General features: G+C 41.1%; 1 protein-coding gene across 1 annotated transcript; it reads right to left on the bottom strand.

The window, feature by feature from the left end:
• Positions 1 to 2811: 2811 nt before the first annotated feature.
• LOC126236868 (uncharacterized) lies at positions 2812 to 36123 on the bottom strand. Its single transcript, XM_049946488.1, has 2 exons — positions 36019 to 36123; positions 2812 to 3908 (listed from the first exon to the last, which is right to left on the bottom strand). The coding sequence occupies exon 2, from the start codon at positions 3906 to 3908 to the stop codon at positions 2907 to 2909; it is 1002 nt and encodes a 333-aa protein (XP_049802445.1). The 5' UTR covers positions 36019 to 36123; the 3' UTR covers positions 2812 to 2906.
• Positions 36124 to 72089: the final 35966 nt, after the last annotated feature.

The raw sequence follows: 72089 nt of genomic DNA on the forward strand, positions 1-72089 counted from the left end.
AGCCACAACTCATAATTAACATTCAAAATTACCAGAATATGAAATTAACATTGATATTCAAGAAACACATAATTTACAAAATTTCATAATACAAAAACTATTTCCCTTTTTGAAATTTATATCCCATTTGAAAGCTCAGGTGACAAGAGAATCCAGAAAACATCCACTTTCCCTCAAATTTGGTGGACTGAGGATTATTTGAAATAAGAAAAATTATATTGCATTGTAAATAACATCTATTCAAAGTACAGCTGATTAGTCTCAGTGTCAACACCAAAATTCCAGTTATAATTAATACTGTTAAATAAATCAAACCACTAAAAAAAGTCACAGATTTAAGGAAAATAAGTTTAAATTATGATATTGATGAGCTAGCACCAAATTTCACCCTCTGTTCAAATTACATGCATTCATCATTCCCATGTACAGTCAGCATTTCCAAAAAATATCAGCTGCTATAGCTTTGTCATTTCCATCATAAACATCTTGTATTGTGATCGGGTTGTCCAGGAGGGGCATACAAGTAGGTGGCTTGGATCATCTTTAGGCTCCCAGTCACAGACTGTTTGCGCATTTTGTCTGTGCTTGCTGGAAGGATTCCCCATTTCTTCAGGTTGGTCTTGCATCGGGGATGCCCACTCTTAGGTGGTTGAGGGACCTCCATACAGGATATTGTAGGTTTTGCACCAGGAGCTAGTTCTTCCTTTGGTGATACATCTACGGGCAGTGAGCTCTTCCATGTTGCAAGATGAGTTGCGTCTGGTGCTCCCTCCAGTGGCACAGTCCTAGCAAGGAAACTCTTGCAGGATTTAAGATCAGATCTTGCTGCCCGATGACCATACATAGGATGTTGGTGGTCATTCTCCTGCTTTGTTCTCTCATTGTCTGCAGCAGTTGTCCTCCAGATGTTGGGTGGGGCTGTTTCAACAATCGGATACAATTTCTGCACTGGTGTAGGCTTCAAGTATCCTGAGATGATCCTTGCAGTATCGTTGACTGAAATATTGACTTGCTTAGCATGAGCTGAAGCATTGCATACAGGAGCAGCGTACTTAGCGGCTGATACAAAAATTGCAAGTGCAGAAGTCATTAGGAGGTGTGGGTTGGCTCCTCAGCTGTTGCCAATCAGTTTCTTGAGTATCCCATTGTGAACAATGACTTTCTGTTTCTTGTTTAGTCATTGCTGTCTGTCCTACTAACATGTACTATTAACAAACAAAACTGTAAAATCATTACCATATTTAAGTGCTATAATTACAACATTTAATTGATGTAAAATAACCTTTAATACCTGTTCTATTATAACACCAGTATTGGTTTTTGATAAACATTTATGTATTGAAGTAATACTGTAAGAAATTATATGACTATGGAAATTTTCCAAAGACCTCAAACTTTTCTGAGGTAAATGTAACCTGGAATGTGTACATGCTAGAGGTTAGATGTATGTCAAAGTTGCTCTGTAAATTTAACTATTGCATGACACCAGTGGAAGTGATGAACTGTACATAATGGTTAGCTAACAACCTACTAGTGAATAAATCAAAATGTCTAATAGTATAATGGTAATTTCTTGATATAAGAGACACCAAAAGCCATTAATACATAAAAGCCACATGGAACTCTGAGTCTGGGAAACACAATGCAACTTGAAGAATATAGGGTAACAAAAGATTGAAATTTTATATGTAGCCACCCAGCCATCTTGAAGCATTAGATTTTGTTGTGTGAACCTGATGATCTAAGAGAGCATTTACAAATCCCAGACAACAAAGCCGAATGTAGCTTACACACTATTATCTTCATCACTTTCAGTTATTTGCCATCCTTCACATTTTGTATAGAGCTCAGGATTTATGTTTTCAAGTCTGTCCATACTATAAGGCATAGTGAATAACAAAACATAAACTGCAATATATCATTTTCACTGTATGTGGAGCACATCCAAACTTTGGTACTTAGTTACAAGCAAACAGGCCACCTCAAGCTGCTGGCAGGTTTTTAGCAAGTACACAAACTTCATTTCTAGTCTCTACTGACTACTTTTACTCCTTGATTAATCTGAAGTTTTTGATATGTTTTGTATAAAGGGATCTCAAAAAATAAGTTACACATTATTGTGCAGGGCAACTAATTTTTATTGAGTACTGCAGTATACTTCATTGCATGACACTATTTTTCAACAAAATTGCCAAGTCTCTGTAAACATCAGTTGGGAAGTTCTACTTATTGTTGAATCCCGTAATGTTAGAAAAGTGCTCCTTGGTCATGAAGCCATTCAAGAACCATTGTGTGAACACCCTCATTATTGGAAAATCTCTTTCACACAGATGTCCTTTCAGCTTGCCAAAAAGATTGCTTTTGGTGTATGTCAATGGTCTTCTTTCCTGATTATTTGAAACATGTCTGTGCAGCCTTGGTCTCAATTGCTGGCACCATTTCACTATGACTGAATGTGACACTGCATTTGATCCATTTATCTGCAAAATTTCATGGTGAATCTGTGTGCAATTTAGATGTTCTGCCCACAAGAATCACACTGTCCCATATACTTACATGCTGGAGTCTATTTCCAGTTGCTGCACAATGTTAGTCACACACTGATGTGTCTGCTACCCATATTGCAGCAAAACTGTGTCTGCAGGGAACCAGAAATATGTACTCTCTTATGACAATGCCCAGCCATTGTTTTGCAATGGTCTGCGCATGGGACAGTATGTGTAACATATTTTTTTACTTATTTTCTGAAGTCCCTACATATGATATAAGATGGTTGCATGCACAGTGAAAGAGAAAAAAATAACAAAATGATTAACAGGAAATGTACTCCATGCTTTAAAATTTTATTGTCAAAGAAATTCTGTGATAACATGTATGGAAAACAAAAACCTTGAAATTTCACAACTTTAACATTTTATATTATCCAGAACACCTTCCAAAGCTCTTGCCAGTATTCTTTCAGCTTTTTCTTTAATTTCTTCATGAAATAGTTCAATAATCCATGTTGTTACTTTAGATACGAAAAAACTTAATCTGCCAAGACCAGTTACATGCATTTTGAGGCCACTGAATGTTGTAATTTTGATATCAGAGAGTTTTATTTTGCAACTTGAACCACTAATATCAACAGTTAAAATCATTTCAATGGAGTTATTTACAACTTGAGCTTCAATTTTCCCTGTAGGACCGACTTCCATAAACTTAAACTTGTAGTCGTCATAATCAATGATCATTTCCTTTAAACCAACACTAATAAGCACAGTAAGAACATTTCCTCCTCGTGATACATAGATTTGATCTGTGCGGTATAAGGAAGACAATGAGTGGAACCAACCCTTTCTGGCACTGAATTCTCCTTTAACTTTCAAAGGACCAACCTGTTCATGAAATGTTTCATTGATGTCAGGTATTTTTATTTTACTATTTCCCTCTCTTTTTATCTCCTGATTAAGCATATCTATTGCAAAATCTACAAGTGTTTCTAGTGATGATTCCTTGAATAATTTCAATTTGTTTGTATCACCATACAGTACTGAATTTGAGATTTTAGAAGAAAAATCATCCATTTTCTTCCTTGGATACATTTTTTTCTTATCTATGTATAATAAGTCTCTATTATGTTTTGTGCCATAACTGTTTTGGGCTTCATTGGTCTGAATTGTTGGAATGCTAGACCAAGACTCATGGTTTCCCAAAACTGTTAATTCTGCTTGTGTTTGTTTATTACTTGTCTCTGTTTGCAGATGTACACAATTGCTTGCATGTTTAGAATTTACTGTATCCTTTATTTCTGAGTATGTATGGCTTTGGAAATGCCATTTACGAAAAAAATCATTAGCACCACAATGGAAGCATAATAGAAACAGTAACAAAGCCTGGTACAGCAGTTTGTGCATCCTTCCATGCATCTGAAACAAACACAAAGGTTGTGTATAAGATATTAATTACAAGGTAGACCATGTGTGTATGGATATCAAATGAAGCTTGAGAAATGTGAACCTTATAAATCACTAGACTTTAGACAAAAGTCACAATTTTAGCTATTTTTAACCATTATAACTGTACACAAGAAGAACTGGCTGCTACAAATTCAGTTTCTTTTTCTTTTGGATGAGAATGAGGCTACTGCATTAAAGCAAGAGAGGCAGGAAATGTTTTCAGCAATTGGATCATTAAACATAATACTGAGTCCAAAATGCCAAAAATTGCAAAGGAACCTGTCATATTATGGTAAAATGAATCATGCTGAGTTTTTCATTGTATGATCAGGAAAATAATGAGGAAAATGTAGGAAACACATTTTTACCACCTTTTCAACAGACCAGAAGAATCACAAAGCCAACACTGAACCACCTAACTCAGCTGCTATTGCAAGTAAACGATGAGACTTATCCATTTCCACCTATCTTCTGATGACTTTCCGGGAATTTTTAAATCTTTAGTCTTGCACCACACGTTTCTTTCCTATATCTTCCCACTCCTTGTAACCTTCCATAATTATTGGCAGTTGTCACATTTATAATGACATGCAATTCCTCTCCCAGTATGGTGATACTGTCAAAGTCTCTGTAAACCTCATCTAGAAGCAGATCTCTCATACTTATCCTCAGATCTCCTTGGGTTCCCTTACACCTTCTATTTAGTAACAAAGGAGCATCACTTTCATCTCTCATACATTATTATCCATGAATAGAACTAAATTATATTCTGAACCAGGTCTTTACATACCTCCAAAAATCTGGAAACTAGAAAAATCTTATCCAAATATTTATCATTGTTTTAAAGTGGCATTCATCTGATCAACTTATCTCCACAATATTCATAATCATCCCTTTGTCATTGGTACTATTACCTGGCTGCCCCATGGATCATAACTGTGTGGAAGAATCAGGTGCAAGAGCTGTCCTGTACAGCTGCCTACCGCCACCTAATCCACCCTGTCACTGGTGTTTCCTACAAATTGATGGTAGGGACATCTTTGGAAGTAACTATGCCGTATATATTTTTCTTGACACCAATGCACAGGGGCACCACAAAAAAGATTAGGAGAACCTGTAGATCTTTGAATCAAAAATCATAAGAAATACCTTCAGACAAATCTGTGAAGAGAACACCTAGAGACATAGAAATAAGCAGGAACTGTGTGATCTGGTGACGTAACGGAACATTCTGCAGAAAATGAAAGTATGGAGCATAAGCCTGGCAGATCACATTGCCAGGAGGCCAGACATGCTCCAGTCCAAAGTTGAGTTTATGGGGAAACCTGATGGAAATTGTCCAGCCGGACAACCAAGGAAGTGATAGGAGGATGACCTGCAGAAGGACCTAGAGCAGCTGAGTGTCTGTGAGAACTGGATCCTAAGTACACAAGATTATCCTCTTTGGAGGAACACTGTAAAGTTGGCGCATGATCACTGTTATGTATGTGTGATGGTACCGACAAAAAATATAGTTGATTATATGTGCACTGGAAGATTGGACAGAAATTTTGCAGTGCATGTATTCTTTGCAGTTATAACAGCAATTTGTAGTCTCTCAAGCCACATATTTATGTAATTTAGAGGGGAAAAGAGTACATGAATTATGCTAATTTATTTGGGCATTCATTAGCATTTTCATTTCAAGTTTGACATCTGTTGTAAACTTGTTAGAAGCTCCATTGCCAGAAAAGAGAAGCTTAATCAAGAGATATGAAAGAGCGAACAATCTTGGTAGCAAAACTGAATTCTTTTTATTTATCTTCTGCTGAATGACAAATAAAATAATATACACAGGACACATGACACTATCATAACACTTAGCTAAGACGAAATATATCATGGACAAAAATGAGTATATAACTAAAAAAATCACTTCTGATTAAAAATTTTAGTACGAAATCAAGAAAGGAGACAGAACAATCTGGCCAGAGGACAGTTTTTTTAAACAAATACATTGCTAGAACAAGGAAGACCAAAAAGTACTTTTGTGTCATAAATAGGGAACTCCAATCTCTGACAGTGATACAGTGTCAGGCAAGGCAATAACAAAAGACAAAAATGTTTCTAGTCAGGAAAACCATGACACTCTAAATGTCAGAGGTCTGTAGCAGATAGTTTTAATATCTACCTTTTAGAAGTGTATGAGGTAATTTTTTATGTGGTCCAGCAAACACAATGATAAAGTAGTACAGTTACGTAATATCTTGAAGACATAATGAGGTTTAACTGTCTCCCCATTCCCCTATGAAGTGAGAAAATTGTCAGCTCACTAAAAAATAAAAATTCGCATGGACGTAATAATATTTCCAGCAGAATACCAGAAGGAGCCAATTCAACAAGTGCGAAACTTACACCACTTGGGAATACACTGGAAATGGTGACTTACTGGCCAATCATTCCGTTATATAAGCACAAGGTAGCAAACAAGTGGGAAAGAAAGGTGGGGGTAGAGAGGGGGAGGGTGGGGGGGGGGGGGGTGAGAAGAAGATGAAGGACTTGTAATATATAATGTTCTCTGTTTTATATATGAAACATCAGTAATTCAAAAGAGTGACTCATTTGTAATGGCCAGAGCGGTCAGGCCTCACCAGAATTTTGTGATATAGTTTTATTCTGCATATTTTTTCAGTATTATATTGAACAGTTTGAGTATGACATGATTGTAGTGTAGTACAGATGACAAGAGACCAGAGGTAATGAGGAACAGTTTCCCCTGCTCTGTTGCAGAAATATACGATGTTACTCATATTACTCTGAGCTGCCCATAGTGGGGTCATGTCTTCCGCTACTTCTCTCTCATCCTTTCCCTCAGCCCATCATCCCATAGTGATGGATATGTTTCTCTTTTCCCACTCCATTCAGCTGAGGGCGAGCACCTCGACATCCTTACTCCCTCCACACCCCTGAGTCAGTAAAGTGCAGTTGTAGTAACATAACCAAACCATTTCCCTTGCTCCACCTTGCCCATTGGCATGGCGTAGCTTGGGACCACATCGGGTCAGCCCAGTGGATGGACAGGCTCATGCATACTCCTCTTTCCCACACCCCATCAAACCCTGCTGCACCTATACAAAGTGTCTGGGCCAACCAGCTTGGACATGTAACCCAAATTTTCACCTACATCACTGTACACATGTTTCTAGGCCAATGGGAAATGTTGTTAACAGCAGAAGTAGACATCTCTGGGTAGTGTTCCTTATTCTGGAGGCTGAAACTAAAGTATTCTTACAGTGATTTCAAAATTAATAAAGTAAATTGTTTGGTAAAAAAATTAATTTATTAAATATGAAAGAAGCTATAAATCAAGCTGTCACATGCACACCAACCAAAAAGTTTGTTAATGTCTCAACCTGATGGAAGGAAGAACACAGCTTTCTGCAATACATGGTTCTGCAAAAAGTAGCTGTTAACAGTAAGCGAAGGAAAAGAAAAATTATTTTGGCAGTGAAGGATTGTGAGCAATGTTTTTCTGTTAGGATTTAAAGCATTTAAGTGGATAGGTAAAGACATGTGAGTAAAGAGAAGTGCATTTAGAAAATGCTTGTAAATGCAAAAAGTTTGACACCATTAACATTGCTCCTCAGACTGATTAAGCATGTGAAATGTCAATTCAGAAACGTCATGAGTTAAGTATGGAGGACAGACACGTATTACATGAAGCAGCAGGGTGCTTAACATTAGTTAGCACTAAAGATTCAGCTAACTGTGGCAATTTCTTAGATTTCTTGTCTCTTCAAGTAAATCTTGCCAATGTTTTAGATGACGACTTTGATAGCTCTAGTACTTCCATTTCTAAATATATTCACACTTTATACAAAATGAACTTTTAGACTGTATGCATCAATTTTACATTGTGCTGCCACTTTTATTTCTGTTCACGCAGATGAAACAACACATTGTGTGCAAAAGTCTTTTGGTCATTATACTGCATTACATTAAGGGGGGGGGCGTTGATGAAATTGACCAAAAATGTCAATTTTCGATTTATTTTTTATTTGTTAGTACAACTCATGGACAATAAGTTCCCAAAGTTTAATTGTTGAAATTGCATGCAAAGTGCCTGAAAATGAATTAAAAGTATGACGTGGCCTGCTTGCCACACCCATGTTTTGAAGCAGCACTTCAGTACCAGCTCAGTGAACAGCGATTCTGTGTATTACTTTCAACCAAACGTGTGAGGGATACATCTAGAAAGCCGTGATACATACTCTTTGGTTTTATAGATCATCTTTGACTCTGTTCTGTATCTCATAAACAATAAACTAGCTGTATTGTTTATGACAAGGAAATTCTTTTTTGGCCTTGTGATAAAGACGGAGATTTATATAAGTGTTCAATGCTTCCTACATTCAGTTATGCCACTATCACAAAGAGTGTGTAAAAAACTGGATAAACTGCATTTGAATAAGTTAGTGATGGAAGACATGAGAAACAATGACAAACCAGCAATGAGGCTACGTCTGAAGTAAGACCATCTGCTGAAAATGTGAACTTGTCTCCTAGCAACTCCAAGCAAAAAATTGGTGAGATGAATTGTGCATACTACAGTGATGAATCTTGGTACACTGGATTTAGATTAATTGACCTTGAATTATTGACTGCAGCAGTGAAATTTTCTTGTCTTTGTAAGATGTGTGGTAGTGATAACATTCAGATTATAGATGATGGTAATGGAGTAGGCTTAGCAGCCAATCTGCATACTGTGTGCAAAAAATGTGATGCTGATAGCTCATTCAAAACTTCTAAATGTAAAAACTGGTACTATGAAGCTAATATTAGGTTTACCTATGGATTGAGGTGCATTGGAGTTGGGAGAGAAGGGGGAAATTTATTGTGTGGAATAATGAATATGCCAGCATCATGTCTGGGATTTACACAAATAAACTGTGTACCGGTACTGGAAAACATAATTTCTGATGTTTGTTCAAGAAATTAAAAATACTAACAATAACTTCATTGTACATTTTCAAAATTTTGATTTTTGTATATAATAATCAGAATAATCTTGAAAAGTTCCATTTTAAGTGTAGCTATGTTACTCATCACAAGGAAAACTTCAAATTTCCTTTCATATCACTAAAAGCTTTGTGCTCAGACACCACTGTACAAGGGGCTAAAATATATAACAAATTAAAAGGAAGCAACATATTAACAATGCACCTTGGTTTGCTGGAATATTCCAAAATATTTTAATAGAGAAATGTTACTACACCATTGAAGAATTCATGGAAGACTATGAACAATAGAAATCTATAGCTAATATTGCAGTGTTGTCTGTGTACAATAAAAGAAACTGGTAAACATTTAACTTATAGTAAATATTGTAGTGTTGTATTTATTGGCATTACTCTTAAAATAGTGTAAAAAGAATTCCTGTAAATCATTATACATTATATTTCTGCTAAACTTGATGTGTCCCCTGTACAACAGATCATATGATTTGTACAATGTATGTAATGAGACTAATAAATCACATTTTACACATTTCACATTCCATATTTTATGCACTGAAGGACAGCCCACTAAAGTAATTACTTTTTTCTAAGGTTCTTGGCTACATAAAGTCCACTGCCATAGGCAGTGCTCAGTATCTCTGGTTACAATGTGAAGGGCCCAGATTCAGTTCCTGATATTATTACATGTGTGTTTCATGACAGGGATCATGTAATGGAGTACATTCAGCCTTGTGATGCCAACTGAGGGGTTACTTGAATGAGAAGTAGCAGCTCTAAGGTCTAGAAAGCTGGCAACAGCCGGGAGAGTTGTGTGCTCATCTCAGGCCCCTCCAGACCACGTCCAAATGACATCATTGGCAGATGATGACCTGACTGTCAGTCAGCCCTGATTGGTTCATATGTTCCAGAGTGTGGAGCTTTGTTTTTTGTTTGTCTTGACATCTAAAAGTCCTGTTAGAGATTAATAATAAAGAACAGGTAATCTTCACCTCTTGCTCAAGAGAAGAAACAGAATATCATCATACACACTTTTCAAGCAACCTATAGCTGCCATCTCATTAGTGTGGGAAGAATTTAGGAACGGTATTGTAAACATCAGTTTTATTAATCCTTTGCTACTCTTGATACACTCCAATGAGTTTTCAGTAGTTATTTTTCTCTGGGAGACAAATTTGATTGCATCTTCTATTAGTGCAAACACTACTGTTGAATGAAATGAAAAGTTGTGAACAGCAGAAATAATGTATTCATGTTTTGGGAAGCTTGCTGTACTCTGTATCAAGGGGAAGTAAGTGAAAAAGGATAGATGTGTGTTAATCATTGGCCTCTCAAACATACAGGGAATAATAATATGTCTTAGAGAAATGTCAGCAAGGGATGTGAAGGATCACATTATATATTCTGTGTGTGCACCAGAAAATCTCATTCAACATGTTAACCCTTAACTTGTGAAGTACTTATGTTGAGACATGAGATGAGGTCTACCCAGACCACTTTGCTTTATCTTTCCCTCTGACTTAAGAAATCTGATATCCTGTCTATACAGAATAGTATTCAGTAACTATCAGCAACTAATAAAATACTGCATGTTGACAAAGTCAGTGTATGTATGCTTTATACAACTTGTTTTAATTTAACTTAAGAAATTAAGAGCATTACTCAGATAGATTCTAACCTTTGCACTAAGTGGATTAGTAAAAAACATTAAGTAACTGATGACATATTTAGAGATAAACAGGTGCAACAAAGCTGGATATACGATGTAGTAAGGTTTTCAGATGTTGACAGTATTGCAAGTATTTGTTACCAAAGATGGACAACAGCAATATTTTGTAAAGCTGTATTTCCTAGTGCACGTGCTTGACCCTTTATAGCCTCCTCCTTGTGATAAAAAGGTTACAACAACACCTGAACCTATTTCTTTCCCTAATGAACCTTATTATGAACATTGCTTACTGCAACATCTTCCCTTTCATCACCAGGCATTCCAGAATCTGAATTATCTTTACATGCCTCCATGCATAAGTCTTCATCACACTTGTCAACATCATCAATTGCATCATTTAACCATTATCATATTACAGAACTGAAGCCTTGTTGTGAGGCATGTCACTCAGAGGGCATGTCCTAATAATAAAGCTGCAATTCTCACTCAGTAACAGCTGGGGATAAACTAACCTTAACAATGTTCAAGGACATTAGAGCATATGGCAGTTGTAACTACCCACAACTGCAAAACAAGGTGCAAACATACAACTTTAGAATTATGAATCAGTGAGGGAGACCTAACCTCACAAGTTAAGGGCTAAATAGGCTGTTTGAGGGAACAGGGTACTACGAGCTGCAGATTGTGGCACACTATGAAACAAATGATGTTTGTTGTCTAGTCTCCAAGGTCATACTTCATTCGTACAAGTGGCAGGCAGAGAATGTTGCTAATCAAGCTTCAACAAAGTTCAAGATCTGCACCATTGTCTCCAAAATTAAGGGGGCCATGGGTCTTGAGCTGAAGAGAAGGCTGAACCAGAAACTTTGAAGTTTCTCTGACAAGTTATATCATGACTTCCTGTACTTGTGGCATTAGGTAGAGAGCTGTAGTGTTTCATTAAATGGGTCAAGGGTGCACTAACCTGAGGGGCTGCTCTCTAGGTAGCTGCCTGTGTGTGGAGCACACATTATGTTTGCATTTATTGTTGTTTTTACAGAGTTTGGCCAATTCTAGACTGCTTGGAACCATAAACTATGGTGCAGTATTTTTTCTTATTATATTTGCAGAACTCTTTAATGCATTGGCTGCTTGTCTACCTCTGCTCATTTTGACATCACTCATATAGGTTGTGGTTTTTGTTGTTGGATAGGAAATTTTGCTATAGAGATTGGTAGCCTAATATTTTCTTTGCCCTGTATGGTTTCTTATGTGTGTTGAGTCTTCTCAAATCACTTCCTGCATCTTCCAGCCACCCCCATGAGTTTGTTGATTTGGAACTGAAATCCAAAATTTTCTTGATTAGCCTGCTGTAATTCATTCTATGAATGGAACTATGAAGCTTTAATCTCCTCTTTCTTATTGTGTCTGTGATGGTTTCTATGTGTGTGTATGAATCTCATTTCTCCTCTTCATCCAGCTGTTATCTTTGTTCTTTTGTAGTACTAAAATTATTTGCATATTTTCCTTTCTTTCTTTTCCATTTCTTCTTGTTCATCTCATTTATTCAGCATAAGTCTGCCCCCAGTGGCTGAATGGTCTGTGTGACAGATTGTCAATCCTCTGAGCCTGGGTTCAGTTCCCAGCTGGGTCGGGGAATTTTGTCCACCCAGGGACTGGGTGTTGTGCTGTCACCGTCATCCTATCATCCTCATCAACTGCATGTTACCGAAGTGTGTCAAATTGAAAGACCAGCACCCAGCAAACGGTCTGCCCGACGGGTGACCCCAGCCATACGATTAAATAAAATTAAATAAATAAATTCAGTGTAAGGCACTCAGATCTATGCAGTGCTTATGATTTAATTGTTGTTGCAATGGACCATAAATGATTTTTTATTATATTGGTTTTGGTTTTTATGCTAAATCCACTTTTTTTAGTTTTTTCTTTACTTGTGGTGTTATCTAATCCACTTTATTATATAGGCTACATTCCCCCAAATACTTAAACTTGTCAACTCTTTTGATATTTTCTCTGTTGTGCTTATGTTTAATGTATTCCATTTTCTCAAGCAATATTTGTAATCTGGTTTTACCTGAAATTTTTCGTGTGTTTCTGTCAGTATCTTTACATCTGATTTGTTCTTAGAACTTATTTAACATGATCGGTAGAAGTGAGACATTTCACTTCAAGCCTTCCCCTTCCTTGTCCCAGATGAATTTCTTTGATGTTTTTCTCTTGTAGGTCTTTGCCTTAGTTCCTCCTAAGAGAATGGATGAGAACTCATCACCCTCTTGAATTCCTGTGTTAATTCTGAAAAGTTCACATACTTTTCCTAGAAATGTATCTGTTGAAACTGTCTGCTACTGTCTGTTCAACTAACTGTCTGGTGGTTTTGTCAATGCTTGCTTCTTCCAGTAGTAGGAATACTGTCCATCTATGTGACCATAGGCTTTTTTGAAATCAATGAAAGTAACAACTGTGTTGAGGTTCCACATTTTTCTGATCATGAGGATTGTTTTCTAGTTAAAAATTTGCTCTGGCACAATCTTGGTACTCACCAGGTGTGTATTCTGCTTGGTCTTCTATATTACTGTGTAAAACTTAGGATATAATTTTGTCAGTAACTGGACATAGAGGTATGCCTGGCTAATTGTTGGTTTCTTTCCTACTTCTCTTCTTATACAGTGGATGGATTATGCCTTGTTTCCAATCATCTGGTGTTCTTCCTTAGTCCCAGAAATCTTTAATAACCTCATAAATGGTTTCAGGTACCTACTTCTTTCTAAGTTTCCACATCTCAGTTAATATCCCATCTCCATATCCCACTGTATTGTTTTTCAACTGGCCAATGTATTATTCAATTTGACACAGTTGCAACGGTGCTAAAGATGGGTTTTCTTTTTGAGATTGTCTGAAAATTAGTCATCACATAAGTTCCCCGCAGTTTAGGAGATTCTTAAAGTACACACATCAAAAAAAGTTTTGCATCACTCTAGTTCCCGGAACTCCTGAAGATAGACATTGACTGTGGATATTGTATCACAGACACAGTCCCTTTGACTGTCGAGAGATGTCACTAAACCCACCCAACTTGGAGTGAACCAAAGCCATATTGTTTGGACATGGAGGAGATACTATAATGGTACAGCCTTCCCCAGGACTCATATGAAATGTCCGATACCACCTTTTCTTTTATATGCATCCGCATTGCTATCGGACAGTTAAGTGCTTCCTAAGGCCTTGTATGTGTGTCTTTATATATATCATTCTGTCCCATTTGATAAAAAACTTGATATTCATTGCGAAAGCACATGGAATGTTCAAGAAGGACGTGCATTGTCATAATTATTGATGGATTGTTGTCATTGATAAAATTATGTACATTTACTAAATTAAGTAACTAATCAAGAAATTGAAGTGATAAGTCCTTAGCAATAAATAACTAGAGACTGCAGAGATGTTAGCATGAAAAATCAATGCTTCTAATCAACAAAATTGTAATCTAAAAATCCATTAACAGGAGACCTTACTATCTCGAGAAACAGCTTAAAAGCTATTATCAAGCAATGTATTTTCATTTGTTATTTATTTTTATGTCTTCCTCTGCAATTAATATACTTCGTAATTACATTTCTAATTAACTCTCCAATTGTTTACATCTCACAGTTTTTCAGTTTCCAGAATTTGAGGCCTTATTTGTGCTTGTTATGTATGTAATCGGATAAAGCATGAGCTCTGTAATAATACAAGAGAAATTATTGTAGTTAAAGTTCAGAATGATTTTCTTATGGAAAACTAAAGATATTACTATAAAAGATTGTCATTCAATATTGTATTTTTACCTTATATGGCTATATTACTATAAAAGATTGTCATTCAATATTGTATTTTTACCTTGTATGGCTGTCTCACCTGTTTCATTACATTTTGTAAATTTTAATTGTAACATCAAAATTGTAGAAAATTAATAATGCTTTATTTTGAAAGTTATTGTTAAAATTCTATATAAAACAATGCAGTGATGCTGCGACAAGTCAGTTTTGAAGTTACTTTTTGAAGTCAAAGAGTACAGTGAAGTTCGTGCGTGTTTTGTTTACATGACGAATGTGCAGTTTGGATGTCAATTAATGTGAATAAATTTTGTGAAGCATGAAAATTTCGCATTAATTCATCAATGGACCAGGCAGAAGAAACTTAAGTGAGTAACATTCACATGAATCGTTACAATGCAGAGAGACAGGAACTGTCGATGACATGCCTCGCTCAGGCCGCCCAAGGGTTACTACTGCAGTGGATGACCGCTAACCACAGATTATGGCTCAGAGGAACCCTGACAGCAATGCCACCATGTTGAATAATGCTTTTCGTGCAGCCACAGGATGTCATGTTACGACTCAAACAGTGGGCAACACGCTGTATGATGCAAAACTTCACTCCCAATGTTCTTGGTGAGGTGCATCTTTGGAACTACGACACCGTGCAATGCAGTACAGATGGTCCCAACAGCATGCCTAATGGACTGCTGATAATTGGCATAACGTTTTCTTTACTGATGAGTGTCACATATGCCTTCAACCAGACAATCATCAGAGATGTGTTTGGAGGCAACCTGGTCAGGCTGAACACCTTAAACACGTGGTCCAGTGAGTGCAGCAAGGTGGAGGTTCCCTGCTGTTTTGGGTGGCATTATGTGGGATTGACATATGCCGATGGCGGTCTTAGAAGGCGCCATAACGGCTGTACGATATGTGAATGCCATCCTGCGACCAACAGTGCAACCACATCAGCAGCATATAGGAGAGGCATTTGTCTCCATGGACGACAATTCGTGCCCCCATCGTGCACATCTTGTGAATGACTTGCTTCCTAATAATGACATCACTCGACTAGAGTGGCCAGCATGTTCTACAGACAAGAACCCTATCAAACATGCCTAGGATAGATTTAAAAGGGCTGTTTGTGGTGGACATTGCCCACCAACCGCTGTGAGGGATCTATGCCAAATCACCACTGAGGAGTGGGACAGTCTGGACCAACAGTGCCTTGATGAACTTGTGGATAGTATGCCACAATGAATACAGGCATGCATCAATGCAAGAGGATGTGCTATTGGGTATTAGAGGTACCAGTGTGTACAGCAATCTGGACCACCACCTCTAAAGGTTTCGCTGTATGGTGGTCCACCAAGCAATGTATGGTTTTCATGAGCAATAAAAAGGGCAGAAATGATGTCTATGTTGATCTCTACTCCAATTTTCTGTACAGGTTCCAGAACTCTCTGAACCGAGGTAATGCAAAACTTTTTTGATGTGTTTCTTTGTTAGTGACTTGCAGTTATCTTTGTTGTTTGTAATCAGTTTGCTTACTGAATCTCTGAAGTGAAGGCTCACAGTCTTGCACCTTATTATTTACTATCTGAAAACATTGTACACATCCGTAGGGTTGCTCTGTCTGAAATGTATATTTCTTCTAATCACTTTCCTCATATTTCTGTTTCTCTCCTCTTGTAGTGTTTGATGTCTGTCTGCTGATCTCAGTGGACATGTTCCAGTCTCTCTCCTTTTGGAAGCTTTTATTCTACACTCCATTTCTTCATCACATACCTTGTTCCACCTTTTATGATTTGTTGTCTTGGTTGTCATTCTAGTTCTTTCACCCTTTCTATCATTGCTTCTCTGGTCTCATCCCAATGTCCTATCTTCTTCATTTGAAGCTTTTTAACAAATTTGTCCCTGTTGCCAGAAATTGTGTGCCAGTACTATGGACTTTTTTAATTTTGGGGTTTGGTCTTTTATGTTGAAATTTTCCTTTATTTCTGTTAATAATGTTCGAGTTTATGACTAGCCATCTTCTGACCAGTCCATTCATAATTTCTCTATGGTTTAGTGTGGTTATTTACGTGTGACCTAACATGAGCCTAATGTGTATTGCAAGAAAACAAAATTTTCTTTCTCCTTGGTAATTTTGTGAAACAGGTTGACAGTTTTAAATTGATTTGTCTCCATAAGTTCGTAAGCCCTTCTCTGATCTTGCAGATGTAAATTTCATGCTACTGCCTTGTATTTCTCTTCTCTGCTGATCTGTATGTGGACATCTATGAGTAATTTTATGTGATGCTTCAGTGGTTTTGATGTCTTGTTTTCTAATTTTTCCCAATATTGTTTGACTTTCTGGATATTTCCAATTGTCCTTGTTTGCAGGTGTGCATGCATTTATGATGGCATAGCTGTTAATTGCTGATCTGAATGAGAGAAGTTGTATTCACTCTGATGAAGGTGTAAAATACATTATGGATTCTGTTAGATTCTGTTTGGCCATGAAAGATGTTCCAAGCACAGTGACTTTCTATTTATTTTTTATGTCCAGTTTCCCTTTATGAATCCTGTAGCTCTTTCATTTAGATGCATTCTCATCCTCATATTTGGTTTCCTGAAGTGCTATTATGAGTATACTGTGCGTGTTTAACACATTCATCAATTGTTTAAGTTTCCCAGTATTAAGTAAAGTGTTGATGTTCAATGTGCCTAGCAAATGTTTTTTTCTTAGAACTTATGCAAGAAGTTGTGTCACTGTTTCCAGTGATGAATGGTTAATTACAACCTGGAGTACTTTTCTCTTTTCTGTCTGGTGTTACTTTCATACCTGGGCTGAACGTAAATTAGGAAGGGGTGTTAACTGCTTCATGGGAAGTCACCTGTGATCAAACTGCCAGATGGATTTTAACAGGCCACCTAATACGGGAACAGGTGCCTTTCTTAGCCGACCACTTTGGTGACATAGGCCATTGATTTTTGCAGCCACTATCCACGTGTAAGGAGATGATGAATGCATAGCTGCTTCTTGCAAATCACTTATAAAGTGCTATGGTGATTCCATCCATTTCCACATAATGATAGCTGTAAGAATTTGAAGTTAAGACACAAAGAACTGCCCCTCAAGTGCAGTGATTATAATTTTAGTGAACAGCTGCTAAACCATCTGCAACAAAATTTCAGAGTTTCAAATAGTCCTAAAAAGTAGTGAAGTTCATACACTGCTGAACCAAAACTTTATGACACCTGCTTAATAGCTTGTTTGTCCATCTTTGGAATGAAATACATCACTGATTCTGTGTATCAACGATCCAACCATTTGTTGGTAGGTTTGTGGAGGTATGTGGTATTAGATGTCTATGCACAGGTCATGTAATTCACATAAATAATGGGCTGCTGATTTGCTTATGCAGTATTGGCACCCAACAGCGATACAGATGGATTCTATAGGATTTACATCAGGTTAATTTGGGTGCCAAGATGTTAACATGAGTTCATTACAATACTCCTCAAACCACTGTAGCACCGTTCTGGCTCTAAGAAACAGACAGTTGTAATTCTGAAAAATGACATTGCTGTCATGGAAGACATCTAGCATGTAGGGATAAAGGTGGTTCGTAGCTGTCAGCATGTCTCTGATTATTACCACAGGCCCATGCAAGTATAGAAGAATGTCTCCCATAGCAAAATGCTGCTCGCATCAGCCTGTGTCCATTGTGCACTGGATGTTTCAAGCTGCCGTTCACCTTGATGATGGCATTTGCAGAGATTACCATTGACATAGTGTAGCAAAAATGTTATTCACACCAAGAGCTGAAATATTTCCATTGACCAACTGTCAAATCCCAATGGTTGCATGCCCACTGCAATCATAAGTAGTGATATCATCAGCACAACATATGGATGCTTATAGATGGTCTGCCACAGAGCTACATTTTCAACAACGTATGACTAACAGTGTGCTCTGAAACACTTGTGCATGCACTAGCATTGTGCTCTTTTGGCAGAGATGCCACAGATCACCATAATTTACAGAGCAAACAAACCTCTAAACCCCATGTTCTGTGAAGAGCCATGGCTGTCCTCCTAGCACTTTCCATAGATTCTCATGAAAGTAACAGGTGAGCATTCAACCAGCTTCTGTATTTTTGAGATACTCATTCGTAGGTTCTGTGTAATAATAATCCGCCCTTTGTCAAAGTTGCTTATGTCAATGAATATTTGAAGCCCACATCATCGCTAGTGTGATCCCCTGTCCGTGTCTGCTCTGCTTACACACTTTTATTACGACATCACATGCCCCCAATGTCACCAACTGTCAAATCCCAATGGTTGCATGCCCACTGCAATCATAAGTAGTGATATCATCAGCACAACACGTGGATGCTTATAGATGGTCTGCCACAGAGCTACATTTTCAACAATGTATGGCTGACAGTGCGCTCTGAAACACTTGTGCATGCACTAGCATTGTGCTCTTTTGGCAGAGATGCCACAGATCACCATAATTTACAGAGCCATGGCTGTCCTCCTAGCACTTGTCAATGTCATGGTGGGCATCGCTCAGAATGTTTTGGCTTATCTGTGTATAATGTTAGAAAAGAAATTTGTATAAAACCTAAATTTGACAGCAGTGATATTTTTTGGTAAATCTAAGTGTGTATTAAAAGGATAGGTCAATGGGAAATGGAAGTGGAATGTTTGTTGCAATAGTACAAGAAACTGAAATCCATTGTGAGACAGGGATAGAAGCTGCTTGTTAGATTGTTTGGATAAGATTCAGTTTTGAGGGTGAGGATAAACTTATAATTTTGTCCTTCTGCTGACCACCAAACTCATCCTCAGATGTAATCATAAACTTTAGAGAAATCTCCAATCTTGTACATGTCCCCAAATCATACCATCATTATTGGAGAGGACTTTAATCATACAAAAATCAGTTGGGATGATTACAGTTTTGTAAGTGGAAAGGATGTCAAGACATTCTGCAAAATAGTACTAAATGCTTTCTCTGATTACTACAAGGAACAAATACTTCAGAAGGCCTCTTGTAATGGAAGTATATTGGATCTAATGACAACAAACAACTGGGTTTAGAGGTTTTCTATATTTCAGCTGGTATTGGAAGGCATGTGACAGTTGTAACAGCAATGATTGCACAAATATAAAGAGAAACTAAAACAAGAAGAAAGATTTACATTTTCAGCGAGTTCATAAAGCAGGTAGCCATGTTATATCTTCAAGAGGAACTCAGAACGTTTTTCCTCTGAGCAGTACCACATAAAAGAACTATGGATCAAGTTCAGACAAATGGTTGAGCAACCACTGGACTGATATGTACCTAGCAGAACAGTTTCTGATGGATAATCTTTCATGGTATACATTCACAGTAGAGAAACTTCTAAAGAAACACTAACTTCTGCACAATAGGCATCAAACAAAAATCTTATCAAAATGTCTTAGATAAAACTCGAATAAAATTCTGTTCATATGTAAAGACTGACAGTGGGACCAAAGTTAGTGACCAGACACTCACAGATGACACTTGAACTGAAATTGAGAGCAGTAAAACAAAATCAGAGATGAAGACCTCAATTTTCAAATATTTAGTTACAAAAGAAGATACAGAGGTACTGCCCCACTTTAAACCTCACACCATTGTAATGATGAGTGATATAAATATAATTGTCAATGGCACTGAGAAACAGCAAAATCACTAAAATTAAACAAGGCTCCAGAGGTTGAAAAAGTGATCCACAAAACTACCATTCATCCATCTGTTGACATTCATCTGTTATAGAGTCCTAGAACAGATTCTGAGTTCAAACGTAACGTAACAGAATGACCAACACAATACCAGCCAGCATGGATTCGAAAGATATGTATCATAGGAAACTCAAGTTATGTTTATCCTGCATGAAATCATGAAAGCCATGAGCCAAGGCAGCCAATTGGGTGGTTCCCAAAAACAAGTTTACATAATACTACTTCACTGTCAATGTCATGAAAAGGATAGACTGCTACTCACCATATAGTGGAGATGCTGAATCGCAGTTAGGCACAACAAAAAGACTCCTAAACAAGTTAGCTTTTGGCCAAAACGCCTTCTTCTGAATTATAAAACGTACACACATGCATTCACATGAATACAACTCATAACCACATGACCTCTGTCTCTGGCAGCCAAAGCCACACTGGTCTGTAGTGATGTACTGGAAACATGAGTCATTATTTGTGAATTTAGGTGCATAGTTTCTTTGAAATGTGCCACCGTGATCAAGTAGATATCAAGATACTAATAACAGCTGAACAGCTCTATATCGCAGATGAGGATGTAGCATCTTTCTTTAAAAAAGTAACAACTTTCTTTATTATTTACTTTATTAAGTTTTATTGGCATAACTGTGGATAGTATGAAGCATGATAGTGATAGTCTATTGTCAATATGGTACACAGGTTAGGTTTCTATGATTTGCAAGTCTTATTAATGAATACCTTTAACCAGTGGCATAGCGTGAGGGGAGACTGAGACTTAGTCTCCCCTGTATTCGTGCTTAAAAAAGATGCAATAGTAATTCACAACAAAAATATAAACAACTTTCTACTAAGAGCACTAAATGTGCGAAGACATCAGCTTTGAAGCCCGCGCCGTCGCACCCTGAGTATTGGTGTGTCTGCCTGCTTGGGACTCGACTGCTCTCAGTCTCTGCCTCCCTTCCCTTACCTGGCTGTGTGCGCCTGAGTGTTAGTGGCAGTCTCGGCTCCCCTCTCTCCACGAAGGCCGGTGCGCTGCACTTGCTAGCAGGTATCGAGACTAGTCTCTGTCGCTCCTATGCTGGTTTTTAACACGGAAGTGAACAGTCGCGCGGTTTGTGTTCATAGTCATTCTTGTGTGATTTTAGTACATATTTTCGTTGTGCCGCCAACATGAGTGAGCCAGCAACTGTATACCTTACAGAATTTTTATTAAAAACGCCTTTTTCTACATTAACGTACGAAAAAAGGTGCGAATTGAAGGACAGACGACCTACTCCTATACTCGGTGTAGTTTTAAATGAAGCCAAACAAAAACGCACTTTTCAGACAGCCTGGTACGAAAAGTATGCTTGGCTGACTGCGAATGCAGTTAATAACAGATTATATTGTTATATATGTCTTTTGTTTGGTGGTGAAAAGGAATGATGCAATGAGGGCATTTGTACAATAAAGAACTTTGACAGGAAAGCACAAAAACATCAGACATCAAAACGTCACCTGCAGAACAAAGAATCATTTCAAAAGTAGAATTGAGCACGCCATTTCTGGAGCCACTGATCTGACAGCAATAAAATACAACGAGCAAGTTGCATACAGCAGGAGAGTATTGGCTCGTCTTATTCAGGCAATTGCATTTCTTTGTAAACAAGAACTAGCCTTTCGTGGCCATCGAGAAGACGAATCTTTCAGCAACAAAGGTAACTATCTGGAATTGTTGGATTTACTGGCTCAACGAGAGCAGTTAATCCGAGACCATCTGTCATCATCCTCAACCTTTAAAGGAACGTCTCCAGATATACGAATGATGTAATAGAAATGATAACTCTGGCAGTTAATGAGAAAATAAAATCTGAAATTCAGAACTGCAATTTCATTTCGATTCAGGCTGATGAAACATTAGATGTATCATGTAAGAGTCAAATGAGTATAATATTCAGGTACTGTATTGCAGACAAAATTGAGGAAAGATTCGTTGGATTTTACGATGTTTCTGGAGATAAAACTGAAGAAGGTTTGTCAAACATTGTTCATGCAGTATTGAAAGAATGGAATGTGGAAAGAAAAGTGGTTAGTCAACCATATGATGGCGCTTCAGTAATGGCGGGCAGAGAAAGAGGACTGCAACAATTGGTGAAGCAGTTCTGTCCCTATGCGCAGTCTCTTCATTGTTACATACACCAACTGAATGTGGTACTATTACATGCCTCCAAATCATACCACAGGCCGGCGATCTTACTGCATTCCATTCGTTTTTCAGCAAAACATCAACTGAGACAGGATTTAAACTGCCACATGCAAGCAACACTCGCTGGAACTTTCGTTCCAGGGCAGTTTCAACATCTAGTCATTTCTCAAGACTATCTAGTTTTTTTTTTAAAATTATATATTTGATGATACAGACTCTTAGTGGGACCCAGAATCTTTGAGCTGTGCTTTGGGAATGAAACGACGGATAGATGATCCTACGTTTGTCTACTTGCTTTGCTTCTACAGAGGATGCTTTGTTTATGTTCATCATCTCTTTAATGTTATTCAGTCAAAATTTGTCAGTATAACTGCTTGCCACGACGAAATAAGAACTGTTTTGAGAAACTTAAGACAATTAAGAACGGAAACATTCATTGATGAATACATTAAATGCAGCTTGTGTTTGAATGGCAACTTATCATTCTGTGACAGTCAAAAGACATCTCTCAGGTCACTAACTTACGAGATACTGGATCTGCAAATTGTTCAGATGGAAAGAAAGCTTCAATACTTTCCCCAAATTCAGTTTGTTGAACTTTTGAACGAAAAGTGTTTCCCGAACTATCAAAAAGAATTTCCAAAGTTGAAACTGCTTCAATTATTAGAACAGTACCCTTTTTTCAAACAAGAACAAGTTGAAAATGAAATGTGTAACATATACGCTGATGAGAAAAAACACTTATCTCCAAGAATCCTCTTTGTCAACAATGATTTAGATTCCGATTATGAAGAAACAACGAAGTTCTTGATTTTGGTTTTGACTCTACCCACAACTACAGCAAGCAGTGAACGAAGCATGAGTACTCTTAAACGCGTGAAGAATTATTTAAGGAATTCAATGTCCAACATCCAGCTGTCGTGTTTGAGCACGTTAGCAATAGAAAAGTCACTACTTGGAGAGCTATTCAGTGATCAGATCTTTGTAGATCGAGTTATAGACTTATTCGTGGAAAGAAAAGACAGGCGCATTGGACTTGTGTACTAGAAAATGTAAGTGCTTCTTCTCTTGCTGCTGGAGTTCTACAAATTTGTCATCGTTTCTTGAACAAGTTAGTTATTATTATTATTATTATTATTACTATTATTATGATTTGTGGCGGTGGTGGTGGTAGTAGTAGTAGTAGTAATAGTAGTAGTAGTAGTGGTGGTGGTAGTAGTAGTAGTAGTAGTAGTAGTAGTAGTAGTAGTTGTTGTTATATTTGATGAGATTTGTTTCATTGTTTAAATTATTGTTTAGTGTACTATTTTGTCTCCCTATAATAACTGCAGAGTCTCCCCAACCTTTCCAGTCACGCTAAGCCACTGCCTTTAACCAATAAACATCACAGAAGATTCTCATTCTTTATTTGATATACAGAACATGGTGAATGTGTAAGTGAATGCATGAACAAATGAATCAGACTTGCCCCTGGGAACCCGTTCTGTTCCTGTTGTCTGTTAATGACGTGGAAGGCTATATTAACAGTGAACATATATTACTAAAATTATTTAGGAGAAACAGTAAAAAATCTGTCATGCTCACTCAGTGGAAAACATTGGTCTACTTCAACATCTGTTTCATACCATCACATGGAAAACATCTGGTGGCATGCAAGATCATTTATAGAAATTCAGTTAAATACATATGAAGCTTTCTTTGTTAAAGAAGCCAATTGATGTGGTGACCTTTCTGCACAATTATTGCAATTTTAGCCCAAAAAGTTAAATGTGTTTATGATACATGTCACAACTTACCCATGATGATAAAACATGCAATAAATTACGGAAACAATGTTTAAAATGTGAACAATAGATCTTGATGCTACTGTTGGAGCTCCAGCAATGGTGTCAAAAATTAACATTTTATGTACTCAGACTGAACAGCTACAAAGGCACAATTAAGCTATGGCTCAGGATGGTCTACCAAAAATTTTAAATTTTAAGAAGAACAAAAATAGGAATTGCCTTTAATATGGCTAACTAGGTAATCTATCAAACAATTGTCAAACTTGTTGATTTGCTATGAATGTAAGGGAGTAAGTCATTGGTCAAATGAGATTCCTAGTCTTAATAAAACAAATTGTTGTGCAATGCTGTTAGTTTGTGAAAAGTGTACAGAAAGTTCAAGAAACGATAAAAACACAAAGATGTACAAAAGTGAAAGGAAAGTTTTTAATGATAACTATAATTTGTTTTTAGATATAAACTAGACTGTGATGAAAAATACATTGATAGTAGTGCATAACATCATGTTACAATCAATGCAATTGAAGTATTTGGCATGGATAAAATTGATGTGATATTTAAGAGAAAGAGATAGACAGTCTAATATTTTGAAGATATTTGATTTATTCCAGTTGGAGTTCACAACTTATTTTCTGCCTAGAAATTTGGGCAAAATGGAAACAAGAAAATAGTTGAAAATGATGGTTAAGTGTGGGTATTGTTTAAGGATAAAGCTGGAAGTGATGTTACTGTCCAATGATGAAAATGAGCTTGATCATTTATCTGTGAAAGCTGTTCATCAAGCGAAGGCCTGTATTGTTGATGAAACTGATGGCATACTACAAAGAAGCAGGAAAATGTAATGATACGTCTTGAACAGAATTACCTTCTCAATGCCAACCAGCACAGATTCCCAAAACATTGAACACGTAAAAGCCAACTCACACTTTTCTCACATAACATACTGAAAGCTTTGGATCAAGGCAGTCAGATAGATGCAGTATTTCTTGATTTCTGAAAAACATTTGATTCAGTACCACACCTTTGCTTATTGTCAAAAGTATGATTGTATGGGGCATCATGTGAAATTTGTGACTGGATTGAGGACTTTTTGGTAGGGGGGATGCAGCATGTTATCTTGGATGGAGTGTGTTGGGACCCTTGCTGTTCATGTTGTATATTAATGACCTTGCAGACAATATGAAAAGTAACCTCAAATTTTTGCAGATGATGCAGTTATCTGTAATGAAGTACAATCTGAAAGAAGCTGCATAAATATTCAGTCAGATCTTGATAATACTTCAAAGTGGTGCAAAGATTAGCAAATTGCTTTAAATGTTAAGAAATGTAAAACTGTGCACTTCACAAAATGAAAAAATGAAGTGTTTCTATGACTATAATGTCAATGAGGCAATGCTGGAATCGGCCAACTATTGCAAATATCTGGGTGTAACTCTTTGTAGGGATATGAAATGGAATGCTCACACAGTCCAGTCATGGGTTAAGCTGCTAGTAGACTTTGGTTTATTGATAGAATACTGAGGAAATGCAATCAGACTACAAAGGAGACTGCTTACAAATCACTCTTGTAACTGGTTCTAGAATATTGCTCAATTGTTTTGGACCCATTCCAAATAGGACTAACAGCAAATATTGAACGTATACAGAGAAGGGCAGCATGAATGGTCACAGGTTTGTTTAACACATGGAAGAGAGTCACAGAGATACTGAAGGAATTGAACTGGGAAACTCTTGAAGGTAGACGTAAAGTACCCGAGAAAGACTATTAACATAGTTTCATGAACTGGCTTTAAATGATGACTCTAGGAATATACTACAATCTCCTACATGTTGCTCACATAGGGATCATGAGGGTAAGATTAGAATAAATACTGCATGCATGGAGGAATTCAAACAATCATTATTCCCATGCTCAATACAAGAATGGAATGGGAAGAAACCCTAATAACTTGTACAGTGGGACGTACCCACTGCTGTGCACCTCACAGTCATTTGCGGAATATAGATGTAGATGTAAAAGGAAATTTTGATCACGAAAATAAATGCCATATATGGAGACAAATAAAATTTTAACCCAAACAATTACATAAGCCACTGAATCATTTTTCTGGAAGGGCTGTTGATACATCAGACACAGAAGAAAAAAATGAGTTTGCAGATAATGGCTATGAAATTATTAGTTTTGAACATATTAGTCAATAGGATTTCATCAACCTATGTGTGTCCAATACCTGTTTTAATAACCACTTGAGTGGCACTAAAGAACAGTGTGAGATCAATGTAATAGTAAGGAATGAAGGCAAAGGAACCTACAAATTATGTGAGTGATAAAGCTTGAAGAAGTCATTACATTGCAGTGATCATTCAGCACATAAACCAAAAATGGTGCTTCAACATAAGGCAACAAGGAATTATACAGGAGTGAGGTAGTTCAAAAACTCTGAAAACTGAAGAAAAGCTGTGGAAGAAGAAGTAAATTTTCTGAAGAAAAATGAAATATTGAACAGTTAAAACTGGTAAAATAAACAAGTTGTTTCAAAATTGGTAGGATTTTGCTACAAAATTGATGAAGTACTTTTATCAGCTGTCGAAAGAAGTTACAGTCTTCAGTTTCTAATTTCAGATTACGTAATCAAAGTACTAGCAGATTTATTAATGGATCAGAATCATAAACACATAGAGACAGTTTCAATATATTCATCAACTTATAAAGGAGAAGGAGATTAGGATGAGAAAAACACCAAATGACAGATAGAGAACTAACATTCTTACAAATTGGTTATCCTTAAGTTACAGTCAATGAGGGAACTCATTGTTATGGTCTCTGCTTCAGGATATAAAACATTGTGAAAGAGTGTGGAAGTATTAGTGTGATCAGTGTTATTATAGCTTAATAATCTTTGAATGTGTGAATTGGTGAGATAGAAAGTTTTTCACCTCATCACAACTCTTCTTTTGTTGTTGAGAGATTCCATCAGACACCAAAAAATAATTTAAGAGATTATACAGATAACTGCAATGGACCTGATACTGTTATCACTAATAAAACATGTGGCAATATTTGTGTATGATTGAAAATGATAATATGGGATGATGTAGGTCTATGGTAATGATTTACAATGAACTATGGAATATACTAAAATTTCACTCTGTACATATTCCACATATTGCATAAATTATGTCTTCTCTATTAACTTTGTATGTGCATAGGACTATTAACTAATACTTGTGTAGCATTCATTGTTAATCCTGAACATCATTGTTCATTTTTGGACTGTAATATCCACAGACTGTTAAGTGCAGAAGTTACTGTCAGTTTAATTTTAGATGAAATGTCTATGAAATCCTATAACAATCACTTCATGATCTAGATGCTAAATGTATACAATACCATAGGCCTATACTACACTACACTACACTACACTACACACAGGAAATCCTTGATGGTTCATATATATGCCTCTGTACAGAGTGACAATTATTGAACTATATGAAAGGAAATTGTCACAAGTTCTGAACAGTTTGCATTAGGACATTCAAACTGTGTGGTTGACTGTGGAGCATGATGGGAATTAGTATGCACATGCATGGTTTGGTTTAGCTACGAAGCCTGCTTTCATTTGGATGAGCTCATCAATAAGCAAAACTGGTACATTTAGGGGACTGAGACTCTGCATTTCATGATCAAGAATTCTCTTCACCCCAAATGGGTTATGGTGTGACGTGCAATGTCCAGTCATGGAATAATCAGTGTGGTATTCCTTGATGCCACAGTGACTATGAAATGCTAAGTGAAGGTTTTGGAAGACGATTTCATCCCCATTATCCAAAGTGACCCTGATTTCGACAAGATGTGGTTCATGCAAGATGGACCTCGACCTAATCGAAGCAGGAGAGTGTTTGATGTTCTGGAGGAGCACTTTATGGACCATATTCTGACTCTATGGTACCCAGAGGACATTGGCATGGGTCTTGATTACCATATTCTCTGGATCTGAACACATGTGACTCCTTTTTGTTGGGCTATATTAAAGAAATGGTATACAGCAATAATGCCAAAACCATTTCTGTGCTGAAAACAGCCATTCAGGAGATCGACAGCATTGATGTTCCAAAACTTCAGCGGGTCATGCAGAATTTCGCTATTCGTCTGTGGCATATCATTACCAATGATGGCAGGCATATCAAACAAGTAGTAACATAAATCTTAATATCTGCAGTGATGTTTACATGTTGAATAAAATTTGTGCAAGCTGTAGTTTGTAACTAATTTAGATTTTTTTCCTATAGTTCAATAATTGTTACCCTGTAAATACAGTGAAATTGATACATGAATCATGGGTGTCTGTAAAACATATCTGAGGTATGTTATGTGGGGTTGGGGGGAGAGGGGGAGGAGGGATGCCCAGGAGCCTGGGGTATATGACCAGCACTTTCTAGTTAGGATAAAATGAGGAATGGCAGCCCATTGTTTCTTAAGAGCTGAAACCAGAATAGATAGTGATGTCTGGTGCTGGGGTATGGAGCGAAAATGAGGTTCTAACTCATCTCAAAGGTGTGCCATTGGGTTCAGGTCAGGACTCTGGGCAGACCAGATCATTTCAGTAATGTTATTGTTCCTAAACCATCACCTCACAGGTAGTGCTTTATGACGGGGTGCATTGTCATGTTGATACAAACAGTCATGGTCTCTGAAGTGTCTCCACTGTGTGTACTACACAATGCTAAAAAATGTGTAGATATCCCTTCACAGTTAGCATTTTTGAAGGTATAATAATGGGACCACACCATCATCACGAAAACATTCCCATGCTTCCTCCAAGCTTTACTGTTGGCACTACATATGATGGCAACTAGCAGTTTCGAAACATTCGCCAAATCCAACAACTAACATTTTCGAAATATTCACCAAATCCAAATACTTCCATTGGAATACCATGGGATATAGCTTTGTTCATCACTCCGAATCATTTGTTTCCATTCATCCTCTGTCCATTGCAAGTATCACTTAGCATTGACTACAGAAATATGTGAGTTATGAGGAGCTGTTTGACAGTTGTACCCCATTCTTTTTAAGTCTTTACGCACAGTCACTATGCAAGCTGAACTGCTGGTAGCCCCCTTGAACTCACCTGTGATCCCTTCCACTGATTTCATGCAATTTTTTTACAGCCATCCTCCACAGTGCTTCCCGTCCGTTAGTAAATGAGGCCTGCATTGTCTTGACTTAGCTGTCATTGTTGCTTTATGTCTTCACTTCACAATCACATCACCAAGAGTCGACTTGGACAGATTTAGAAGGGATGACATGTGCCTAATGGATTTGTTACTCAATGGTTAGTTCACCTTCGAATTCCCTGAGCTCAACTAACATCACTATATTCTCAGCCTCTCTTTATGCTGGCGGGTTGGTATCTCGGTATCAGTTCCAAATTACATAGTAGTGTCCTGATACTTTAGTTTGAAAGTATAAATAAAATGTCCGTAATCCTGATTCCCAGAAAGGGAGGAAGGTAGCAGTTGACCCAGTTGACCCCTCTTGCCCTCCTCCTCCCTTGTGGATGACTAAATCTACATCTACATTTATACTCTGCAACCACTCTGAAGGGCTTATCACGTAATCAGCTGCAGTATATCATATCGGAAACATGGAATTAACATGCAAATTTTGGTTTTGTATAGTGGGAAAAGTGTACTGTTAACCTATACACTTAAAAGCAGGGAACCGAGGAACAGAAAGAAAAGTGTGGATATTAGCATTCTTTTAAACATGTATTAACATCCGATCTCATGTCCTAGCTACCATTAAGGTAGGCCTACTGCCTTCTAAATTTGCTGTCCTTGCAGATTCTGGAGAACATTCCCTTATTTCTTGTGTTACCAGTCCACTTAAATTTCAGCGTATTTCTATAATGAATCGAAAAATTCTGACATAGACTGCAGTTGGGCATTGAAATGAACCAGTGGCGACAAGTGAAAATTCATGGCAGAACGGGACTCAAACGTGTATTTCCCACTTTACCCAAGGCTGACAGGGGGCACTACGTACGTAGTGTGCGACAAGTTGAGAATCTGAATAGGGCAGTAAATGTGCTTGGATACTCGAAGCAGCTAATGTGAGCGCTCTCGGAAAGTGGAAAATCCAGGTTGGAGACCCCATCTGGCACGCATTTTCTATTGTCACCATTGAATTCATTTTAGTGCCCAATTACAGCCCACGTCAGAAGCTATTTCAGTTCATCAAGAGTATGTACAGCTGCAGGTTCCAGAATGCTGCCTGTTCTCAAAGATGCAAAATTCCTTCAGACATGCATCCCAAGGAACAGGCACTGCAGTGAGTACAGTCGTTATGAAAAACATGAAATGTGTTCACAGTTGCGAATACTAACAACCATCAGCTATATAGGGGAATGACCTGATTGAAAATTTGTGCTGGTGTGGGACTCTAAGCGGGATTTCCCACTTCATGGAAGCCGTCGCTTTGGCTACGTATCCATGCACGGCCAGATCCAATCTTCCGTATGTCGTCGTTCCTGCATCAAACCCGGTACTCTTACACAAATTACCGTCACTTGGGGTGATTTGGAACTACTGGGGTGGAATGGAACACGGCATCCATTTCAACAAATCATCTTTGCTGTGGAGTGATACTTTGGTGTAACTAATGGAAACCACCCTCTAGAGTTACCACAGATATTAGTTGTTCCAGTGATATAAAAATTGTATGTGTCAAAGAGGTATGTGATTTTTAAAAAAATAATGTATTTAAGTGTAAACTTTACCTTTTTTCTAAAACTCTGTAAACAAACTGTTGCACAGCTACTCTGGTAATAATAATACAGTTCTCTGAGATTGAAATGTGGAGGACAACTATCAGTGATGATGTTTGAAAACTTAGGTTAGGTTTGGTTATGTTATTCATTAGCTGCAGGCATAAATGTAGAAAATCATATTTTTTCAGGGTGAATTGGAACATGCCACGGGTATGCAAAAAGAAGATTGGGCCAGCTGGCTATCAAAAATACAGCGGGACAAGCCTGCAGAAAGCTGTCAGTGACGTCAAGGCATGTAAATTATCACTCAGGAATGCATCCAAAAAATATGGTATTCCACTTAGTACACTTTCAAAGAAATTAAATAACAAAAATCCTTTGAAAATAGGTGGACAAACTGTTTTGAGCTTAGAAGAAGAGAAGACATTAGTCAGTGGATTATTTAAATGTGCAGAATGGGGTCAGCCATTAACAACAAGTGAGATAAGGGATATTGTAAAGAGCTACTTGGACCGAAGGGGAAGAGTGGAAAAGAGGTTTGAAGACAACAGTCCTGGATATGAGTGGGTGAAAAATCTGCTTTCACGTCACCACAATCTTACTGTCCGTTTGAGTGTAAAGAGAGCTAGAGCTCAAGTGAACAGAGAACTCATAGCAAGCTATTTAGAAAATTTGGAGGAGACTGTGAGAGGTGTTCCACCTAGCCACATAGTCAACTACGATGAGACTAACTTCTCCGATGATCCTGGTGCTATCAGAGTGTTGGTCAAGAGGGGATGTAAACATCCTCATAGAATCATAGACTCATCCAAAGCAAGCACATCTGTAATGATAGCTGCTGCAGGAGATGGACATCTTTTGCCACCTTATGTAGTTTACAAGGCCACTCATCTGTATCCAGCCTGGACAGGAGGTGGAGTGAATGGTACAACCTACAACAGAAACCAAAGTGGATGGTTTGACCTCAGTATATTTGAAGATTGGTTTCAGACAATAGCTTTGCCATATCTTAGAAGGCTTGAGGGGGTCAAAGTTCTGATAGGAGACAATCTCTCAAGCCACATTTCCTTGTTTGTAGTCTCCCAATGTGAGAAGGAGAATATTAAGTTTGTGTTGCTCCCGCCAAATGCAACACACATCTGCCAGCCTCTAGATGTGGCATTCTTTTGCCCAATGAAGATAGCTTGGCGAAAAGCTATGTGTGGTGTCACTGCCAGACACCACACTTGCTAGGTGGTAGCTTAAATCGGCCGCGGTCCATTAGTACATGTCGGACCCGCGTGTCGCCACTGTGTGATCGCAGACCGAGCGCCACCACATGGCAGGTCTCGAGCGACGGACGAGAACTCGCCCCAGTTGTACGACGACGTTGCTAGCGACTATACGGACGAAGCCTTTGCTCTCATTTGCCGAGAGACAGTAGAATAGCCTTCAGCTAAGTTCATGTCTACGACCTAGCAAGGCGCCATTAGCCTTAGATAGCTTGTATCTAAATAGTCGCACTTGTATCGCCACAATCTCCAGATGTCTCATCAAGAACGATGTATACAAAGGAAGGATTAAAAGTTAAGTAGTCCAGAAGATACGTACTTTTCTTTATAGCATTCATTAAGTCTCCTGTTTCAGACCTCACTCCATCCTTCGTGAGTTAGCGCGTGCATCTTGGCCGCCTCTTTCAATTAGTGTGCGTAGTGTTGGCAAGTCTGCCGACACAACACTATGACTGATTGGAAAAAAGGCAATAGGGGTGTGCTTCCAAAAAGCGACTTCCCTAAGACATTGAAGGCGACATTTCACTACATGGGTGAGAAAATTCGAGACGATGTTATTGCTGGATTTCGTGCTTCTGGTATCATACCTTTCAATCCAGGAAAAGTTCTCTCTCTCTTACCTGTTAGTAGTTTGGAAAATGAAACAGGTGACCCAATGCAGGTATGGTCTGAAGCCTTTGTGGAACACTTGAAAGATTTCAGACAATATTGGAGAGGACAGCAAGGAGAAGGAAGCTGATGATCCCAAAGTTTTGGAGCAGGAAACTATAATATCTGGGGTAAAATAATTGCCTTAGATAAGCATTTGTAAGCTCAGAGATTTAATGGTTGATAAAGCTGGTCGCTAATATAAAAAATATTAATTGGCAATAATTAATACACAGTTGAGTTAGTATAAATGCATTTTTCTTGGTAAAATCCTTGTTAGATGTGTTTCACATGTTCCAATCCACCTCCCCACATGTTTCAAATGCAACTACAGTTCAAAATATGCAGTGTTCAAAATCACCCCTAGTCTTGGGGTGATTTTGAACACAATTCAGATCAAAATTTGAAGCAGGGTTATGGTACAGCATTTTCATTCATGTAACACATTGCTGTAGGAAGGACTAGAGATGCTGTATTTAAAATTTCAAAGTTATAGTACAATATTTTGATATTAATTTTCAGTAAAAATTTCACTTTCTGTACCAATTCACCCCAAGTTACGGTATGTAATTCCCGGACATGGGAGGACATTTTAATTGAATGCCGCTGCCTGGAATCGTCAGATAAATACGATGTGACAGTGCCCGCGTTGTTAGGAGAGCGATGCAATGTCCCTTCGGACAAGCATACATCTCCGAAGAAACATTGCTCGTTCTTAACAACACAGGCACTAGAGTATCGTTTTTATCCGCCGAAACCGGACAGCGATTTTCAATTGAAACGTCCTCTCCTGTACGGAAATTACATAATGTGTGTACGAGAACCAGTTGTGATGCAGGAACGACGACTTATGGAATTCTGAATGCTGTCGTGCGTCGTGGTTAAGTGTGCAAAGCGCAAAATCTGCGTTCGAGTCATTCCCTCGCACAGGTGATGTTGCGAATATATTTATATTTCTGTAACACCAAATCTCAAACGCTTCGTTTCACTTTTTCCGGCTTCCCAAAGCTTTTCCACTAAATACATCAATATTTTTCATTTTCGGGCTTCCCTCTATGCCACTGACAAAAATAGCAAACAATGCGCAATCAGTACCGTAATTTCACATGAATTCTAGGCAATCGACAGTACCCTATTCCCTAATTTGTTTGTACACCCGGAATTCGTCCTAAATTCAGCAACCAAAAGTGCCATTTGTCGTCATGCATGCAGTAATGAGCTTGAAAATATTTCCTAATGGACCCATGGCGTGCAAAAATGAGTCTAGAAACAATTTTTAACTACAGTAATTGAAAAGTAGCTTTCAGAATTTAGTCGGAATCAGAAACTTGCCGACTGTAGAATGAAACACGCACGATCAGTGTTTTTCAAGTGGCTGTACGTTTCGTAACAAATAATATGCATTATTATAATTATTCAGAATAGCACGAATTGTAAGCGTGTGCGAGTTCCGAAATTTCTCCTAATTTGTCAAGTATGATATGTGAGAAGATGTATACGTTCTTTACTCGAACCGAAGCCGAAGCAGAGATGTTCGGTAAATTATAGGTAGTCATGGAAAGAAAGTTGTTGCCTCAATCACAGCAAAGGCAGTACAGCATGGCGTGACAAGACTAAGCTATACAAATACACGAATCATGATATGTTGTATTTTGCGGCCTGTTGCTTGAGGTACCGGTACAATACAAGCAAAGGAAACATTAAGCACCTCTACATCAGGTGGCACAGTGGTTGACACGGAGGAATCTAATTCTCGAGCGATGAATGAAGTTAAAATCCTCGTCCAGTCATCCTGATTTATGTTTTCCTTTGGTTCCTTAAATCACTTGAGGCGAATGATGGTATGGTTCCTCAAACAAGGTCGCGAACGATTTCCTTCACCGTACTGTAAGTGAACAGCCTGAGCAATAATGACCTCGATGTCGACAGGACGTGAAATACTACATATTTTCCATTGCGAGCTGTGTTTAGAAACGTCCTGACGGTAAGGTACAGAAACGAATCATCCGTCAGTAGACACACATCAGCATCACTATTTCCGACTCCAAGTATTGTGCTGCATTTTATCACAAAAAAATTTCAGAATGCAGTCTCACTTTGTTAAGACATGCAATATAACAACTACAACGCACCAGAAGTTGGTTAATTTCACGAGATTCAATTATGAAAAACAAGAACAGCTGAACAATTGCAAATTAACTAAATGTCAGAATGAAGGTAAGGCAGCAAACGATTATAATGTTATTGGTTGGCTGTCTGGTACCGCGTGAAAGTTTAGCGGCCCCATTCCCGTCAAATTTTACTTCCACGCCACCAGCAGCAATCTTAGGATACCCAGAGATATTACAAAATTCTTTTAAAAGCTGTATTTTCACGTCACACACCATGAGAAGGAGTTAAAATTCACCGACCTCAGGTGCATTTGAGCGTATGAATATGCATAGAAGACGACGACGCATTAACCACTCATTCGCCGACGCCGGCGCTGACAATAATCACACAATTCCTAATTCGCCTACATCCCCCCCCCCCTCTATGGTCGCTCCGGCAGGGACCACCAAGACAATACTAGACCAATTAAGTGCGCACGGCGTCATTTAGGGAGTCATACTATCCGCGCTCCATACGTGCCTGGAACGGGAAGAATCCCTAATATGTGGGACAATGCCCCCTGCCGTGCACTTCACAATGGTTTTCAGACTACCTAGGTAAGCTTATCAGAACTAAGTACCGGTATCAGTTGTTGAAACTGAATAGATAATCTACGCGACCTACTTTTAATTAGTGCATACCAGCTCTAAAACGTACCTTGTAGTTTTCGTTGGCCTATAGGAAACTTAAGCTTATGGGAATACAATATCGCTGCTGCTTGAAGACCATAACAGTAATGATTTTATTAAGTACTGATCTAAATATAAAAGCACTGGCAATGTAAGCGCTCAGAGAAAACGGTTATTTGTAAATTTTGGATTTCAGCCTGAAATTTAGCTGTCTACTAAATTTCCATGCTCTAGGCTGCTGTTTAGTTCGCCCGTATGGTTAAAGTCGTCCCTGATTTAAACCATAAGCCATTAACAAGATGCGACAAGCGTATTCTTTGGGAAGGATTCAGTGTGTAATGCCCACGTTAAAAGCAATACGTAATACGAATGCTTGACACTCCTAGCAACATCACAAGAGTACGTCGTTAGCGAAAGCTTACCTGTGCGTCTTCCACAGCGGCCTTCAACAGAACGTGTGGTGACAGCTGTGATGGTGGCACGCCTGCTGCTCACGTTGAACCTTGAGTTTTCCTCCTCTTATCTCCATCCCTCGCGGTTCCCCCCACCGTCTAGCTTGCTGGGTGACGGTCTTACGACAACACATTAAGGAAATTTTTTACCAAGACATAAGCAACTATAGAAACGAGAATTAAAGTGTACATGTGCAACCGACTGGATAAACAATGGTACATTTAAATCTAAAACAGAAGATGAAAGCAGTTATAATCGATGGGCATATAGAAAAAGGCTAAAGGCGCTAAATATGGAATACGCTGATGATGTTTTGAGACTACAATCAATATTTCCCATAAACTGCATTGGTGACCAATAAAACAGTGAAAGTGCGTGTCCACAAGCAATTAACTTCTAAAGACACTTGCTTAGGTTTTTGCTTTGATCAAAAACTTGTGCACATTTACCTCCGCAAATCTCTTGGACAAGTTAATTTCTGCAACCTGCTGCAAGTACTTGCGGAAGTGGTTCCACTAGAGACACATCGTGTGATGGGCAAATGGATGTTTACATTGTCGTGCTAAAAACCAGAGCAGCCACCATCGTTGCTGCATTATTTATTGATGATAAATCGTGGCGAAAATCAAAAAGTTATGAAAGAAAAATGTTTGGGCGAAGAAATCGATGTAGATGTGTACATATTTATCAAGAAACAGTACTGAATGAGTTAAAATCAAAGGACTTCGCCCAGATGAAAATCTTTATGAGAATATGATGTGCAATTTTCTAAAATCTCTTGTCTGTTGTAAAATACAATATTTGAAACCAGTAAACAAAAATGTTGCGATCTGTATCTCCAAGAGTACGCCTTTTAATTACTCTTCGATTTTTGCATAAACATTTATCATAAACGTAATGCACTTATGTTTACGCTAAGATTACAATGGTACATTTAAATCTAAAACAGAAGATGAAAGCAGTTATAATCGATGGGCATAAAGAAAAAGGCTAAAGGCGCTAAATATGGAATACGCTGAGGATGTTCAGCCAGTGTGCTACCTGCCGCCGTTGGATAAGCAGCTGCCAGCAGCAAGTGGTATACTCTTAGCTCACTTATTTGTTACAAAGTTTAATTCTTAATTTCTTTGCGTGTTTTTGGGTACTTGCATTGTTTAATTCATAAATTTCTGGCGTATTATAGTATTTGAGAGCTGTAGCATCGCGTTTTAGTACCTGAATAGTGTAAAATCGCGTAGTCTCCTTCTGCCGCCGAGCAGTGTGTCAGCAGTGCGCAAGTAGCAGCATTACTGCATTTACTAGGCAATCTTGTATTTTAAATAGCATGGATAGCAACTGCGACTGCTGTGTTTGGATGTGGGCTGAGTTGGCATCCCTTCGCTCCCAGCTTCAGGCAGTGTTGGCTTCGGTCACACAGCTTGAGGCTGTTGCCAATGGGCATCATTGTGGGGGTCCGGACGGGGGTTTGTCAGGGACGGCCAGCTCGTCCCACGCATCCCCCGATCAGACTATGGCTGTGGTTGCCCGGGATACTGCCCACATTGAGGCTGACCCCTCACCCGTGGTAGAGTGGGAGGTCGTCTCGAAGTGTGGCAGGGGTCGAAAGACATTATGGAGGGCTGAACAGAAGGCCTCTCCAGTTTGTCTGACGAACCGGTTTCAGGCTCCGTCTCCGGCTGATACTGATCTTCAGCCGGACATGGCTGCTTGTCCTGCTCCAGAGGTTGCTCCTTAGTGTGCAAGATCCGGGCAGTCGCAGAGGGTGGGCTTGTTGGTAGTTGGGAGCTCCAACGTCAGGCGCGTAATGGGGTCCCTTAGGGATAGGGCAGCAAGAGAGAGGAAGAAAACCAATGTGCACTCCGTGTGCATACCGGGGGGAGTCATTCCAGATGTGGAAAGGGTCCTTCCCGATGCCATGAAGGGTACAGGGTGCATCCATCTGCAGGTGGTCGCTCATGTCGGCACCAGTGATGTGTGTCGCTATGGATCGGAGGAAATCCTCTCTGGCTGCCAGCGGCTATCTGATTTGGTGAAGATTGCCAGTCTCGCTAGCGGGATGAGAGCAGAGCTCACCATCTGCAGCATCGTCGACAGGACTGACTGCGGACCTTTGGTACAGAGCCGAGTGGAGGGTCTGAATCAGAGGCTGAGACGGTTCTACGACCGTGTGGGCTGCAGATTCCTCGACTTGCGCCATAGGGTGGTGGGGTTTCGGATTCCGCTGGATAGGTCAGGAGTCCACTACACGCAGCAAGCGGCTACACGGGTAGCAGGGGTTGTGTGGCGTGGACTGGGCGGTTTTTTTAGGTTAGATGGCCTCGGGCAAGTACAGAATGGGCAACAGCCTCAAAGGATACGGGGCAAAGTCAGGACATGCGGGGACCAAGCAGCAATCGGTTTTGTAATTGTAAACTGTCGAAGCTGCGTTGGTAAAGTAACGGAACTTCAAGCGCTGATAGAAAGCACCGAAACTGAAGTCGTTATAGGTACGGAAAGCTGGCTGAAGCCAGAGATAAATTCTGCCGAAATTTTTACAAAGGCACAGACGGTGTTTAGAAAGGATAGATTGCATGCAACCGGTGGTGGCGTGTTTGTCGCTGTTAGTAGTGGTTTGTCCTGTAGTGAAGTAGAAGTGGATAGTTCCTGTGAATTATTATGGGTGGAGGCTACACTCAACAACCGAGCTAGGTTAATAAATGGCTCCTTTTACCGACCTCCCGACTCAGCAGCATTAGTGGCAGACCAACTGAGAGAAAATCTGGAATACATTTCACATAAATTTCCTCAGCATGTTATAGTCTTAGGTGGAGATTTCAACTTACCAGATATAGACTGGGACACTCAGATGTTTAGGACGGGTGGTAGGGACAGAGCATCCAGTGACACTACACTGAGTGCACTATCCGAAAATTACCTCGAGCAATTAAACAGAGAACCGACTCGTGGAGATAACATCTTGGACCTACTGATAACAAACAGACCCGAACTTTTCGACTCTGTAAGCGCAGAACAGGGAGTCAGTGAGCATAAGGCCGTTGCAGCATCCCTGAATATGGAAGTAAATAATAATATAAAAAAGTGAGGAATGTTTATCTGTTTAGCAAGAGTAATAGAAGACATTTCAGACTACCTAACAGATCAAAACGAAAATTTCTGTTCCGACACTGACAATGTTGAGTGTTTATGTAAAAAGTTCAAGGCAATCGTAAAATGCGTTTTAGACAGGTACGTGCCGAGTAAAACTGTGAGGGACGGGAAAAACCCACCGTGGTTCAACAACAAAGTTAGGAAACTACTGTGAAAGCAAAGAGCGCTTCACTGCAAGTTTAAACGCAGCCAAAACCTCTCAAACAGAAGCTAAACGATGTCAAAGCGTAAGGAGCGCTATGCGTGAAGCGTTCAGTGAATTCGAAAGTAAAATTCTATGTACCGACTTGACAGAAAATTCTAGGAAGTTCTGCTCTTACGTTAAATCAGTAAGTGGCTCGAAACAGCATATCCAGACACTCCGGGATGATGATGGCATTGAAACAGATGATGACACGCGTAAAGCTGAAATACTAAACACCTTTTTCCAAAGCTGTTTCACAGAGGAAGACCGCACTGCAGTTACTTCTCTAAATCCTCGCACAAACAAAAAAAAAGGCTGACATCGAAATAAGTGTCCTAGGAATAGAAAAGCAACTGAAATCACTCAACAGAGGAAAGTCCACTGGACCTGACGGGATACCAATTCGATTCTACACAGAATACGCGAAAGAACTTGCCCCCCTTCTAACAGCCGTGTACCGCAAGGCTCTAGAGGAACGGAAGGTTCCAAATGATTGGAAAAGAGCACAGGTAGTCCCAGTCTTCAAGAAGGGTCGTCGAGCAGATGCGCAAAACTATAGACCTATATCTCTGACGTCGATCTGTTGTAGAATTTTAGAACATGTTTTTTGCTTGAGTATCATGTCATTTTTGGAAACCCAGAATCTACTATGTAGGAATCAACATGGATTCCGGAAACAGCGATAGTGTGAGACCCAACTCGCTTTATTTGTTCATGAGACTCAGATAATATTAGATACAGGCTCCCAGGTAGATGCCATTTTCCTTGACTTCCGGAAGGCGTTCGATACAGTTCCGCACTGTCGCCTGATAAACAAAGTAAGAGCCTACGGAATATCAGACCAACTGTGTGGCTGGATTGAAAAGTTTTAGCAAACAGAACACAGCATGTTAATGGAGACACGTCTACAGACATTAAAGTAACCTCTGGCGTGCCACAGGGGAGTGTTATGGGACCATTGCTTTTCACAATATATATAAATGACCTAGTAGATAGTGTCGGAAGTACCATGCGGCTTTTCGCGGATGATGCTGTAGTATACAGAGAAGTTGCAGCATTAGAAAATTGTAGTGAAATGCAGGAAGATCTGCAGTGGATAGGCACTTGGTGCAGGGAGCGGCAACTGACCCTTAACACAGACAAATGTAATGTATTGCGAATACATAGAAAGAAGGATCCTTCATTGTGTGATTATATGATAGCGGAACAAACACTGGTAGCAGTTACTTCTGTAACATATCTGGGAGTATGCGTGCGGAACAATTTAAAGTGGAATGATCATATAAAATTAATTGTAGATAAGGCGGGTGCCAGATTGAGATTCATTGGGAAAGTCCTTAGAAAATGTAGTCCATCAACAAAGGAGGTGGCTTGCAAAACAGTCGTTCGACCTATACTTGAGTATTGCTCGCCAGTGTGGGATCCGTACCAGGTCGGGTTGACAGAGGAGATAGAGAAGATCCAAAGAAGAGCGGCTCGCTTCGTCACAGGGTTATTTGGTAAACGTGATAGCGTTACGGAGATGTTTAGCAAACTCAAGTGGCAGACTCTTCAAGAGAGGCGCTCTGCATCTCGGTGTAGCTTGCTATCCAGGTTTCGAGAGGGTGCGTTTCTGGATGAGGTATCGAATATATTGCTTCCCCCTCCCGAGGAGATCACGAATGTAAAATTAGAGAGATTCGAGCGCGCACGGAGGCTTTCCGGCAGTCGTTCTTCCCGCGAACCATATGTGACTGGAACAGGAAAGGGAGGTAATGACAGTGGCACGTAAAGTGCCCTCCGCCACACACCATACGGTGGCTTGCGGAGTATAAATGTAGATGTAGATGTAGAAGATTAAAAATCATCTAAAATTTAAAGACCTCTCTACCGCCGTTCTACGTGAAACAGAGTAATCGGTTAATCTTTTCGCCCTTCCGTTTATGGATTGCCATGGTATATTTGTTTCGACTCATCTGACTTTGTGTCTTCTTTTCGACACTGTCATGGTCGTACCAGTATTGAACACACAAAACTTCTGCAAGTTTGAGTAGAACTTCCAGCAACTGGCATTTTCGGCAAGTTTTTGCAGCAAGGTGCAAGAAACCGTTTCCACTAACGTGCGGAAGCTGCTTCTGCAAGTGGATGAAACTTGCGGAAGTCGACTTGTTGATACCTCGCAAAAAATGCAAACAGCATGTCAAATAACTTGCAGGAGTAGCTTCAGCAAACGACTTGCCGAAGTTTACCTGCTAATGACACACACCTTAAGGTCAGAAAGGACAGCAAACAACGAAATTTTAATTGTTATATGTATACTGTGTAGTAGAAACACCAAAAGATCAAATTTGTAGGCGGTATAGGGTCTGTACAGAGCACGAAATTTAGTACACGGAGCTGCCTCCTCTGACAGCAACACTGGCGGGACATCTAGACATCTAGTCGATCTGAGCTAGGACGACAGATGCGTCTGCTTCACTGCGTGCTTCTTCAAGTCTCCGCCAGAGTTCTTCATTCATAGTGGATGGCGAGAGGTGCTGTGACAGCGACGGTAAACCATAACCAGATGCATTTAATGGGTGAGAGACGTGGAAAACGCACTGACCGGGTCAGCGGTCCAACACCGTCTGTATTGAGTTAGGTTCAGACAGCATGGGCAACATGCGGTCGTGCGTTATATTTTTGAAAAGTAACGTCGTGGAGACTGGATAGGACGCAGAAGCGTCCGAAATGTAATGGCCGCTGCCCAAATAAATGGCTGTATGAACCAGCGGCGAGTAGTTAGCCTCCCTCGAAAATCCGCTGTCGTTCTACCTAACAACTTTCACGATGCCGAGGGGTGTTTTGCTGCCTTACGGAAATGTCAACGCAGAAGTGATGATCTAAGACATGTTTATGACAACTTAATGTCAGAATACATTAAAAACAACCAAGTATAGTTAGTTCCTCCAGAAAAATCTGCAAATTCATTTTAATTGTATCACCAAGTGGTCAAGTGAGAGACAGAAGAGCACAAAATGTGGAATGACGTTTGATGGTTGCTCTCACGAACAAAGTGTACCCTCTCCTAATGAACTTAAGAAATCGGGCCTAACTGAAGTGATTGAGGTTCCGTCTGCGATGCCTTGTCATTGCCGACATTGTTCAAGCTTTTCTGTAGCTCCCTCTTCATCCCGATGATAACGATCTTACTAGATTCATCTAGTGCAAGACCAGCAATAACAAGATTGAGGATCACAATTAAGACACAGGGCAGTTCGTAATTTCCAAGTTCTGTTGCAAGCGATATAGACGGCGCGAGTGTCATGGTGCGAGGTATCGATTTTGTTTACAGCGTTGTTGGCAACCCATTTTCTAATGTCAATAGTGTTCCTGAGATGAGTGTTAATGTGCACTACTCTTACCTGGCGGGAGTTAATTTCGAGATTATGTACGGTGGAAAGTGGTTTAGGCTTCACTATTTTAGGAACTGCGTGGATTCTCATGGGGAGACATGTGTCAAATTAGGTGAGAGATATAGCGAGAATGTATCCCGAGAACGGAGAAACAGTTTTGCTCCCGTCTGCGTACACAAAACGCGAAATTGTCGATGACAGAATATGTATCACGAGTAAGGTAACTTAAATTACCGTCAGCTTTTTGGAACATATTGTCCTTGTTGTTGACAACGCTGTATACAAAATGAGTATCTGCCGCCATGACATCCGTGCACTCGATCGCTGTTCTTGTCAGTGCTGTAAACAAAATCTATATCTCGCGCCATGACGGTCGCGTGTTCTATTATGTGTGGCTAGCAAGGGATCTTGAAAATTACCGGACAATTTGTCGATTCTCACGTCTTCCTTTTGGCCTTGATGCAGCCAGTTTTTGGTTTCAGCAACCATATGTGAACTAGCAATCAGTGCCAGTTCCCTCCAGCAGCTGTGTTACTGAATGGGAACATGTACGTAGATGAGTTTGGCGCAGGAACTAAATCGGAAAGCAGCATACTATCGCTGTATTACGAGTTGTCTTCGCTAACGAAGAATATAAAATTGAAATTATCGAAGTGGGCAACTAATTCGCCACAATTATTCACAGTTTGAAATGTAGAATGGAGGGAGATCAAAACGAAAGTCACGATTCTAGGAATGTCATGGAACTCTGAAGAAAACATTCCGAATGAGTCAGCAACGGGTCATTGAAACATATTCAGAGACAATTGCAACTAAAAGAAAGTTACTGTGACCAACAACCGGTCTTTATGATCCTCTGGGATTAGTAACTCCGGTATCCACTGTAGTAAAAATTCTGCCGGCCGGAGTGGCCGAGCGGTTCTAGGCGCTTCAGTCCGGAACCGCGCGACCGCTACGGTCGCAGGTTCGAATCCTGCTTCGGGCATGGATGTGTGTGATGTCCTTAGGTTAGTTAGGTTTAAGTAGGTCTAAGTTCTAGGGGACTGATGACCTCAGAAGTTAAGTCCCATAGTGCTCAGAGCCATTTGAACCATTTAAAAATTCTGTTTGAAGACGGCTGCTCGAACTAGATTGGGACGAACCCATGCCTCACAACCTATTGGTTAGGCCGGTGGTCGTCGTCAGACGTCTTGGCTGAAGAGCCAGTATTGACATGGTCCGCTTACTGACCGATCTTATTATTAATTGGAAACCCACATAAATTAGTATGTTATGACCCCAATACGCAAGCTATATTAAGGGCGCGGTAAGTTTGCCGCCGAACCCGCAACTAATGGTCGTTAACAGTATTAACCATTCGGAACACTTATTGTCGACTGTTGACTCTTATAGATTGCAGCCGTCCTCAGCATCCCCAAAGGTGTAATACTCGAATTGCTTGACGAAATGTTTTAGTGTTGTCTGTGTAAGCGGATGACTGATTAATAACTGCAATTTTACTTATATTTAAATGCATTATGCAATATTAGATTTCATCACAAAAGCCTACTAAATGTTTTGAATATCATTTTTCTGCTATTCATTAGGTTGCTCCTGTATTAAGCAGCTTTAAAGTAATTCAAAATGGTTCAAATGGCTCTGAGCAGTATGGGACTTAACATCTGAGGTCATCAGTCCCCTAGACATAGAATTACTTAAGCCTAACTAACCTAAGGACATCACATACATCCATGCCCGAGGCAGGATTCGAACCTCCGAACGTAGCGGTCGCGCGATTCCAGACTGAAGTGCCTTGAACGGCTCGGCCACACCAGCCGGCTTAATGTAATTTGATATTCCTTGATATAAATATGGCATTTGACCGTCTCTATAATGCGCATTCACGAATACACATTACTTTCGTTCGAAATTTATACGGTAGCAGTACGAATCACTTATGCCTGTCGAGTTGTCAATACTGGATGATAAACAATGAAACATTCCTTCTCCACATCTTGTAACTCCGCAGTGGCCCCTCTATACTTACCCCTCTGCCCCTGAGGTAAGCGCCCAACTCTGCCGAGCTCACGGCTGAAATCGTCATCATCACTTGGAATTAAGCGCATCTTAAAATACCAGTATATGTAAATATTTCTGTGGGTTACTGAGGAAACAACTGTTAAGAAGCTCATAGCGTTAGTTGCTAGATGTATATCACAAAAAAGTGACGAACGACTCCTTATGTCTGACATGGCCCCGAGGGCGTTAGCTGGTATAGGTACAGGGGAAAACTCCCGAAGGCCAATAGTTTGAATACATGGAAGTCGTGGGGCGTACGGGTAGGCACCGCTTCTGTAATAAAAGCCTTTTTTTACCTTTAAATTTTTACAACTTTATTAACTTGACTTTAAAATAGTAAGTGAACATTTGTTATCATGAACAGCAAGATCCTCAATATAGTTTCTTGATGAAAGTTCCTGAAGTATTATTTTAACAGATCAAAGAACAGCTCTCAGAATCAATTTACAGCGCTTAAAACTCAAATCCCTTTTTAAGCAAAGGAAAAAAATACAAATTACATAATGCAAGGTTAAATAAAAAATTCTAACGCCACATGGTAGTTTTCCTAAATGTCTCCTGTGATCACAAAGGCAAAAAATATTGATCACAAATTTTAATTAAAACAACTTAAATGCAATAAAATCTGATTACTATCAACGTACACTCAAACCCCATAGCCTATACGATGCGCTCCGTATCACAAAATATTTTCCTTGCTTTTAAACACTTTACACCATAATCCACCCTACCTTGACGCATACTACACGCAAAGAATTACGACAAATAATTAAGGTATGTAAATCTTTTCCTTTCAAAATAAATCAAAAAACACTCAACTCTAAATCTCAGTGGTTATATCCGTTAAAAAATATATACAATACACATCTTTTGACTTCGCCTTGGTCATGCGTTGTTGTGCACAGTGCTCTCCTTCAGGATCACTTGCGGCACGGGAAAGATTTTCCACGATATACAAAACGTTAACAGGGCGCAACTGGGATTATACGTAGATGTGGAAGCGGCTCGCAGATCTTAAAACAGACGAGGGAGTAGAGGCGGTATTAGTAAACAGTTCGACTATACCGCACCGCACCAAACAGCAGCACGGTGAGGTAGACAAGAGACATCAACAACTGTTGCAAGGCAACTCCAGCAAAGGCAGTAAGAAAATATTTGGGGATTTAAACTCATGGGAGGAGCACACCAAACCACAGAATGATGTCCCAATCTAAATTATGAAAATACTATCGGCGATTTCGGCACGACAAGTACAACCGTAAAATACCGTAAGATGTGAACTGCAATTATCACGATTCATAATCGTCCGACTGAAAAGCTCCACAGTCAGTCTTTTCCTTACTACAAACACTTAAGAGTACCTCCAAAGTTCACTCGTGGTCACTACCAGAGTGTCAAATTTCTCGTTATAACTGTAGATAACAGTTTAACAAGCTGGGGGCCGACTTAGGTTTCTTAATAAGACAAGCAATGATTCGGTCCCTCACTTGGATTCACCTTCGATCCAAAACAGTCGTTTACCTTAAAGCAGCCAAATAGATGACAATGCTGATATCAACACTCTCCTCCCAAGCAGCGCTCTAACTGGAGACTGTAGTACCGGAGCAAAGCTTACACCACTCAAGTCTGATACTAGCGCCACCAACGTGCACCGTTTTAGAATTCTTATGTTCACCTCATACACCAAACTTGCCGTAATTCTTCGTCAGAATCCTCGGGCAGACACAAGAAATCACTTCTTAGGCCTTGAAAGACGACACGATAATCGCCATTGGGACAACACCGGCCCTCCACACTAGGATCTTCGATCCCACAGCGTACACGGAAAGGTCCATGTAGCCAACGTAACAGGAGTGGCCGGGTTCTGTCCCGCAAGTAGGGTGACATGAACTGGCGCGACTTTTCAGAATGCTGGAAAACTGTGTGTTCCTCCGCCACCGTGTGGCTTCGAGGGCGATTCGAAATAACGAACAGAAACCAAGTTAGGTTTTGCCATCTTGGACGTTTTCTATAGTAAGTAAATGGGTAATGTTAAAGTTGTTCTGCAATCTGCAACTGATGATCATCTATGTAGACAATACCTCGGTAGTGCTTGTGGACTTGGGGAAATTAATTTAGTAGTATCAATTGGGTAATGAAGTTTGATGTATTGTTAATTAATTAATCGACTAGTCTGAGTTAGTTATCAGTCAACTCGGAATTTTATTTGGAGCTAGAATCTGTGATCAAAATTAAAGGATAAATGTTACTACTCGCTCTTCTATTGTGGAGAAGATTGGTCTGAACGGATTTTGTGGCCTTGCCATGTGCATTTTCTGCTCAAAGTCACTGCGTTACAACTGCCCCCTCAAGGATCCGATTTGGGAAACAGCCGTCCTCGAAAAAGAAACAGAGTGCGGCAAGAACTTGAAAAAATACAACTGATTCATAGAACTAATTTTTTAAATGTATAATATCTAGCAGGACTACTCCTATACGAAAAATTCTATAAAATAATTCCTTAGCCTAAATATAATTTTTTCAGATTTTAATTTCGTTGACAGAGGGAGCACAGCGTGACCAAAGACGGATCCTTCCCATAACCACTAATTATTAGCGGTATAACGGCTGTCATCATCTCGGCTCAGATCACTATACTACACTGAATCGCCAAAGAAACTGGTATAGGCATGCGTATTACAAGTAGAATACGGTGCTGCGGTCGGCAACGCCTATATAAGACAACAAGTGTCTGGCGCAGTTGTTAGATCCGTTACTGCTGCTGCAATGGCAGCTTATCAATATTTAAGTGAGTTTGAACGTGGTGTTATAGTCGGCGCACGAGCGGTGGGACACAGCATCTCCGAGGTAGCGATGAAGTGGGGGGGTTCCCGTATGACCATTTCACTAACGTACAGTGAATATCAGGAATCTGGTAAAACATCAAATCTTCAAATCTCCGACATCGCTGAGTCCGGAAAAAAATCCTGCAAGAACGGGACTAACGACGAGTGAAGAGAATCGTTCAGCGTGAGAGAAGTGTAACCCTTCCGCAAATTACTGCAGATTTCAATGCTGAGCCATCAACAAGTGTCAGAGTCTGAACTCAACGAAACATCATCGATACGGGCTTTCGGAGCCGAAGGCCCATTTTTGTACCCTTGATGACCGCATGACAGAAAACGTATCGCCTCCACTGAGCCCGTCAACACCGGCACTGGACTGTTGGTAACTGGAAAGATGTTGCATGGTCGGACGAGTCTCGTTTCAAATTCTATCGAGCGGATGGACGTGTACGGGTATGGAGACAACCTCATGAATCCATGGACCCTGCATGTCGGCAAGGTCAAGTCCTGTAATGGTGTGGGACGTGTGCTGTTCGAGTGATATGGGACCCCTGATACGTCTAGATACGACTCTGACAGGTGACACGTACGTAAGCATCCTGTCTGATCACCTGCATCCATTCATGTCCATTTTGCATTGTGACGGACTTGGGCAATTTCAGTAGGACAATGAGACATCTCACACGTCCAGGATTGCTACAGAGTGGCTCCGGGAACACTTTTCTGAGTTTCAACACCTCCGCTGGCCACCAAACTCCCAAGACATGAACATTATTGAGCATATCTAGGATGCCATGGGACGTGTTTATCAGAAGAGATCTCCACCGCCCCGTACTCTTGCGGATTTATGGACGGCCCTGTGGGATTCATGGTATCATTTCGCTCTAGCGCTACTTCAGATATTAGTCGAGTCCATGTCACGTCGTGTTGCGGCGCTTCTGGGTGCTCGCGGGAGTCCACACGATATTAGACAGGTGTACCAGTTTCTCTGGCTCTTCAGTGTAAATTAAAGCATTAGTTTTACTGGACGAATCACTGAATATGAGTTCTAATTGCGCTTTAATTTTACACTAAACACTGTCACTAACAAATCTCGGTCAGGTAAACGGTGTTCGCTTCCAGCTGTTGACTCAGGCAGCGTCTGGCGGGAGGAGACAGTCGGCGAGCGGGTAGGTCAGCCCTTTAACTGGCTGCACTGACCACGCCCAACGACAGTAGCAGCAGCCTTTTGTCGGTGCCTCTGAAACATCATTCCAGTGCTTCAACCCGAAGTTCGCTACTGGCCCGCGACCTTGAGAGGCGTGCGCTAGCTGCCAGCTGTCGCCGCTTTGTAATAAGCCGCCCGGTTAATAGCTTAAACACGCCGCAGGCGTTTTCGGCGTTCTATGAGGGGAGTAGCAGGCCAAACAAAAGCTACTGTGGCCCATTTGTAAAACCTCCTGTCATAGTCTTCAGGCATCACAGTTTAACGTCTTATAACTAGCACAAAATACACATAGGATATTAATCTTTTCTTGTCTACAAATACTATTTAATCATATCTGTGATCTCTGTGATGCTGCTTCAACTTTCGAGAGCCTAACATTCGTACAGTATGTTAAGGTAGGACCTAAATAATTCCTAGTTCCCACCAGAGCAGTGGGAGTTATAGATCTAGCGCTATTTGATCGGTCTGCCCACAGAGCGACGTGGCGCAGTGGTTAGCACACTGGACTCACATTCAGGAGAACAACAGTTCAAACCCGTGTCCGGCCATCCTGATTTAGGTTTTCCGTGATTTCACTAAATCACTCAAAAAAAAAAAAAAAAACGGTTCAAATGCCCGAGGCAGGATTCGAACCTGCGACCGTAGCTGTCGCGCGGTTCCAGACTGTAGTGCCTAGAACCGCTTTTTTTTTTATTCACCAAAAACAGTAACAAATCACTCCAGGTAAATGCCGGGGGTGATTCCTTTGAAGGGGCACGACCGATTTCCGTCCACATCCTTCCCTTAATCCCATGGGACCGATGACCTCGCTGTTTGGTCCCCTCGCCCCAAACCAACCAACCAATCGGTTCTGCCCCAGAAGCAATCCCTAACGGCAAAGCCACTGGTACTGACCGAAGTGCGCCTGCCCTTGCGGCAGTCGACAAATGCGGCAGCAGAACCTAAAGCCCGTCTCACACGGAGTAAGATTCGCTCCAATCTTACTTGCCGGCCCACTCGGCGGCTCCCTTGAGGGCTGTGTCGTCCGCTGGTCGGCTGCCCTGCAGGAAGCTGTGCATGTTTCCTGTGATAGATCCAGTGATATTTTTCTTGTGAGGCCTAGTCACGTTCCCTGCATGCTACCTGCGCTGGCCAATCAGGAATCCTATTTGCCAGCTGACGTCGCAGTCTGCAGCGCGGGAACTCTTGAGACAACGCCAGTCAACCCTCGAGACCAGAAGAACGTCATGCACTCGCCAGCCGACCTGCGACCTTTTCAATCGATTGTAGAGAAACTATTCGGTAAAAAGTTTCATTCTCACACCTTAAAGCTTCATTCGTCAGTTTCATGACGAACTGCCTGTCATTACGTTAAAGGTCACATTTACTGGGATATTTTAGGATTAAATGAAGTATTGCAAGAATTTCGGCAAGTTTGCAGTGAATAGTAGAGGTTGCTATGAATTTTTGTTTGGAGCATGTTACGTCATGTGTCGGTGCATGTGAAATGTAGCTAACATATTGAATGTTTTCTTAAGCTTTGAAGGATATTGCTATTTATTACCAGTCTCAAGAAAATAGATCGTATGTAAACCACTTCGTCCCGAGCTAGCGCGCCAACGAAAAAGCTGGAATGAAATATTCACAAAATTCCTCATATTTCATAAATAGTTTCAGATACAGAAGCAAGGTTTTGGCAAATGTCAGTATCCAAAGAGAAGAGTATTTCGCCATACAATTAATATGTGAAACTTCCATATCTATCACAATATTAAGCGACTACAGATGTTTTCACTGAAATGATTTAATAACTAAGCGCCATCGACAGCTGGTGAAACGAGAATTACAGTGGGTTTGGAACACTATATGTGAAGAAATCAGTTTATTTTCATTGCAAAAGCGGGCATTTTTATAAGCCATTGGTATGTCTTCACATCAGTTGCTGTTTTATGATTCTGTCGTAATTTCAACTGCGTTAGAATGTCAGTAAGATGAATATTTATAAACTCAGCTGTATTTTGGCGAAAGAAACCGATTAATATGGCAACAAGGAGTCTTACTTACTACTCAAAACACGTCACTGATAACATTTCTCTGAAGAAAAATAAAGGTGATGATTAGTCTGGGGAAAATAAATCGCCGCTTCGGTTGAAATTTCGGTGAAATCCTATACGCCTGTGTATTTTTAATAACGACTGATTTGGATTGAAACTATTCCTCAATAATCTAAGAAACATGGAAACAGTTAACAGCACATAGCATCTCATCATTTTTTTCCTATTCCTATACTGAATGAGGAATTGTACTTATTCAGCACAAACGTCTTTTAGTTTGTCAAAGATATTGGTAATCTGTTTACACATTGATAGGTAGTTGACTGGAGTTTGCAGATCTAAATGTTTTCATATTTCCCAAAAAAAAAAAAAAAAAAAAGTTCGGATGGCTCTGAGCACTATGGGGCTGAACTGCTGTGGTCATCAGTCCCCTACAACTTGTAACTACTTAAACCTAACTAACCTAAGGACATCACAAACACCCATGGTTGAGGCAGGATTCGAACCTGCGCCCGCAGCGGTCGCGCGGTTCCAGGCTGTAGCGCCTAGAACCACTCGGCCACTCCGGCAGGCCATATTTCTCAGATCACATATGTTGTTCTAAAACCACAGTAATTCTCGTCTCACCAGCTATCGATGGCTGTTAGATATTGCATCATTACATTTTAAAAAATCTGTAGATGCTTGAATATCGCGTTGGATATGGAAGTTTCGAGTATTAATCATAAGGCGAAATACTCTACTATGCGTATACCATCATTTGTCAAAATCTTGTTAAGACATCTGAAACCGTTTACGAGATACAAGGAATGGTTCAAATGGCTCTGAGCACTATGGGACTTAACAGCTATGGTCATAAGTCCCCTAGAACTTAGAACTACTTAAACCTAACTAACCTAAGGACATCACACGACACCCAGCCATCACGAGGCAGAGAAAATCCCTGACCCCGCCGGGAGATACAAGGAATCATACACCGTGTGCAGTGGCGGCTCGTGAGTATTCATTCTAGGTGTTAACCAATTTTTAGATTCAATATGAATCTGAGAGCGTGAAATTAATATCATCTGCTGTATAACAGTTATGCTTGTGAACAAATTTATACAATTACATCCTCTGCCAATAACAATAACACTCATGGTAATAATAATAATAATAATAATAAGATGCATTACTTGTCTGACAATATAAAGAATTGCTTTTGTGGAATTTTGTTGTTCTGTACATAACTAAGTACAGTTTAGGGCAAGAACGGAATAATGTGTAATCTTTCGCTACTCTCCATTTCGGATATTTGTGTAAGTGGCAATTTCCGTGGTTTTTTATTTTTTCGGACCAGTGCACAAGATCCCTAATACCTGTAGAACCATAAGAGCCTAAAGCAAACTGTCGTCGAGGCCATATTTAAATGAATATAAGAGAAGCTGACACAGCTTTTCGTGAATGTTCGCACTTGTGTATGCAATGTGGCCCTAAAGCACCGATAAAACTGTCTCGCCAGAAGATCAACAGGTGTCCGAAGCAGGAATAAATGCTACAGTTTCACAATCAATGTTGATGTGCTTTAGGCCCATATGGTTCTCAGCGCCTCAATTGAGTCACTGTGCCCGCATCTCGTGGTCGTGCGGTAGCGTTCTCGCTTCCAACGCCCGGGTTCCCGGGTTCGATTCCCGGCGGGGTCAGGGATTTTCTCTGCCTCGTGATGGCTGGGAGTAGTGTGCTGTCATTAGGTTAGTTAGGTTTAAGTAGTTGTAAGTTCTATGGTACTTATGACCACAGCAGTTGAGTCCCATAGTGCTCAGAGCCATTTGAACCATTTTTTTTTTGAGTCACTGTATGATAAAATACAAAACGTAATATACAATAATTATTTCACAAACCCAAAAAATAAGTTTTTCTATCAGTATAACTATAACATACACTGCTATCCGATCTAATTTTGCCTTTTAGTGGGTGAATTGGCTTCTATGAGGAATGTGCAACCGCCTCACGGGGTTTGGGCCAAGTGAATGGGGATATTAATTTGCTGCACTGTGCTGCCACCTAGTGGCGTTGTTGTAAACTTGTAGTTGAGTGGCAGGGACTAGCTGTGCGTGCTGTGAACCGTGCACATTGTTTATCAAATCTGTGTGTATTTGATCTGTAAGGCAATTACGTCACGCCAGTTGCGCATGCGCGAAAGCTCCTTAAAACGTGCACAACTGAGGATGTGCTCGCTGCCATGACGGCTAGTTTCACAGAGACTAGAGGAGTAGCAAAGTAGCACAGTGGGTCCTGTATTTCAAATTAACGCATCTGCGTCTCGTTTAACAGTATTCAAAGAAAAGTAACGAATAAATACGTAAGGTGTCAAAGGTTAGGGTGTTAAAGTGGCCTGCGCTCTTACATAGCGACCGCTGCTGACAGTGTGGGGTGAGAGGTTCAGCGTGGGAGACAGCCATCATCATCACCTAATAATAGCCGGTGGAGAGCCTGTATAGGGTGAGTGGCCAACCGGACGATACGGCGGCCATTTTTCTGCCAAACTGCGGGCGGGACTTTTGAATGGCCAGTAGTGGAGTAGTGGAGTACACACTCACCGAATTAAAAGCACAAAATATGGCGAAATCATTCGTTAAATGCCGTTGTTTATAAGAATAATGTGTTATAATAATTTTCACACAGCCAATTTACAGACCTGTTTTCAAATTTAACTACGTATATTGCAAGTTGTTTTATATGTAGTATAAAGCAAAGACGACTTACTTCGCATATATAAGAGTACTAAGTTGGTTTCCACAAGGCTCCTGTTTGATTTATGTAAGCCCTGTTGACTGCGACTACCAACTGCTTTCGTCTTTCTTCATTGCGTGGAAATGCTAACATGCGAAATCCACCTTCGCGTCTATTGGAACAACCAAATGCAGCACACAACCTGGCGTCGTTTACGAACGTCTGCAGAACGAATTACAGATGTCAAAAACAATACTGTACAATTACTAACGTGTTTACTTCAAACATGTAGGCCTACCGACTTCATCACAAAACGCTTCATTATTGCAACTCGTATTTAAGATCCCAAACGGTAAATACGTACTAAAAACAATATACAACTAAATCTAACATGCATGCACAATGCATAACAAGTCTGTCAATAATTCAAATACCTTTTAATCGTTTCCAAAAGTCCTCTGAACTTCAACTCAAAAGCACGGCGAACATAGGAAGTGCGAGAGACGTTTGGCGCCATTTTTCTGCCAAAACTAATCAACCAATCACGGGCAACTTCACCTATGGCCACTCTCTGTATACAGTCTTTCTAATAGCCGGCAGCCGTGCGCGCCATCTAGCGAACTTGCTGAGAACCCTGCTTCGTGAGAGGCGGGCAGGATGCACTTCTCTGTGATAATGCGCGCTCGGAGCGACCTCGTAACTTTCCCCTCCCCTGCGCTTCGTGGGAAAACAGCTGTCTCGTCCAAGGCAGGCACTGGAATGGCAATCTTATCAGCCATTGTAGACTAATTTTGACTCGAATTCCGCGTATTGCACGGTGCCTTGTTTATAATCCTTGTTCCAAACTCTACCGATTTTTTTTTTCCAAAGAAAATTCTGCACTGGCTGTTATCAATGATTTTTATTAAATCTGCGACCGGTTTCGCACCACTTATCGGTGCATCCTCAGGCAATCTGTACAAAAAATAATATAATAAGAGCTCATATAAACTATTCAATCGCCTAATTCTAAGGTATAAACTGAACTTTAAAACAACCAGTTTTTTGAATGAGACAAGAAAGTACTCACACACGCTATTTATAACATGGTAACGTAGAAGATTGCGCTGTAGTCACTCCCCACCATTCACGTCCAATATACCGTCATCTAGTTAAAGCGGTAGTTAAAATTTAAAAATCTTTTTAAAAATTTTTTTAAGTGATGGGAGCGGCAATGACCTAGAAAATAAAAATAAAATACGATGCTGATGAAACTCCCCTAAACACGAACGACGAAGAGCACAAACATTAGCATGAACAAGCAGTGGAATTAGGGCCATGTAAACATATCAGAACTTACCGTGCAAGCTGAGATGCCGCGCGGTAGCGGACACGACCTGAATGACTGGCCGAAACACGGAAAGCGCTCACGCAGTGGCGCGAGAATCGCCAGAGGCCGGACGACGCGTACAAGGTGTGAAGAGTGGGGGGTGCTGAGCATTTGATAAACAATTCCGTATGCCTATGTTTTAACAAGTCTAATACCATACTAGGTGGCCAATATGAAACATGGCAGTTAGTTAAAACCATAGGAGACTAATGACCTCAGCAGTTGAGTCCCATAGTGCTCAGAGCCATTTAAAACCATAGGAATAATAAATGTGGTGGTTCTGAATGCATAAGGCCCGGAGTACGCATAAAAATATATAGGACGGAACCCACGAACAAGTAAGCTGTAGGGGTAAGGCTACCTGTTTAAGTAATCAAAATTTTCTAGGAGACCCTTGTGCCTCAGATCGGTTTGGGCATTAAGTGAGGAGCGAGAGGATTTCTTCGGAACTCTGAAGATTTCAACCTCTTCCAAAACATTAAGGGCGTTGCCCTTATTTTCCAAGTGTAGCAGCCGCATGTTGTTCTGGATACCGGTGATATGGTGACCCGTTCCCCGCAAATGCGCACCTACGGCCGATTTTGAGCCTGGGTCGCTGATGTGCTCCTTAAAGCGGGTCTCAAAACTTCTTCCTGTCTGGCCTATGTACTCCGCATCACAATCATCACAGGCGATACTATATACCCAAGACGAATTGAACTACTCCATGTTGCAGCCTCGTTGTGCCTGAACTTCTGTCCATTGATTTAGGAATATAAAAAACCGGATTTATTCCCTTAGAACTTAAGCATTTGCCAATTCTGCTTGAAATGTTACCATAAAAAGGTATCCTGTGGAATTTACGCCCAATAGCTAATACGCTACTTGCCGGCTGTAGGGAAGTGAATGTTCCAGGTGTGAGTGGGGTGCGAGCAGTGTTATGCTTCACGTTTATCTTCCGTAATACATCCCTGTTAATCTTTCCAACAAAATCCACGTCGTATCCATTCGAAAAGGCGATAAACTATATTACTTTAAATTCCCGATCCCAGGCTTCTAATGGGACCGTATGCTCCATGTGTAGTAAAGCCCTGAATGCGGCCTTTTTGAATGGTAAAGGATGATTAGACGCTCTATCTATCGCGACGTCAGAAGTGGCGAGCTTTCTGAAAACACTAAAATTAACCGAGTTCCCACTGATTTTGACCAATAGATCCTAGAAGCATTAATGCTCTGTTCCTCAGTAAATTGGATCCTCTCGTTTATTTTGTTTAGTTCACCTAGGAAAGCGTTACAATCCTGGAAAGAACCGTTATACAGCAAAATTATGTCATTCACATATCTAGCCAAAAAAATTAACCTTTCAGAGTACCTGCTTAAGTCGACCATCATATTATGCTCAAAAAACGTCATAAAAATGTTGGGAAGGCAATAAGACAGTGGAGATCCCATTGCTAAGTCCTGTTTTTGGATATATGTACTATCCTTAAATTTAAAATAGTTAAAACCTAATAGCAATTTGAGAAGCTGCAATACCTCTTCTATCTCTTCTAATGGTCTGCCATTATTTTTCTTTAAATTGTCAGTAATTATTTCGTGGAGCTGATGGGTTGGAATGCTTGCATACATATTTTTTACAGCAAATGAAACCAGGGAAGTACACTTTGGGAATGTCAAGGCTAAAAGTTTGCTAATCTATTCCTCTCTATTTGAGATACTGAAATTTACCGGATGCTTGAAATTCCTATTCAAATCATCAGCCAAATCTTTCTCAGGTTGAACACCTGCGCTATTCCTGGAGTTAATGATAGGTCGGATAGGCAAACCTTCCTTATGGAGCTGTATTACACCACGAAGTCTAGGAGCCAATGGGTTCATCGGAATAATTGACCTCTTATTAAAAAGTCTGAGAAAGATACTCGTATTCCTAGTCAGCTTTTTAATACTCGCTACGTATCTAGCAGCTAGGTCATACCTACTTTTCTCGATGTGGTTGGTGTCAAAGAAATGCTCGACCTTTTCAACGTACTGTTCCTCCGAAATAACTGCGACCGATTTAGACTTATCCGCTTGCGCTTTAATCGCACCATTGTCCCGGAGCTTTTCATTGATCCTACGTACTGTAATATTCTCCTCAGACCCTATAAGAGAACTACGACTAGGATGACCTAAGCTGGTGGAGTAATTCTCTACTATTTTGTTTACCCCTATAGCCACTTCATTACGCTGAGCCGTTCTCATCAGTTTTCCATCCAAAGCAGAAACAGTATGGGAGACCAACTGATCCAGTTGCTGTTGCGATATTTTGTGTGATGTATTGTAGGATAAACCCTTATCCAATAACCGTTTCTCTTTCAGATCGAAGACGATGTCGGTTAAGTTACACGTCTTTGGAAAAAAATTAAAATCGCATTCAGTGACTGGAGGATTGGAACCCCGTTGCTTCAAATTTTGAAGCTTTTGCAATTTTTTATCTTGATTTTCAGTGAGACTTTGCTTATACGAATCCAGGTACACATTGATGTGATCCGAAACCCATTGGAATTGTTGTCCCTTTAACATGCCAGCTTAACATAGACGAGCCATAATAGCTCCTTATTCACGGAGGCTTTCTTAATATACAAGGAACGAATCTCACTGCGCAGGCAGAATAACATAATATTTCTTAAGTATTTTCCAGTGCTATGAGCATTTTTTCGAAGCAAACACCAGACATAATTTGGAATGTTCTTTGCTGCTAAACACTGTCTGTTAAACTGGATATCGGCACATATCCTTAAATTAAAATATCTATAAAAGGCCCTCTTAGCTGTGCTAGGCAGTCTGTAACATGTTGTTTTGTGGGGCGGGCAACTACAGCCAAACTTCGACATTTTTCCAAAGAAAATTCCGCACTAGCTGTATCAATGATTTTTATTAAATCTCTGACCGGTTTCGCACTACTTATCGGTGCATCCTCAGTCAATCTGTACAAAAAATAATATAATAAGAGCTCATATAAACTGACTCAAACCAGTAAACCAGGATTCCAGAGTACTGAACATTTCTGTATGATCAGAAATGACCGTACTGGACTCTCCCAGCCGGCCGGAGTGGCCGAGCGGTTCTAGGCGCTGCAGTCTGGAACCGCGCGACCGCTACGGTCGCAGGTTCGAATCCTGCCTCGGGCATGGATGTGTGTGATGTCCTTAGGTTAGTTAGGTTTAAGTAGTTCTAAGTTCTAGGGGACTGATGACCTCAGAAGTTAAGTCCCATAGTGCTCAGAACCATCTGAACCATTTTTTGGACTCTCCCACCCATTTGTTCAGTGCTTCAAGCTTAGTTTCTTGCCCTTCAGTTTCACAAGCGACATGTACTACTAGGTGATTAAAATTCTTCTGGTTGTTGTACCGGGTCATTGTATAAAATATTTTAATTATAAACTTAAATTCAACGTTTCGGTCGTATTACAACGGCCTTCCTCGAGACAAGACTAGTTTTGGAGGAGAAAATGTGGCTCTGTTAATTGCAGACGATTGGTGTCAATACGTCTTTTTCTTTTTTAAACTTCAATGGCCCTAGTGTATAATAGACTAGTTATGATGGAAAGGGAAGGTAGGAAAGAAGCTATTGGTGTGCTAGCCGGCTTCTCAGTGATTGGTGACGGTCTGAAAATGAGCGCTCGGTTGGTGAGCAAGTTTTCTTCCGGGTGCTCGCGAAAATAAATTGACTGTTTGTTTATGCTGTCGCAACCGTGCCCGGTGAGGCTACTGCACCGCGACTGCTCGCGACCCGTTGACCTGGGATAGCTGGAGCGAAGGACGCCGGAAGTTTGTAGCCGTCCTCTCTACGGATGTCAGGCTGCTTAGTAACTTCAATCGCCTTTCGATTTTTGCGCTGCCGCGTCCGCGAGTCTTTTGCCAGCACACGGGCTTCCTGGAACAAGGTAGGCTGTTCACATTCACGGTGATGTTCCGTTATCAGCCATTAATATGCTGTGCTAATCGCACTTAGCGTTCATGTTCTGCTACTCGTGTGCTAACTGATCTCCCTGATTCACCTTTGAAGGCAGCTCCGCACTGGCAGTATTCCTGCAGTATTTAATTTGTCTCCTGTATCCTTGGTGGAACCTCATGATTTGGATTCTGTGGCTCTTGCGAAAAATCGGTTTCTGCTACTTGCTCGTTAATTCCTTCAAAGTGAACATCTATGAAACAGAGTTTTTCCTCCATGTTACCCCACGCTACCTCATTTTCAACCAAGATCTGGTCTAGCACCTCGCTCTGCTGCTGCAAACCAACCGCCTGCACATCAAGTCGACTCGAAGATAATTCCACTGCGCGCGACTGCAGGTCAGACTCATCGTTCAGCTCTAAACCTGCAAGGGGAGGCCACGACGTTGGGATCACAGATTTATTTCAAATTCTTGACACCTTTAGTAGGCCATCAAGCCAACATAAGGTGCACTACTCTGGCAATTCCGAGAAAATAACAACAGAAGTTTTACGTGTATGATGTGGCGTATGTATGTTCGTATGTGCTGATGGGTAAGTGATCAGCCGGCACTGTAGGAATCAACGATAACGATCAACTTGCACGGATATAATGTGACGTCCGCCCAGTGCAAACGCAACAAACAGTACCGAAAGGCAACAAAAAGTGATTAGCGTACGAGCTTCGTAAAACGAATGTTTATGAGGTGACGGTTAAACTCGTGATCAAACTTAATTATAAATAGTTTTTTTCATCGCTTGTCATATTATTTAATTTATATGATGTTTTAGAGGTAATATAATGAAAAAAAAACACGTGTATTTGAATGAAGTATTTGCATGAAGCTTCAGTTTATGTTTTCCATGTCAGTATGACAAATACCACCCTTCAAGTGTGATGTCGAGAGCACATCCGACGAATAATTGTACATTGCTGTAGTCGTCTGGCACATTGTGACTTAGTACACTGCTCATTGGGAATAACGCCATCCGCATATTATTTATTGAGGTTTGACTTGGCCTTTCCAAGCTTGACCCTCGTCCTTGAAAATTTAATAACAAGTAGTAAATAGTCAAATAACATGAGAAATTCACCACAACTTCATGAAAATGCAGTTGTTTTCTTTCATTATGTTACCTCTCAAATGTCATACACTCCTGGAAATTGAAATAAGAACACCGTGAATTCATTGTCCCAGGAAGGGGAAACTTTATTGACACATTCCTGGGGTCATATACATCACATGATCACACTGACAGAACCACAGGCACATAGCCACAGGCAACAGAGCATGCACAATGTCGGCACTAGTACAGTGTATATCCACCTTTCGCAGCAATGCAGGCTGCTATTCTCCCATGGAGACGATCGTAGAGATGCTGGATGTAGTCCTGTGGAACGGCTTGCCATGCCATTTCCACCTGGCGCCTCAGTTGGACCAGCGTTCGTGCTGGACGTGCAGACCGCGTGAGACGACGCTTCATCCAGTCCCAAACATGCTCAATGGGGGACAGATCCGGAGATCTTGCTGGCCAGGGTAGTTGACTTACACCTTCTAGAGCACGTTGGGTGGCACGGGATACATGCGGACGTGCATTGTCCTGTTGGAACAGCAAGTTCCCTTGCCGGTCTAGGAATGGTAGAACGATGGGTTCGATGACGGTTTGGATGTACCGTGCACTATTCAGTGTCCCCTCGACGATCACCAGTGGTGTACGGCCAGTGTAGGAGATCGCTCCCCACACCATGATGCCGGGTGTTGGCCCTGTGTGCCTCGGTCGTATGCAGTCCTGATTGTGGCGATCACCTGCACGGCGCCAAACACGCATACGACCATCATTGGCACCAAGGCAGAAGCGACTCTCATCGCTGAAGACGACACGTCTCCATTCGTCCCTCCATTCACGCCTGTCGCGACACCACTGGAGGCGGGCTGCACGATGTTGGGGCGTGAACGGAAGACGGCCTAACGGTGTGCGGGACCGAAGCCCAGCTTCATGGAGACGGTTGCGAATGGTCTTCGCCGATACCCCAGGAGCAACAGTGTCCCTAATTTGCTGGGAAGTGGCGGTGCGGTCCCCTACGGCACTGCGTAGGATCCTACGGTCTTGGCGTGCATCCGTGCGTCGCTGCGATCCGGTCCCAGGTCGACGGGCACGTGCACCTTCCGCCGACCACTGGCGACAACATCGATGTACTGTGGAGACCTCACGCCCCACGTGTTGAGCAATTCGGCGGTACGTCCACCCGGCCTCCCACATGCCCACTATACGCCCTCGCTCAAAGTACGTCAACTGCACATACGGTTCACGTCCACGCTGTCGCGGCATGCTACCAGTGTTAAAGACTGCGATGGAGCTCCGTATGCCACGGCAAACTGGCTGACACTGACGGCGGCAGTGCACAAATGCTGCGCAGCTAGCGCCATTCGACGGCCAACACCGCGGATCCTGGTGTGTCCGCTGTGCCGTGCGTGTGATCATTGCTTGTACAGCCCTCTCGCAGTGTCCGGAGCAAGTATGGTGGGTCTGACACACCGGTGTCAATGTGTTCTTTTTTCCATTTCCAGGAGTGTATAAATTAAATACTGTGACCAGTGATGGGAAAAATATAGATTAAAAAATAAGTGCTAGCGTTATTTCGAACCGTTCCCCTCGTCCACGATCGTTTTGCAAAACGCGTGTGCTAACCACTTGCCCACACTAACTACTTACTACCGGTACCTTCGCACAGATACGCTATGTGATCAAAAGTATCCGGACACCTGGCTGAAAAAGAGTTACAAGTTCGTGGCGCCTTCCACCGGTAGTGCTGGAATTCAGTATGGTGTTGGCCCACCCTTAGCCTTGATGACAGCTTCCACTCTCGCAGGCATACGTTCAGTCAAGTGCTCGAAGATTTCTTGGGGAAATGGCAGCCCATTCTTCACAGAGTGCTGCACTGAGGAGAGGTATCGATGTCGGTCGGTGAGGCCTGGCACAAGGTCGGCGTGCCAAAGGTGTCCTATAGGATTCACGTCAGGCCAGGCCAGTCCATTACAGGTATGTTATTGTCGTGTAACCACTCCACCACAGGCCGTGTATTATGAACAGGTGCTCGATCGTGTTGAAAGATGCAATCGCCATCCCCGAATTGCTCTTCAACAGTGGTAAGCAAGAAGGTGCTTCAAACATCAATGTACACCTGTGCTGTGACAGTGCCACGCAAAACAACAAGGGGTGTAAGTCCGCTCCTTGAAAATACGACCACAGAATAACACCACCGCCTCCGAATTTTACTGTTGGTACTACACACGCTGGCAGATGACGTTCACCGGCCATACCCCGACATTGTGTACCGTGATTCGTCATTCCATACGTCTTTCCACAGTTCAATTGTCCAATGTTTACGCTCCTTACACGAAGCGAGGCGTCGTTTCGCATTTAGCGGCGTCGTGTGTGGCTTACGAGCAGCCGCTCGACCGTGAAATCCAAGTTTTCTCAGCTCCTGCCTAACTGTTGTAATAATTGCAGTGGATCCTGATGCAGTTTGGAATTCCTGTGCGATGGTCTGGATAGATGTCTGCCTACTAGACATATCGACCCTCTTCAACTGTCGGCAGTCTCTGTCAGTCAACAGACGAGGTCGGCCTGTGCGCTTTTGTGCTGTACGTGTCCCTTCACATTTTCGCTTCAGTATCACTTCGGAAGCAGTGGACCTACGTTTGTTTAGGAGTCTGGAAATCTCACCTACAGACGTATGTGGCCGTGCGGTTAAAGGCGCTGCAGTCTGGAACCGCAAGACCGCTACGGTCGCAGGTTCGAATCCTGCCTCGGGCATGGATGTTTGTGATGTCCTTAGGTTAGTTAGGTTTAACTAGTTCTAAGTTCTAGGGGACTAATAACCTCAGCAGTTGAGTCCCATAGTGCTCAGAGCCATTTGAACAGACGTATGACACAAGTGACACCCAATCATCTGACCACATTCGAAGTCCGTGAGTTCCGCGGAGCACCTCATTCTGCTCTGTCACGAAGTCTAATGACTACTGAGGTCGCTGATATGGAGTACCTGGCAGTATGTGGCAGCATAATGCACCTAATATGAAAAACGTATGTTTTGGGGGTGTCCGGATACTTTTGATCACACAGTGTACATTAGGTACATAATGTAAATGTAAAACTTCTCTTGCGATTTTCTCGGAATTGCCAATTTAGTGCACCTTGGTGCTTACACATTATGTTGCTTTAATGGCCTGCTAAAGGTGTACAAAGTTTGAAGTAAATCCACGATGCCATCGTCGTGGCCTCCCTTTGTTTCTCGTGTTGTGCGCATAATTCCGCACTCAAGGACATGCGCAATTCTACACTTTGGGAATCTAGTTTCGTACTCAAACAAGTGCACAACTGTGCACTTTGTGCATCTAACTTCCTTAACTGTGCGCGCAATTCCGTGCTTTAATTTGCAATCGCTGCCAGCGACTGGCTGAACATAGCTAGCGTCGCGTCTGCATCAACAGTTGGTTGCGAAGCGTCACTTGCCTGGTTGTGATTTGCGTCTTCAATTTGCGGTGTTGGCGGCGGCGCGTCGGTGTCCTCGACTTCTGCGTGCTGAAGAGCAGCGTTGTCGGCGTCGACGTCGTCGTCGTGGCGGCAACATTGGTCTTAGCTGCGGCCAACGGTTCTCGTTCGAGGGACAGGGCGCCAGGGTAGTCGGCTGCTCACCCGTCTGGGTCGATGGCTGTTGTTCGTAAGCCAAGACAGGCTCCACATAGAGGCCGAGCCCCGCTACTTCTGGCGGAAGGGACTGCGCACCGCGCGAGGCATCCAACCTTTGCCCTTCTCCGTCTGCCAAACCACGTGTTCTGTTCCATAAGCCTTCCTTCACGGTAAAAGTGCTGCTTCTTGCAACTAGAAAATAATAATAAAACTAGCTCCATCTCTGAATTTGGAAAACAATTTCGGTCGCCATCTACAGGATGAGGGGTAGCCGGAAACAGCTCACGTTCCTGTCACCGCTGACTTGTGCAAGAGCGGCCAACAGCAGTACCTCGGGTGAGCGGCTGAAGCTCGCGACCGGGACGAAGTATAGTGGCTGTGAAACCTGGTGGCTCCTGTCACGGTTGCCACATCTATAGCCTTTGGGTGTGGATGTAATTATAGAAGATTAACAAAGAAGCACAGGCTAACATCGTTCACTAGCAGACCACTCCCCTGCGGATCTTTTGCCCAAGGTGTCGGACTTCGTTCCTTGCGGCAGGTGTTCCATCGTCAACTAACTAATCGATTTAGAGTGGGGAAGCTGCAGACAATAAATGTCGGAATAATCTGGAGAAAGATATATTCAAAAATGAACACACGTCACAAGATTCCATAAATTATCGCCCACGGAATGTAGCCGCTGGCGAGCAATAGACTTGCTGTAGGACAAGTTTAAACTGCACAACTTTACACAACAAAACTGCCTTCAGAATGAAGACCAGTCCACAGAGAGAGCACAGAAATGAAATAACAGGTATCACTGTAAAAGAAGAAACTAAGTATGGATCAATCTTACGACAACAGTGATACAGATCGGCCAAAACAGCTTACCACGCTACCCTGTCGATCTGCAGCGCCAATATCTTGAGGCGCAGACGTAGCAGTAGCACAGTCGCAACCACTGTAATTGCGATGTGCTTAGTAACTCTAAACATTAGGAGTGGTTCGCGGACGACCAACTCAGGTTGTTCCCAAGGTAGGGGGAAGTACTAGCCATTAAATGGCGGTAAATACCGAACACTGAACCTCACGTGTTGACATCTGTAGAAACTGCAACAGAATGGGTTGGAGGGCTGCTCACCAGGTTATTTACAGAAATTTCTTAACATAATATGTACGACGGAGGAGACAATACAAAACAAAATTCAACAGGATTTCAAATTTATGGGTGATCATCTAAATAACGTGATTTGTATCAGGTATATTTCAGTACATGAGGAAGCCTCAGCGAAGAGAACTGATGACATACTAGAGACTGCAGCCTGATTATATTGTTTCCCAAATGGAGATCGACATCATAATCATTCAGCAGAACTAGGTCTGAATTCTCACAAAGTTCTTCGAAAGTCGAAAGCCGTATACATCCCACAACAGTACCTGTGTTGTCGAGCCCTTTGGGATCACCAAATAAACAACTTCCCTGTCCTCAGGTACATGCTCTAAACGGTTCTGACACAATGACCGCAGCAAAAATCTAACAAAATAGAGAAATTTCTCAGTCACTAGGAAAGAAAACATCTTTCAAATAACTTTTCACCTGGTCATACATTTGTTTACCAGAGTTTGTAGCTGTCACAAGGACATTTGGGACCTCAGAAAGAGGGTATCGAGTTCTCGGTCCAAACTCACCATTAGTTTGTTTTAAAACTATGAAAACGCAGGTGGTCAGTGTGAAAAAAAAACCATCTTGAGTATCGTACATGAGGACAAGAAACATCTGGTTATCCCAAACGGCTCGATGATACGTGTGAAGTAGTGGAGCAAATACGGCTTTCGATGTTGGAAGTACTTTGTGAGACCATTTTCAGATCTAGTTTTGTTGAATCATAATGATGTCAAGCTCCACTTGAGAAACAATTCAGTCAGCCTTCAGTAGTGGTACATAATCATTTCTTTTCGCCAAGGCTTACCAATTTACTGCAATACACCTGATACTGATCAGGATATTTAGAGGATCACTCGCGACAATTTGAAATCCTGCTGAAATTTGTTTTATATTTTCTTCTCCATCGTGTATATTACGTGAAGAAATTTGGATCATGTGAAATACATGGTCTAAAACGTTACGTTTTAAGCATATCTTATCACTGTTATAATTATTTCCTATTATAATAATGAATTAATTATTATTTTCAACTAAAAAATAGACATAAGTGAAAGGTAAATTAAAAAACAAACAAAAAACAGGGATGTATGTGATTTGAAAGATAATGTAACTTACCTTGTAAGAAAAGTTTTCAAAATTAATTAATGATGATGTTGTATTTAACTTAACTTCAAATCATTACAGATGATTATACAGTTTTCAACAACATCAATTACATATCAACTTTACATGAAAAACATATTTTTACACATCATCGTTTCGAAGATCTTCTCTCTAAACCTAAAATGCCAAGCTACTTTTCGGGGCGTGTTGAAACCCTTACAAATTGAAAAAAAAAAGGTATTGTACTATTTTGCCCCCTCCACACACTCGCCAAATTTATTCACGATAGTTTATTGACACTTGGGAATGTTCCCTTGTAATATAATCCTTCTGGATACTTCACGCCCTCCGTGTGACCAAAAAATTCCTACGTAATTGTCTTCCCTGCAAAATTGTACGTAACATCGTTGGTCAACACCCAGAAGCACTACCAGCTGTTAGAATGAAACCTTACAAGTTGTCTGGAGTTTCTGGAGTTGGTTTCGCGGCATCTCTATTCTCAAAATCATACATCACTATAAATTTTACATCCTCTTAATCACCTATGCTGAAAGTAGAGTGGTAAATATTGAACTAACAACTTGACAAAGGACCGCTTCTTATTAACCTTCCAAAGGTAGTGTTCCACATAGTGTGTATAGGGATAAGGCCCAAACTTTCCACGCTGCTAAACGAGAGAAATAACAGAAATATCGACTGCCATCTCTACTAACAAGACACGCCAATTCGGCGCACAACGGCGTATTACATGGAAGTTCATGGGACCACGAGTGGCTTAGTGGGAAGGATTGTGGGAGCGAATATTTGGCTCAGGCCTCCGCAAGTATAGTGTAACGTACCACTCTGTTAAAGTGATGTGTATTTAGGACCGATGAATGATGATCGTCGACTGCTAAAGAAAATTTATTTAATGTACACTGCACAACAAAATTAGGGGCTCACTTTTTCGAAAACCCTTAGTCGTCTCCGATAGCGGCGCCTAAGATGGAATTTTGGCTCAAATGTGCCTACAGCATTCCTCTGTAATGGTGCAAAGGCGTGGCTGGCACTACGAGCCTACCCTCCAGCTAACGCAATACATTACTCTGCGAAACTGTCACGGAGACACCCACGAAACATTTTACAAGATTCTGGGCCGCTTCAGTATGAGCGAGGAGGGCCTATGGATTATGCTTGTGAGCGTACAAGCCACCCTCACATAAACAGAGATCGAAGTGCTTACACCAGCTATTTTTCTCACGGAAGGGAGACTTGAAACCACCCTATGCACGCGCCCTATGTCACCAAAAACAACAGATTTGGTAAGGCAGTTTAAGCTGCTGCAGAAGATATTCTACAACTTTTGGAATTGGTGAAGCAGAAAGTATTTACTGCTCCTTCAGACCTTCCGGCGTGTTAAGAACATTAGCAAATCTATGAAGGTCCGGATTCGAGGATATTCTTCCCCGCCACATGCGGAAGAGAGCAAGAGTGAAAGAAATACGGAGAGGTCGAGATGGACTACCTCGAACTGTCGTCCTCGTTACCCCTGATGGAAGATACGTTATCAGGACAGTCCAGCTGATTGTACCTCTGGAAGTCAACCAGGGTGGAGAGGAGGTGGAAGATCAAAGACGTTGTACATCGTACTCCTGAGCATTTTATCTTTGTATCTGTCTCCGTACGCATAATATCGTGACTGTTGTTGTAATTACGTAAACAAATTTCTATTAATGTGATCGGATCGTACTTCCTTCCTTTCTCACATCGACGACAACAAATATCTTGCATTCGTCCACTTTTAAAGGGAGCTTAACTTCGTTACACCTAGAGGAATTTTTATTCCAATCTTTCTGCATTCCCATACAACCGTCCAACGACGTTACATTCCTGTAGACAACAGCATTGCCAGCTAAGAATCTGATAGAGCTGTTAATCCGGTTCTGCACAAGTTACCTTGAGGGGAGTGGTGGTGGAAACATCTGGTACCAATACGTTTTCGCCTTACCCGTTCCATTCGAGAATGGCACGTGGTAACAATGATTGTCGGTGAACCTCCGTGTTTCTCTAATCTCTCGGCCTTTATCGTTGATGTCATTACACTGGAAGTTTGTGGGAGGAAGTAATATGTTGTCCGACTGTTTCCGGAACGTACTCTCTCGGAATTTCAATATTAAACCTCTCCGTGATACAGAACGACTCTCTTGTAGAGTCCGCCATTGGAGTTTGTTGAGCATCTCCGCAGCGCTCTCGCGCTGATTTAATGATCCCTTGACGAAACGCGCAATGCTTTGTTGGGTTTCCTCTATCTCTTGTGTTAATCCAACATGGTAAGGGTCCTAAACTGACCAGCAGTACTCCAGAAATGGTCTAACAAATCCTTTAAAAACCACTCCTTTCGTGGATGAGTTACTTGTCCTTGAGATTCTTCCACTTTGTCTACACCTGGAATCTGCTTTTCCAACAATTTGTTTTATGTGTTACTTTCACTGTAGGTCTCTGCCTATGCTTATTCCTAGTTGTTTTACGATAGTTACTATTTCCAGTGTAATGTCGCCAATAGAGTGATCGAACATTAATAGGGTACTTCGCCTGTTTATGCGTAACAAGTTACATTTGTTTACTTTATTGCCAATTATTGCACCGATAATTCATCCTCTGCGCGGTCTTCGGAAAGCCCATACAGTCTTCCGCCGTTGCTTCGATCTTATACATAAGAATAAATCAAACTGTATTTCACACACATGACTGTCCTTGAATCTGTGCTGATGCGCGTCTCCCGGAAAGCCCATACAGTCTTCCGCCGTTGCTGCGATCTTATACGTAAGAATAAAGCAAACTGTATTTCACACACCTGACTGTCCCTGAATCTGTGTTGATGGAATACGCTCTTTTTCAGGCACATAGGACTGTTCACTACACAAGAAATGCTCGATAAATTAGAAGTTATTAAATGTAAAATCTAACTGAATATAAAGCAATGAAAGATCGTGTCTTGCTCTGCCAACGTAAGGAACGAAATAAATCTAACGTCACCCATTTTTTTTTGCACAGCTGTTTTAGTAGCTTGCAGAGCAGACATCACGTCGTTCCAAGCTACGACTCGACTGATCTCCGAACTTGGTACCCATACATCTTGATTCAAATCTGCCCTCCTTCAATGGCCGGCTGGCGATGGAATGCTGCTGGAATTAACCCCTAGTGCCCAGAAAAGTTCGTTGACCTCGCATCGTGGCGTTCTGTTGTTCAGCTTGTAGAGGCTGGCTTTTACACCCTAGAACGATACTACTACTGTATTTTCTCAACTCGCAGAACATCGTTTGCGTAAGTCGTGATAGCAGTCTGCATCCTATGCCTACGATAAACAAATTTACAACTACACAAATCACATGACACCGATTCTTTCCCCACTACCTGGTCTATTTTGGACGACAGTTTCAGTTGCGTGCCATTTGCAACGGCTATGCATCATTACTGTAGCACACATCGCACACACATTCATGACCTCCAGTATTTGACCTCCACGCGAGGTATTATACAGGCCTACTGGACCAGTGACAATATCTTGGTGATGGCTGACACGTAAAAGGACAAAAACTTCGTGTCGTAGCTTCGTTTTCCAACGCTAGGAGAGGTGGGACAATTGTGTCTCATTGGTATTATGACGTGAGACCTATATGTCCAGTAATGAAACGAATGGTCATCTGTATTATCACGTGTTATACATATTTTCGTAAAAAAAAATTACAAATATTTGACCTTTGCGTAGATAATTCAAAATGACAAGCTGTTTATCAACAGATGCAAATTCGAGAGTCTCATCTGATAATGAAATCGATCCTCCTATTTGTGGTACGGTGTGAAACAGTTCTTGTACAGAGCAATTTGGGACGTGGTCGATGACAATAACATGCAGAAAATTCCCACTGATTCTCTGGTAACCTATCGTTGGACGCAGATATCTCACTGGCTTTGGAAGGGTTAAACAGGCGTAAGTCTACTTCGATCCAGCCACAAGGGCTACATCGTTTGCAAAACTTAGCAGTGGTATCTGAATTCCGCGCCTGTCAACTGAAAATAGAGCTAAACTGACTAAACGTGTGGTCATCAGTCAAAAAAGATATCGATTTTTGTTTTCATAAAAGCACGGATTTGTAGAAGAAAGTGGCAACAGAAGACAACAGAGGATTTTACACTTTTTCATATGCGACTTTTGGTGAAATAAAGACCCTCACGAAAACAGAGAAACATGCATAGCTGGCACTACAAGAACAAAAAGATAATAAAATGTAAAATAAAAAAAAGAATTGTTCAGCAGCATACCAGGTTAAGCCCAATTTGGTCCCTCGCCAAATGATTTTCAGTGTATATAAATCTTGTACATTATTCGGATAGCTAGATTCGGGGCTATGTTTCTATGGAAGTATGTTGATTCAGCTTTGCTTTCAATAGCTATTAGAAGTTCGTATATCATAGTTGAAACTCACAATTAGTGAACATATACCTTTTGTACGAAGTGCTCGCGCAGTGTAACATACAGCGCGCTTGTATACGAGAAGGGGTCAAATAGGACCGAGTTGCATCTGAGCACTGGACTTACGACTGTCGTTCTAATTCACTCATATATATGAATTTTAGGTGCTTTGCCTCATTTTTTAGTGGACTGTGATACCTGCATAATTTTTCTAACACAGCATACAAAACTGTTAAATACAAAATCACAAAAAAACCTAAACAGAATATTAACTGCGTGAAGTTATAAATATTCTCTCTTGTACATAAAATACCTGGAAGGACATATGGCAGCAGATGTGAGTGCCAGATTCATAATGAGCAAAGACTCGTCAGATACGGAGTTCACATTAATAGGATTACGTCGCGAAGGAAGAAAATGTACACGTTTTGCGAGGATCCCCATTACAGTTGTGTCACTAGTGCCACGATTTACTACACTCTATTGCCGACAGTGAGCTACCACAACTAGTCTAAGGGCTCTGAGCACTATGGGACTTAATGGACTCGCATTCGGGAGGACGACGGTTCAATCCCGTCTCCGGCCATCCTGATTTAGGTTTTCCGTGATTTCCCTAGATCGCTTCAGGCAAATGCCGGGATGGTTCCTTTGAAAGGGCACGGCCGATTTCCTTCCCCATCCTTCCCTCACCCGAGCTTGCACTCCGTCTCTAATGACCTCGTTGTCGACGGGACGTTAAACACTAATATCCTCCTCCTCCTCCACTATGGGACTTAACATCTATGGTCATCAGTCCCCTAGAACTTAGAACTACTTAAACCTAACTAACCTAAGGACATCACACAACACCCAGCCATCACGAGACAGAGAAAATCCCTGACCCCGCCGGGAATCGAACCCGGGAACCCGGGCGTGGGAAGCGAGAACGCTACCGCACGACCACGAGATGCTACCACAACTAGTCTGCAATACTGTATTCAGAAGATGGCAGCACTCCAAGTTATTTTGTGTGAACCATGTATATTCGGCGTCTAAAGACAAAACAGAAGATCGTCTAAACAGACCATTGCATAAACTGAAAGAAACATTTGTACTCTCTCAGCATTTCGAGCAGACGAAAATAGTTACCGACGGTAGTAGGGTAGTGGGGTCGACACTCCATTTTTGATATCAAATTGATATGCAAATTCCCACCCCCACCCCGGATGATGTCACGTGTTTTTCTCAGCTTGCCCGTGGGCCCCAGCTCCCTCTCCCCCCCCACCCCCCCACCCCCCACTCCACCAACCTACCCTATTGGTGAAAATTTTGGTGGGAATTTCGAATTTTGGCGTGAATTCCGAATTTTCGCTGTCCAACTCAATTGCCAGTTCAGCAGACATAATATTAACGGAAATTATCGATGGAAATTGTTTATAAGAAGGAGATAAGCAGTAGGAAAAAAAACAATTCAGAGGACGGGAAATCAGAGAATTATGCTCTGAGAAAGACATAATTTGCATTTCCTAGGACAAGGTTGGTTGGTTGTTTTGGGGAAGGAGACCAGACAGCGTGGTTATCGGTCTCATCGGATTAAGGAAGGATGGGGAAGGAAGTCGGACGTGCCCTTCCAGAGGAACCATCCCGGCATTTGCCTGGAGTGATTTAGGGAAATCACGGAAAACCTAAATCAGGATGGCCGGACGCGGGATTGAACCGTCGTCCTCCCGAATGCGAGTCCAGTGTCTAACCACTGCGCCACCTCGCTCGGTTTCCTAGGACAAGGATACTCTTGTTTAACTT

Source organism: Schistocerca nitens, chromosome 2 (genome assembly GCF_023898315.1).
Source record: "Schistocerca nitens isolate TAMUIC-IGC-003100 chromosome 2, iqSchNite1.1, whole genome shotgun sequence".
Taxonomy (NCBI): Eukaryota; Metazoa; Arthropoda; class Insecta; order Orthoptera; family Acrididae; genus Schistocerca; species Schistocerca nitens.

Excerpts from the sequence above, each read along its gene's own strand:
- LOC126236868 (XM_049946488.1), bottom strand. The coding sequence starts at position 3,908 with ATGCATGGAAGGATGCACAAACTGCTGTACCAGGCTTTGTTACTGTTT.